This window comes from Neolamprologus brichardi, chromosome 6 (assembly GCF_056152115.1).
Source record: "Neolamprologus brichardi isolate AB-2024 chromosome 6, ASM5615211v1, whole genome shotgun sequence".
NCBI lineage: Eukaryota > Metazoa > Chordata > Actinopteri > Cichliformes > Cichlidae > Neolamprologus > Neolamprologus brichardi.
This window is the reverse complement of record NC_142109.1, coordinates 37,023,685-37,085,154: the sequence shown is the minus strand read 5'-3', so window position 1 is coordinate 37,085,154 and position 61,470 is coordinate 37,023,685. Positions and strand designations below refer to the sequence as shown.

The following is a 61,470-nucleotide window of genomic DNA, read 5'->3' as shown; positions in this document are numbered from 1 at the left end:
AGCTGTTTGACAACTACTCTTTCAAGGATTTTTGATATGAAAGGAAGGTTGGAGATTGGCCTATAATTAGCTAAGACTGCTGGGTCTAGAGATGGCTTTTTGAGTAAAGGTTTAACTGCAGCCACCTTGAAGGCATGTGGTACATAGCCGATTATTAGAGATAGGTTGATCATATATAAGATCGAAGAATTAATCAATGGCAGGACTTCTTTGAGCAGTTTTGTAGGAATGGGGTCTAAAAGACACGTTGATGGTTTGGAGGAAGTAATTATTGAAGTTAACTCAGAAAGATCGATTGGAAAAAAAGAGTCTAACTTAACATCAATGGAACTAAGAGTAGCTGTAGATAATATTACATCTGTGGGATGATTATTGGTAATTTTTTCTCTAATGATAAAAATTTTATTTGTGAAGAAGTTCATGAAGTCATCACTAGTTAACGTTAAAGGGATGGTTGGCTCAAAAGAGCTCTGACTTTTTGTCAGCCTGGCTACAGTGCTGAAGAGAAACCTGGGGTTGTTCTTATTTTCTTCAATTAGTGATGAGTAGTAAGCTGTTCTGGCTTTGCGGAGGGCTTTCTTATAAAGCAACAAACTATTTCTCCAGGCTAAATGATGATCCGCTAAATTTGTGACACGCCATTTCCTCTCCAGATTACGAGTCATCTGCTTTAGGGTACGTGTTTGAGAATTATACCACGGGGTCAGGTACTTCTGATTAGAGACCTTAGTTTTCACTGGAGCTACAGTATCCAGAGTCGTACGTAGTGAGGAGGTGAAATTATTAACAAGATAATCGACCTCTGTTGGGGTAACGTTCATATAGCTGCTCTGCTCTGTGTTGGTACAGGGCATTGACGATGATAAAAGTGGCTGGATTATATTCTTAAACTTAGTTACAGCGCTTTCAGAAAGACATCTACTTTGATAAAGTCCACTCTCCACTGCTGCGTAATCAATTATTGTAAATGTAAATGTTATCAAGAAATGATCAGACAGGAGAGGGTTTTCAGGAAACACTGTTAAATGTTCAGTTTCTATGCCGTATGTTAAAACAAGATCTAGAGTGTGATTAAAGTGGTGGGTGGGTTCTTTTACATTTTGAGAGAAACCAATTGAGTCTAACAACAGATTAAATGCCATGTTGAGGCTGTCATTTTTAGCATCAACATGGATGTTAAAATCACCCACAATAATTATTTTATCTGAGCTCAGAACTAAATTAGATATAAAGTCTGAGAAATCAGACAGAAACTCTGTGTAAGGCCCAGGTGGACGATAGATGATAACAAGTAAGACTGGTTTCTGAGTTTCACAGCTGGGGTGGACAATGCTAAGCATCAGGCTTTCAAATGAATTAAAAGTCTGTCTTGGTCTTTCATTAATTAATAGACTGGTGTGAAAAATTGCAGCCACACCGCCCCCTCGACCTGTGCTTCGAGATTTCTGGTAGTTAGAATGACTCGGGGGTGTTGATTCATTTAAACTAACATAATCATCCTGCTGCAACCAGGTTTCTGTAAGGCAGAGTAAATCAATTTGTTGATCAATTATTAAGTCATGTACTAACAGAGACTTGGAGGAGAGAGACCTAATATTTAATAATCCACATTTCACTGTTTTACTCTTTGGTTCAGATGTGGATACTGTATTGTTCTTTCTTTGTAAATGTTTAAGTTGTTTGTTGCTGGTTTTTAGTTTGTTTTTTGTCTTTTTGGAAGCAGACACAGTCTCTATGGAGATGGGTTTTTGGGGGGGTAGCAGGAGGAGAGAAGCTGCAGAGAGGCGTGTAAGACTGCAACTCTGCTTCCTGGTCCCAACTCTGGATAGTCATGTTTTGAGGGGTTTAATAAATTTGTCGATATTTCTAGAAATGAGAGCTGCTCCATCCAAAGTGGGATGGATGCCATCTCTCCTAACAAGACCAGGTTTCCTCCAGAAGGTTTGCCAATTATCTATGAAGCCCACATCGTTTCTAGTATATCTTACTAGAATAGAATAGAATAGAATTCAACTTTATGTCATTGCACATGTCACAAGTACAAGGCAACGAAATGCAGTTTGCGTTTATTCAGAAGTGCTTTTGCCATCGTATAGATATATTACAATATATATTAACAGGATTACAGGAATTACAGGAATGGGTCTGTTATAGGTATGAGGGTACAAAATATGGGTCTATTATGGGTATGTTACAATGTACACAGTATGAAGGTATGTTATGAATATGCTATGAGTATAAGTATGTACAGGCTGTAGTGAGTGTACAGGCTATGTACAGGATATAGATGTGAAAGCTATACAGGAATATGAACTATGCAAGTTATAAACAGTTGTAAACAGTTGTAGAATTATAATTACCGTATTGTACAGAATCATTGTCTATACAGCATTTACAGTAGTGCAGTTAAGATCAGTGAGATATGTGGATGATTTCTATAGAGGCTGTATAAAGTGCTATTGGTAGTGAGTGGTGGTTCAGTCCATGTTATTACTGTGTGTATGAGGGTACAGTTGGCCATTTGTTTGTTTTTGTCCATTGTGTGTGTGTAGGTGGTTGTGGGTGTGTGTATGTAACTACATCAGATTGTTAACTTTGTGTTTTCACCTTGTCCTGTTTGTTGTGATTGTTCTGAACTCTGACCTGAGAATCTCCAGTTTGCAGTGTGGATTCTCCAGTCCTGCCGCCAGCAAGGTCACCCCTGAATCCTGCAGGTCATTGTTACTCATGTCGAGCTCTCTCAAAGTGGAGGACCCTGGGCTGAGGACTGATGATAGTGCGTTACAGCTTTCCTCTGTCAGGTTGCAGCCACTCAGTCTGGATGCAATTTAAAAAAAAAACACACAGACAAACACTAACACTGGTGTACAATGTAAAACAGTCAAACTTTCAGAGTGTGCTTCAATCAATGACATACTGTATCTCCTGTGAAAACCAAGGTCTCAAATCAGAAGTACCTGACTCCGTGGTATAATTCTCAAACACATAGCCTAAAGCAGATGACTCGTAAGCTGGAGAGGAAATGGCGTGTCACAAATTTAGAGGATCATCATTTAGCCTGGACAAATAGTTTGCTGCTTTATAAGAAAGCCCTCCACAAAGCCAGAACATCTTACTATTCATCACTGATTGAAGAAAATAAGAACAAGCCCAGGTTTCTCTGCAGAACTGTAGCCAGGCTGACAAACAGTCAGAGCTCTGTCGAGCCAACCATCCCTTTAACATTTACTAGTAATGACTTCATGAACTTCTTCACTGTGTTTATACACCTCTCATTAGTTATATTTTATATTTTGGGGGTCTTCTGTTTTCTCTTAATTATTGTAGGGTCTTTATCTTTCAATATAAAGTTACTTGAGGCAACTGCAGTTGCAATTAGGTGCTATATGAAATTGAATTGAACTTCAAATATGTGAAGTATTCTTTACTATTAGAATCAAAGACTGAGCTGACTACTGATGTCACTATAACTTTTAGGCAAATGAAATCAAATAACTTTATTACACTAAACAGTATTTCGTTGATCACTCTTACTCCCACAAATACATTTGGGTAAATGCTAAGAATCAGAGATTATGCTGAATGGTGGAGAAACACATTATTACAGTTACATTATTAGATGGGTGGTAGTTTTGTGCACTTACATTATTGTGTTGGAAGCTTTGACCGCAGGCAATAGTCTTAGAAGAGCTTCCTCGGAAGCAGAGTATTTCTTCAGGTCAAAAACATTAAGATGTTCTTCTGATGACACTAAGATGAAGACCAGAGCTGACCACTGAGCTGGAGTCAGTTCATGGGTGCAGAGGCATCCTGAACTCAGGTACTGTTGGATCTCCTCCACTAACGAACGATCATTTAGTTCATTCAGACAGTGAAACAAATTGATGTTTCTCTCTGGAGACAGATTCTCACCGATTTTCTTCTTGATATATTGAACTGTGTCCTGAGTGGTCTCTGAACCACAGTCTGTTTTTCTCAGCACGTCCTGTAGTTTGTCTTGATTGGTCTGCAGTGAAAGACCCAGAAGGAAGCGAAGGAACAAGTCCAGGTGACCATTTGGACTCTCCAAGGCCCTGTTAATGAAATTCCTGTGGATTTTCTTTGAAGCAGTTTTACTGAAAAACAGCCGAAGGTTTTTCAGTGATGGTTGTGGTAAAGGGATCACATTTATGTTACTGTTGTTAAGCGACATCCTCACATAAAGAGCGGCCAGAAACTCCTGAACGCTCAGATGGACGAAGCTGAACATCTTGTCTTTCCCTTTCCTTCCTCGATCTTCTTTGAAGATCTCTGTGAACACTCCTGAGCACACCGAGGCTTCACTGAAATCAATGCCGCTCTCTCTCAGATCCTTCTCATAGAAGATCAGGTTGCCCTTTTCCAGCTGCTCAAAGGCCAGTTTTGCTAATGACTTAATGTATTGAATGCTCTTCTCTGGGCCATACTTTTCTTTTGTCCGATCAATCTGAAACACCAGGAACTCTGCGTACATCTCAGTCAGAGTCTTGGGCAGCTCTCCTCCCTCTCTGGTTTTCAACACATCCTCCAGAACTGTTGCAGTGATCCAGCAGAAGACTGGGATGTGGCACATGATGTGGAGGCTTCGTGATGTTTTGATGTGGGAGATGAGTTTGTCAGCTTGCTCCTTACCTTTTACTCTCTTCCTGAAGTACTCCTCTTTCTGTGGGTCGGTGAACCCCCTGACCTCAGTCGTACTGCTGATAAACTCTCGAGGGATCTGATTGGCTGCTGCAGGCCGTGTGGTTACCCAGATGCGAGCTGAGCGTAGCAGTTTCCCATTGATGAGTTTCCTCAGCAGGACATCTGTTTTAGTTGCCTTTGTTACATCGACAGAGCGAATGTCTTCAGAATGAAGGTCGAGATGAAGGCGGCTCTCATCCAGCCCATCAAACACAAACAGAAGTTTGAATTTACTCTTGTCATAGTTGGTGATTCCTGATGACTGAACATCTGTAAAGATGTAATTAAGAGCCTCCTGTGGGATGCCTACAGTTTCTGGGATGCATTCATGAATGAGCTCTGCCAAACTGAACTTTTCTCCCTTCAGAGGATTCAGCTGACGGAAGGTGAAGGGGAAAATCAGATGCACATCTTGATTGGATCTTTGTTCAGCCCAGTCCAAAACAAACTTGTGAACAAGGAAAGTTTTTCCAATTCCTGCGATTCCATTGGTCATCACTGTTTTGATGGGTCTGTAGTCTCCTGAAGGATGTTTGAACATGTCTGTGGGTCTAATAGGTTTCTCTGGCTCTGCTGGCTTCCATACTTTCTCAATCTGCCAGACCTCATGCTGTGTGTTGATATGTACATCATACCCAGCTGTGATGTACAGCTCTGTGTAGATATCAACCAGACGCTGTTTATCTTCTGCCCAACCTTCTTGTGCGCACATAAACTTGTCCTGGAAGTTTGATTGAAGCATCTGTTGGTAAGATGTGATGGGGTGAGGCTCTGGCACTGGAACCATCACATCTGTGTCAAATATGCATGAAAAGAAAGAAAGTGTGAGGCTTTTGTGCACAGATGCCTATCTCGATGACCATCTGGCAGACCTTGCATTTAATTATCACCAACTGAAAGGACACAAAACAATCGGAGATGTACCTGCACTGAATCAAAGTTTTACAGAAATGACCCTCTTGTTCTTTGTTGGAAACTCCAGCACAGCAGAGCTGGAAGAGTTTGGGTCCTGAGCCTTACCTATCTCTGGAGGTTGCCCAGTTATTTTGGGCTGGCACTATTCTAATTCTCACAGCAGGTCCAATTCCTTCCACACCAGATCTGCAATATTCTGTGGCCTTCAGAACAACCTGCAATGGGTTCAAGAGATCGAGCTCCTTCACAGCTCACATTGAACCCAAACTCAGTGCCTGTCCGTGCAGGAGATCGATCCACATCTATGCCAAATTTTGGGAATACGGTTAATGAAAAAACTAAAACTTGCTTTGGCGAATGAAAATGTCTGGACTCCTGGCTTTGATCAATATAAATTGTTTAGAAGCAGGGTGTCTGTGGCTTAGGCCATAGACCAGGTCATCTACTAAATGAAATGTCAGTGGGTTCAGTCCTGCAGTTTGCATGTCAATAAAACTTGTGTAAGACAGTGAACCCAAATTGTTCTCTGTGATTCCACTGGACAGTGAGTGTGTGCATCATAGTTAGAAAGTTCTTAAAATGCACAGAATATCAGTGTGTGCTGTTTCAATTTGTGAAATTTGTCCTTTAAATGGGTGAATGTGGTTGTAATAAAGACCACCTCATCAGTGTTGGAGAGTAACGTAAATGGCCTGTATTAGTATAGCGCTTTTCTAGTTCCTAAGGACCCCAAAGCGCTTTACACATCCAGTCATCCACCCATTCACACACTGGTGATGGCAGCTACATTGTAGCCACAGCCACCCTGGGGCGCACTGACAGAGGCGAGGCTGCCGGACACTGGCGCCACCGGGCCCTCTGACCACCACCTGTAGGCAATGGGTGAAGTGTCTCACCCAAGGACACAACGACCGAGACTGTCAGAGCCGGGGCTCGAACCGGCAACCTTCCGATTACAAGATGAACTCCCAACTCTTGAGCCACGATCGCCCCCATGTACCAGCATTACGTATTTAAAATGACAAAATATGAGTAACTGTATTCTGTTACAGTTACCGTAAAAGGTGGTATTCAGAATACAGTTACTTTGTTGAAATAAATGGATTACACGGTCTTTTCCTGTTTCATATGTTCGGCTGTGCTCTCTCTATTTTTGGTAATTCCACGCCGGAGGAAACCCAAACAAAACACAGGAGGCTCTAATGCCCGTGTCTCAATCTCAACTCTAGCATAATGATGTGAAAATATATTCTAAAAAATTATTATACAAAAATGATTTAATATGAAGGCAATAGCAGAGTGTTACAGGCATCGCCCTAAAGCATGGGAGAATGGACTGCTGTACCCGTTATGCGTCTGTGAGTGAGGGAGGGAGAAAAAGGAAAAGTACGAGCTGTCATCGAGCAGAAACGGGAGCTGGAAGCATGTAAATATAATAATAACCACTGCAGCCAAGAAGAGAGCCTGACGAGCCCAGTTGTAAGTAAGCTATTAAGACTCGACTGTACACCGTGTTCGTGTTTTCCTCTGAAACAATAAGTTCTGTTGGAGCAGCCTTTCAACGCCTCTCTCTGTCTCTGCTAGCAAAGTTGACCCAGACAACAAAGTAAAGCTAGTTTTCGGCTACGAGCCCGACACGAACCCACCGTATTAGTCAGAGGTCCCTTTACTACGGTTCGGAGCCGCGGACCTGTTTTATATACGTGAGGAATAGTTTTCTACACGAGATCACTGCAAAAAGTGCAGCCTTACCTAATATCCACCGACTGTTACTCATTTATATTAAGATTTAAACATCTAGCTGGTGTTGGTATGGAGAGTAACCTCCAGTAATAAATCACAGCAATAGGACATTCATGTAGTTGTAAACAGCATGATAATATATTAAGTAATCCAAAGTATTCAGAATATGTTACTGTTATTGAGTAAAGTAATGGAATATGTTACAAAATACATTTTGGGGCATGTAATCTGTAATCTGTAGTGGAATACATGTTAAAAGTAACCTTCCCAACACTGCACATCATGTGCTCAGTTAGAGACATCACAATGAAAATAATAATTAATATTATTGCAAACATATTACTGTATGTCTGGAAAGTAAATTATTACCATTATTCTCATTGGTCTGAGAAAAAGAATCCCGAGTCTGAGAGGAGGAAGATCCTCTTTTCGCTGATGTCTCCCCACCATCACTGACAGCCACTGACAGACAGAGATAATGAACGTGAAACTAGGTCAGACTGCAGAAACAACATCTTTGTCTCGTCCTGTGACTGACCTTCTGCTCCAGAGATGGCAGAGAAACTCTCCAGCAGATCATTCCTGTGGATCCTCTCTAAAAGCTTCCTGGTCACCTCAACAGCTCCAGGAAGTCTGTATGTCTGCACCATCAGGTCTACAGTGTCCCACCTGCTTGTTGCCTGAAGTCGGCTCTTTTTGATGGTCGGGAGGTCTTCAAGGATCTCTTCCTGCTGCAGGAACCACTTGAATTTATTAAACTCTTCATCTCCCAAATCTTCCAGAGTGTTTAAGAGGTCCTCTGACGTCATCACTGCTCCCTGATGACAGAGAATATTGACATTTATTTACCAGATGTGTTTTAAGTTTCAGCTTTTCTGTCCAGCTTATAAACATTATAAAATATTAACATGTTAAGGGTCCTAGGCTAGACCCCCTTATGCTAACCAAGCCTACCGCAGACATGAGTGAGAGAGATAAATATGAACCCACACTTGCTCGGACGTCACACGGATCAACAAGGTCCACGTCAGGTGTTGAGGAACCAGGACGCCCTGATGAGAAGTGGGAAGAAGAAGAAGAAGGTCGGGGGGAGATATCATCACCCCGCCCGAGATTCGGTGCTAAGCCCCAAGTGCTCTTCTAGTGTTGCATCTCCAGCCTCGGAGGTGGTGTTCTCATATTGTTCCCCTGCAACTGAGACTACACCTTGGCTGGTTCTGTGGAGAACAGCTGGTTTGTTCTCTTGCCCATCTGTACACTGTTTACATATATATTCTATACCAAACAAATCTTTGTGAACAAAAAGTTACATTGAGGCTGTTTCTGTTGTGGAGAAGCTTCAGCTCTTGTCTTTCTGGCTGCTGCTGTTTAAATCCTTTCAAAGATTGTAAGTGGGACTCGGTAACATTGCAGGAAATGATGCTTGACCCATAAAATACTGTTATGTATGTTCGTTTGACTGAATCCAGCCGTGTTCTGAATCACTCTAAAAGATTTCTCCATTTCTTTCCCAAAACATCCTGCCGCCTTTTTTGGAGTAAAGTCTCAGTATAATAGTTTGTAAAACTATAGTCTGTTGATCTGCTGTTCATCCTGCAGCTTATAAGCACGACTAAAGCAGAACAAAGAACTTCCCTCTTCTTGTTCTCACTATGCAACAATGCAGTGTTGTGCAATATTCTGTCAAAAAATAAATGTAAAAACATTAAAAAAGTCAAACTGATGAGTTTGTGGCTCATCGGGTTAAATTGAATGCGTGGCTATAATAAAGAGAGACTGAATCAATAAACAACCCTTTGCTTTTATTAAATGATGCTGATTATTTTGAAGCTACGAGCCTAATAAACAGATGACATGCCACATAGGGCGGTTTAATAATCAACAATCTTTAGCTTTGTGATCAGGAAGTAGAAGAATGTTTTTGAGACTTACATCGAAACAGGAGCTGAAGTCTCAGCCGAATCTCCTCAGTGTTTACGAGGAGAGCAGCACGACTGACGGCTGTTTAAAGAGAGAGGAAGTATGCTTGCACACACATTTCCTTTTATAACGAGAGACGAGTGAATGTGGTGTTGGGATTTATGTTTATCTGTAAGGCTAGCAGCACATATTTGTGTTTTACCATTACTGCACACAGTGTTTTGTGTCTTTGGAGGTGGACTGTTACTCTGATATTATTTGACTAAACAGAGAGGAGATGTTTACCATAAACATGGTCATAAATTTCTGGGCTTGGAGAAGCTGTCTATCTCTTTATGTAGGTCTGACAGAGGGTAAGAGGTGGTTGCCATGGTGATGGGTAAGGCGGCTCCGAATAAGGAGATGCCCAGAAAGCTGCAGAAGAAGAAACCTGAGCCAACATCAGACCTAAGGCCACCCTAAAATGTTTAGACCAATCACCGTGGTGTTTTTACTGCGTGGGCAGCATTTTGTCTCTGAGCCAGAGCGAGGAGGTCCAGGGCGTCATGCAAAACTAAACATTTTGATGATAAATTCTGAAAACTTATGTTTAAATCTTAAATTATTTACAAAACATTTGTCTGCTGAATTTCAGAGTCTGTCTTCCCCAACTCTGCCTTCTTTCCTTCCAAGGTGACAACAGTAGTTTACCAGAACATGAGGTCCCAGACAACGACGAGATCACCAGCCAGCTTCACTGAGTCCAGCCGCCTTGTTCGCTCCTGCCGACTTTAGCTCTCAGTCTCCAGTTCAGCCTGAAAATGACGAGCTGGGCAGTCTCTAGTCTGTGAGCCTCCAAAGGGAATCCAACAATCAGGCTTCCAACCAGTTTGTTGAGTCTGAGTCTTCTTCTATTTCTGGCACAGCTGACGCTTTAACCTTTTCTGGCCTGATCAGTGCTGTGTCCTTTCCATTTCTATGTTCCTGGTTCAGTTTTTCAAGAAGGGTAGATGTTGGCAACCTTTGCTAGCAACATCCCTTTCAACGGTTGCAAGAGCCTGGTTTGCATTGCCAACAACAAGTCATACTCATCCCCTTTGTCACCGATTCTCTTCATAATGTTTATGGACAGTTGAATTTGTTGACATTAAGAAACGCTGACAGATGTTGACCACTGGGGTAAATCTTCTTTAGACTATGCACGATCAGTTAGAAAAGTTTTGCTCCAATCTGAAGCAAAACTCATTAGATTGTGAAAGTTTAAATTATTTGGTGGCCTTTTCTTTTCAACATAAACAGGCACAAGTCCTGTCTCATGTTTTAGAAAGCTGAGAGCACTTCTAAATGTCATTACAATGAGTCTCCATTTGGGGGCGCTCCAACATATCAAATGAGATACTGCTAGTGACGCTGGAGATTACTTCAGGATTGGTGAAGATCTGCTCATCTTGCAGTATTATTTTGAGTTGAAGCAATGATCTCAAACTGAAACAGGTTTTTATCCATAGCATAAAGTGAAATTTCATGTTTTAAGTTAAGGTGTTTGAATGTGAACTCTAAATATGAGAGTGAAGTAAAAGGAGCAATCAGCTTTCATTTAACTCTCCTTCTTTGCACATTTATATTATTTTTGTGCAGAATTGCCTGGATTTGGTAGGTGTAGCTTACTACCCTCTCTGCTTTCAGCCCCAAGAAAAGTATTTAAAACATTTACCTTGTAACAAGGACTATCCAAACTACAGGCGCTGCTGGTGCGTCTGAGCTGCTCCGTCTCTACAAGCAAGAACCAAAAGGATTCCCGGATGGCACAGGCACAAGGAGGCAAGTGCAGAAAACTGCAGAGAAGCTTTGGCTCTACATAAAAGACTGACGCTGCCATCACGTTGTCACCTCTTTGTTTTTAAAGTTTCATTTTAATGCCTCACTTTCAAAATTTAACATTTGAGTTGGAAGTGTTTGTATTTCAATAAGAGGGTTGAGTCTTAAGATAGCTAGAATAAATAAACACTACACTTTAGCTTTTCACGCACCAAAACTTCATCACAGAGAACCTAATTATTTGCGTTCACAAATATTACCATGAACATAATTTTCTGTGTTGTTACACAGTTTACCAAAGCAGTCTATGGGGACTTGCTCTCTTCTCCTCTCTGTCGCCAGGGAGGAACTTATTGTGGGTTCACACCTTCAGCCTACGCCCACTGAAGGGGAACACACCTGATGCCCATCAAGGTGCTCGGCATTTAAGCCAGGAGGAGTCTCCTGCTCTTCGCTGGATCATTGTCTACCACGCGTCAGTGAGAGTCAAGCTACAGCTCAAGATAAGTCGAGCTGTAGCTTGTGAACGGTGTAACTCATTCTCGTTTCCTCGCCTACAGACCTCCTGGATAACCTTCCCTGTGTGAATCTTGGTGTCAAGTGTGGAGAAAGGAACTGCGGTCGTGAGTGTGGAGAGTTGGAGAACGAGTGATTCCCCCCTTGGATTTCCCTGGAGCCCCGTCCCCCACATTGTTGTATATAGCACTGCCCTGCACTTCCTGTATATACTCCTGGTGAACTCTGTAAATAAATTCTTGTGTTCAGCTGATTCTGGAGTCCTGCGCTTGAGTCCCTCACGTTGAACCGTAACAAAATCACAGTAGATAAAAGTTATATTTTTTACTGTAACAACCACAAACATTAACAACTCATTTTCATACCTTGAAATACAAATAGAAATGGTAAATTTTAAAAACCCATGCACAAGTTTTGCAAACAACAAAGTTATTTGCATCTATTTACCTAAAAATGCAGCCCAGGCGTTTTTTTTCTATAACTATTTCAAACTATTTACAGAACAATCGGGTGTTCAAATAAGATGCCACACAAATTATTTGTACCACTCCAAAATGTAGTTTCTGTCTGTTATAAGATGAAGGAGAACAACACAGCCTGATACCTGCAGGCCTGACAGCAGCAGGTGTGTCACTGCTCCTGTTTTCTACCTGCAGGCAGCGTTTACACTGTAAACTGCCTTTGGTGGCTTTTTGACAGAACTGACATTCAGCAGTCGCCTCATTGTTCTGACACACTCTTTCTCTCTCTCTGGCCGTCACTCCTAAAACTTCCCCCTCTTCCTAAACAACCAAATGCCATGTTGCCATATCATTTTTTGATTGGTTGACATGGTACTTTTTTCCTGCAGTGGGAAATGGTGTTTTTTTTGTTGTTTTGTTTTTGCTCACAAGCGGAGAACGCTTTCCTTAGAAAATGCAGTTTTGGTTGATACGTCTCTACAACGTTGCATGGAGATCAGGGGCAGTAACCCTGGACTGGCAGACCGGGGTGGTGGTCCCCATCTTTAAGAAAGGGGACTGTTCCAACTGCAGGGGGATCATACTCCACAGCCTCCCTGGGAAAGTCTATGCCAGGGTGCTGGAGAGCAGAGTCCATCCATTAGTTGAACCTCGGATACAGGAGGAACAATGCGGTTTTCGTCCTGGTCGTGGAACACTGGACCAGCTCTTTATCCTCTCAAGAGCTTGAGGATGCATGGGAGTTTGCCCAACCAGTCCACATGCATTTTGTGGACTTGGAGAAGGCATTTGACCGTGTCCCTTGGGGGGTGCTCTGGGAGTATGGGGTGTCTGGCCCATTGCTACGGGCCATTCAGTCCTTATACGACTGTTGCAAGAGCTTGGTTCACATTGCGGTCAATAAGTCGGACTCGTTCCTGGTGGGTGATGGGCTCTGCCAGGGATGCCCTTTGTCACCGGTTCTGTTCATAATTTTTATGGACAGAATTTCTAGGCGTAGCCAAGTGGTGGAGGGCTTTCACTTCGGTGGCCTCAGAATCTCATCTCTGCCTTTTGCAGATGATGTGGTTCTGTTGGCTTCATCGGGTGATGGCCTCCAGCTCGCACTGGAATGGTTCACAGCCGAGTGTGAAGCAGCGGGAATGAGGATCAGCACCTCCAAATCTGAGACCATGGTCCTCAGATTTGGAGGGTGGAGTGCCCACTCCGGGTCAGGGACAAGTTCCTGCCCCAAGTGGAGGAGTTTAAGTATCTCGGGGTCTTGTTCACGAGTGACGGGAGAAGGGAGCCGGAGATCAACAGACCGCAGTGATGGGGATGCTGCACCGGTCTGTTGTGGTGACGAGAGAGCTCAGTGTTAAAGCGAAGCTCTCAATTTACTGGTCAATCCAAGTCCCTACCCTCATCTATGATCATGAGCTGTGGATAGTGACCGAAAGAACGAGATTGCGAATAAATTCAAATTCAAATTCAAATTTTATTTGTCACACACACACACAACCATACACAGTATGACATGGGGGTGAAATGCTTGTAGCTGCGCAATGCCCGACCATTAAATGACAGAAAAAAAGTTTTACAGTATTACAGTATTTACAATTTACTACAAAATTTACAAATTAACTTAGGAATTTACAGTAAAAATAAAAATAAAAATAAATAAAAATGTGCAAACAGCAGAGAGAGATTATAAAGATTATAAATTATAGGAAATTATAGGAAATGTGTGGTGGTGCGTGTGGTGATGTGATGTGTGTGAGAGTCCAGTCTTATAGTGATGTGTGTGGGAGAGTACAGTCCTACACCTGGTTCAGGGCCCGAATAGCCTGGGGGAAGAAGCTCCTCCTCATTCTCTCTGTTTTGGCCTTAAGGGAGCAGAAGCGCTTCCCAGACCTCAACAGTGAGAAGAGTCCATTGTTGGGATGGGAGAGGTCCATCATAATCTTCCTAGCTTTGGACTTGCACCGCTTGGTGTAGATGGACAGCAGGTCAGGGAGCTCTGATTGAATGATGCGTTCGGCTGAGCGCACCACTCTTTGCAGATCTCGTCTGTCCTGCTTGGTGCTGTTCCCAAACCAGGTGCAGATGTTTGCCGTCAGGACGCTCTCGATGGTGCAGCAGTAGAAGTTCTTGAGCACCTTCAGTGGCAGATGGAAGTCTCTAAGTCTTCTGAGGAAGAAGAGACGCTGACGGGCTTTCTTAACCTGGGTGTTGATGTGGCAGGACCATGACAGGTCCTGAGTGATGTGGACACCCAGGTATCGGAAACTGTCCACTCTCTCCACTGGCGTGCCACTGATGATGAGGGGTTTGTAATTCCTCGCCTGCTTTGTGGTGAAGTCCACGATCAGCTCCTTAGTCTTGCTGATGTTTAGGAGGAGGTTGTTCTCCTGGCACCAGGTCTCCAGGTTCCTAATCTCCTCCAGGTAGGCCGTCTCGATGTTGTCGGAGATCAGGCCTACAACAACAGTGTCATCAGCAAACTTGACAATGGAGGTGGTGTCTGATGTGGCTACACAGTCAAAAGTGTACAGTGAGTACAGCAGGGGGCTTAAAACACAGCCCTGAGGCACTCCAGTGCTGAGTGAGATGGAGGGGGAGACTTGTTTTCCCACCCTCACTGATTGGGGTCTGTCTGTGAGGAAGTTGAGGATCCACTGACACAGTGATGAGCTGAGTCCTAGATCCGTCAACTTGGTGAAAAGCTTAGAGGGAATTATTGTGTTGAATGCTGAACTGTAGTCCACGAACAGCATCCTAACATAATTCCCTCTGCCAGTGTCCAGGTGACTCAGGGATGTGTGGAGCAGGTGAGATATGGCATCGTCTGTGGAACGATTAGTCCGGTAAGCAAACTGAAGTGAGTCGATGGTGGCAGGAAGTGAAGAAGTGATGTGATCTCTCATCAGTCTTTCAAAACACTTCATCACAATTGAGGTCAGTGCTACTGGACGGTAGTCATTGTGAATTGTGAATTGAATACAAGCATCAGAAATGGGATTCCTCCGAAGGGTGGCTGGCCTCTCAATTAGAGATAGGGTGAGAAGTTCAGCCATCTGGCAGGGGCTCAGAGTAGAGCCGCTGATCATCCACATCGAAAGGAGCCAGTTGAGGTGGTTTGGGTATCTGACAAGGATGCCTCCTGGACATGCAGATTATATCTCTCGGTTGGCCTGGAAATGCCTTGGTGTTCCCCCAGACAAGCTGGAGGGGAGATGGAGGTCTGGGCTTCTCTGCTTAGGCTGCTGCCCCCACAACCCGGCCCGGATAAGCAGAAGAAGATGGATGGATGCCATTACTTTTAAAAAATGCCTTAAAGACATAAAGACCCGTATAGCTTCTAATTTTTTGCTTCTAAATTCAGCTAAAACTGCGGTTATGGATGGCATTACCTTGGCCTCCAGTAACACTGTGAGGAACCTTGGAGTCATTTTTGACCAGGACATGTCCTTCAACGCACATATTAAACAATTATGTAAGACTGCTTTCTTCCATTTGTGCAACATCTCTAAAGTTAGAAATATCCTGTCTCAGAGTGACGCTGAAAAACTAGTTCATGCATTTATTACTTCCAGGCTGGACGACTGCAATTCATTATTATCAGGAAGTCCTAAAAACTCCCTGAAAAGCCTTAAGTTAATCCAAAATGCTGCAGCAAGAGTCCTGACAGGGACTAGAAAGAGAGAGCAGATTTCTCCTGTTTTGGCTTCCTGTTAAATCCAGAATTCAAAATCCTGTTCCTCACATACAAGGTCTTAAATAATCAGGCCCCATCTTATCTTAATGACCTTGTAGTACCATATCACCCTATTAGAGCACTTCGCTCTCACACTGCAGGCCTACTTGTTGTTCCTAGAGTATTTAAAAGTAGAATGGGAGGGAGAGCCTTCAGTTTTCAGGCCCCTCTTCTGTGGACTCTGTAGCATTGGCAGGCACCAGTATATTTCAGTATGATCCAACTTGAGTGACTGAGCTCATAAACTCAGCACAAAGGTTTTTACAGGGGTCAAGACAGAAAGCTGTTGGCCCACAGTCTTCTATAGCATGACAATGCTTTCGCCATCTGATGGCCTTAAGATACAATGCTGGTTTAAGGCGCTTCATCTATTTTGCATTTCTCTGAGGTCTATTTGTGCCTGGTAGAAATTTAAAACTGGTTTGCACCCATATAAACTAGTTTTAAATAAGTTTGTTCTAGGGCTGGCCTATTATCTATATCGAGGTATAATTTGAAGCATGTGCAGTAATGATATGTATCGTGATATATTCTTTTCGTCTGTATAAACATATTTTCTGCACTATAAGGCGCACTTAAAATCCTTTATTTTCTCAAAAATCGTCAGTGCGCCTTAAGTATGAATTCTGGTTGTGCTTACTGACCTCGAACCGATTTTATGTGGTACACGGCGCTCAAAAATCTGTCAAAAAATGTTTTACTATGACTTTGGGAAGCTATGAAGCCGCAGCGCTTGATGGATTGTTGGAGCATTACAGCTACCGTAGTCAGGAGCATCACGGAGGAATCTGGGTCCTAAACTCCGTCACATTCAGGTCCCAAAGTCAAATGAACACTGCGGCATCACTGAGAGTTACAAACTGTCTAAATTATTTCATCTTTAATAAAATGATCAGCGTTGCTGCTTTACCAGGTGTAACGATTAAGTTTAACATCCAGGCATCCATGAAAACAGGATTTATTACATTTAACAGAGTTAGAAGTTAGCAGGAAGTTAGCTCGCTAGTTTCGCTAGTTTACACCTAAACATGATATAGCATGTTTTGACAGAGATTTCTGAAACAATTCAAACGTACAGCTCTGCTGTCACTTCCAACATAAATGAAGACAGGAAACTAAACAGCAGTGGCGTTTGTAAGGTTACTGAAGTTGGGCTAGCTGGTATATAATGATGTGCTACGTGACCGCTAGCGACACAGCTATGTTAGCATAACATTAGCACAGTGAAGCTGGAGGATGAGCGCTAACTTCTTTCCACTCAATAAAAGTTAACGTGAGGGTTCCTGATGGTTAGAGACAAATGCAATTGCATGGCAGGATGCTGTAAACGGACCAAACTTCAGTCAGGAGAACAACTGAGATAATTCATCCACAATACGAGGTTAGTCATTAATATACTGCAACAACATGGGAATAGAGCAGCTGCAGAGAATCCAGCATTAATGAATCAATGGTACGGAAGTGGAAGAAGCGCAGTTTTTGGCTTCCTTCATATTCCAAAATGTGCTTTGTCTCTTCGCAATTACTGTCGCCTGGCATAGTATGCAGATGATATTGCTTGCAGCCGTTGCTATGCTTTTGACCAAAAACAGGCGCAGCTTGATGACACCATCAACATCGCTATCACGGGAGAGTGGTATAGTCAAAATCTCTACCGTTGGCCAAATTCATATCGTTTCTACTGTGTAGCATTTATCCCGCCCACCCCTAGTTTGTACTTCACCGCAGGTTTGCCTGAGGACTGCAGAAAGCTCATGAACATTTTTCCTTTGTTAGACCTTTCATACGCTGGGATATGCAGGGGTTTTCAACATCTGCTCAGTCAGTACAGTGCAAACTGACTATCTGATCAGAACGCAGAGCCACAACCGTAGACTGATTACTTTTACAAATAAAATTATTTTTGTGGGTTTTGTGGATTTGTCACTGGCATGGTGGTGCAGTGGTCAGCACTGTTGCCTCATTTCAAGAAGCTTGTTCTTCAGAGTGTTGCTGATTCCTTCCACAGACCAAAAGCATGCATGTGACCATAAACTGTGTGGTGTAGTGCTCATCTTTCTCTCTGTGTTAGCTCTGTGGTGGACTGGCGACATGTCCAGGCAGTTTGATCAAAGGTTAGTGGATGGGATTCATCAGGAGCAAGTGAAGGTTTTATCCTTAAAGCTGATGTGGCCAAAGCAGGAAAAATGGGCAAGTGTGAGGATTTGAGGACTTTTGTCACAAAACGGCCGGAGGCCGAGCACCAAAAATCAAACCCATGTGCAGGAAACCCAAGGCGGAGGCAGAGTAAAGGGTTTAACAAAGGTTTATTAACTAACACCAAAATGACGTTCCCGTTAGTACTTGATTTAAGGCTTGATATATGGAGCGTGAGGGTCTTGGCCAGGGGAGAGGGACAAGCAAGGGGACAGGTCCAAGAAAGCAATGGCAGCTGGCTGGTGATTAGGTACGTACTGGAAGAGAGGAGAGCAGTGTTAGAGCGGTAGCCAATGAGGAGTTCTGGAGAGGGTGGAAGCTGTGAAAATCTTCGTCTTACTGTGCAGGTGGGAGATGGACGTGTTGAGGTGGCAGCTGTCCTGAGTGGTGAAGGTCCCGAGGTGGTGCAAGGGCAGGAGGGCAGGCAGGTGAGGCAAGGAGATGATTCCGAGAGCTGGCGGGTTAATCAGATTTCCAAGACGAGTGGTTCAGTGTAACTAGAACACGAGATTACAAAGTTAGTAAAGAACTTGAGATTCATGAACATGAAGCGTGAGGCCTGGTTACCAACATAGGGTAGTTGACGAACTGGCGAGGAAGCAGTGTCAGCAAGCAGCTTAAATCTCCAACCTGATTGCTTCAATCAGCTTCAGGTGAGGGGGGCTGTAGGCCCTGCCCATGGGTGGATACCAGGGAGGTCCAGACCTTCAGTGGAATTTTACAGCCACACACCCAGACCATGACAATTCTTTTTTACAAAACGCCAAAACTATGACGGGTAGACGACTGGATCGGAGCTTCTCCACAACTGCTGCTCCTGTGTGGTGTTCCCAGTGTGGATGGAGGACTCAATATCTATCAGAAGTGGTCCAAAAAGGAGTAGTGGTGAACCAGCGACAGGGTCATGGGCAGCCAAGGCTCACCTTTGTGCTGGTTCTGATAGAAAGGTGTCAGAGCCACAGACCAGTCAAGGTGCTCATGCTGATCCCCGTCCAAGCACCAACAATGGGCACCTGAGCATCAGAACTGGACCACGCACCGATGTAAGAAGGCGTCCTGGTGTGATGAATCATGTTTTACATCACGTGAATGGCCAGGTGTGTTGCTCACCTGGGAAACACCAGGTAAGCTGTAATGTTCTGCTGGGAAACTTTGGGTTCTCCCATACATGTGGCCATTGCTATAACACGTACCACCTACCTAGGCATTGTTGCAGACCATCTACACCCTTTCATGGAAATGGTACTCCCTGATGGCTGTGGCCTCTTTCAGCAATGAGTTCATTCCAATCGAGCATCTGTGGGATGTGTGACCAGGGGTGTCCAACTCCAGGCCTCGGGGGCCGGTGTCCTGCAGGTTTTAGATGTGTCCTTGATCCAAAACAGCTGATTTAAATGGATAATAAACCTACTCAACTTGAAGTTCTCCAGAGGCCTGGTAACGAGCTAATGTGATTTTAAATCTTTGTCACTTCAGAGCTGCCTCGTTTGTTGTTTTCCCTGGACTTCCTTTTTTCCTTGAAACCGTGTTTGAGGATGTTTTCATGCTGCTCTGTTTAACCTGTCTGTGCTTTTTTCACATCTCTTTACTAATTTTGGAGTAAATATAGACAGATGCCTTCATTTTTATTAGTATTAAGCTTTTACTCATAAGAAATGGTCATAAGAAATCCTGCACGTTGTTTCTTTTCTTTAATTTTCTAAGACTAAAAAAATATTAGTGTCAATATTTTTTTGTTAAAGAGGTTTCATGTTTTTCTGTACTGAAAGCGAAAGCTGTGGATGGATGCAGAGACAGGATGCTGGACAGGTCCAGATAGGCAGAGTGAGGAGAGAGAGCGTTGGAACAGGGACTTCCCTGAGCCTCCATCATCTGCAGGGAGGGAAAAAAACACTCACACACACACTGCCTCCCACACACACACACGCACACTCTGCTGAGAGCTAGCAAGGGGCTTTAAACAGCTTCACACATAACCGAGACAAAGGGACTGTAACCTGCCACAATGGAAGAAAACATGGATGAATCGCAAAGCCAGAAAGGTAGGAAAGGACGAGCCATTGATTCCTTTTTATCTTCCATCACTCGTTCCTTTATGCCATTGTTCGTTCATCCTTCCCTCCCTGTATCATGGGATTCCTTTGTGTTGTGGGCAGAGAGAAGGAGGACGGCATACACGTCCTGGAGGGGAAAAAGGGGAAAAGAAGCTTAGACTTTAGGCTGTATATTTAATTTGCAACTTTTCTCTGCACGGTTCACATTCCCCGTTTTCCCCATCAGTCATCTCGGCAGAAATGGAAAGAGGCTGTGGATCATAACGAATCCTCCTCAGGAGGCTGTCTGCTCCGGATAAAAACACGGGATCGTACACGAGCCGTGTGCGCCCATGAACGGGAGCTTAAATACGCAGATTGTTTGGGCTGAGGGTGCATGAAACGACAGACACTGGAGGCTTGGTGTTGTTTTGGAGGCTGGACGGACAGATGGACGGACAGATGGATGGATGCATGGATGGATGGATGGATGAATGGATGGAGGTGGGAGTGGCTGGGGGAGGAAAAGGGGGAGAAGAGGGTGATAGAAGGAGGGTGCGTGGGGCAAAACCTTGGAATAAAGACTAAAAATCAGAGGGAGGGGGGATAAGTGGGGCAGTGATTGATGCCTCCATTGGGATTTTCTTTGTTAGCCCTCATTGTTGATGCTTCACGCTTGTCTGAACGCCTTTTCCTCTCCCTCGCTCTCTGCATCCCCCCCCCCCTTTTTTTCCGTCTGTGTCGCTCCCTTTCCCTCCATTTTCTTCATATCTCTCCATCTCTGGCCCTTACCCCTTTTCCCTTCACTCGTTCAGCCTTGGTGTATTCCAGGCTGCATTTTTCCATCTTTCTGTCTGTATCTTGTTTTCCCGTCTACCTGTTTCTGTCTCTCTCTCTAGAAGAGGATATTTTGGCTGATCTCCCACTCGCCACCATCTCACTCTCTCGGTTGACTCCCTCTCACTCCTTCATTCCCGTTTTTTTTCCGCCGTCCATTTTTCAAATTCTATTTCTGATCTGAATCTTTCCACATGCGTCCATCCCTCTGACCGCCTCGGGGTGGTTTGCACAGAGTGTTATTTTGCCTTTTTCCCCCCAAATGATTCTTGTTGTTGTTGATGTTGGCAGTAAAAATGGGCGTGTCCATTTTCTTCATCACACCTTCAGAGCCAAATGAGACATCTACTGCTGCTTGCAGAGATTCACAAATGCAACCAATAAAGGAGGTTTTGATGAAAAAAAAATAGAAATATTTATATACAAGGCCAAATGAATGTTTATTCTCGCTGTATCTATGGAAACACCATCCTGACATCGTCTTCTGTGGTGTGATAGGCGCATTTGTGTGTTTTTTCTGGAAGCAACCTGTTTTAGCCAATCAGAGACGCGGGTGGTGTTCAAGCAAACATGATTTTTCATTCCTGCCACTTCTCTTTTTTTTAAGCCTCACCCCCTCTCCTTCTGTCCATTCTCTAACTAGTTCCCATCCTACATCCGTGTCACACTCCATCTTCATCCCTGTCTTTAGTTCAGCCATTACAGGCCTCATCTCTTCCCCTGCACCACACAAAACACAGGTGTGCGATGAAATGAGGCGGCACAGGTGAGAGCGGCTGTATAAGTACGACGTAGAGTTGTTTTCAAAGGAATCGATTTACTTTTACATCACTGGTGTTTCAATACAGGTTCAAATGGATTTGATTGCAGATATGTGGCTGAAGAGTGCATTAAATATAATCTCCAATAATTCTACCGTAGTTCACTTTTAACAGGACCAAAAACTGTCATATATGAGTTCATGTCACACGAGTGAAATAAAAAGTCTTTACAGTGAAGATTCTGAAATTTGTGACTTTCCCAACTTTGGTGTTTAGTTAAAACTCCGGTTCTCCGTCATCCAGAGACGGATTTAATATTTCATATCAGAACAAAAGTCTCACAGATCTGAAGGTGCGTTTGGATTCAGCATTTTGTTTGATTTATTCCTGTTCTCATCATAGACTGTATCCAAACACTCGACTCTCATTCAGACATGAAAAGGTTGTAATAAACTTGTAATCTTTCCGACGACCAGCAGGGGGCGACTCCTTTGGCTCTTATTGTGTAGAAGTCTTACTTATTGAAGGAAAGCTCATCATGACCACAGACTCCTCAGGTTGTACTTGTCCATCAGATGTTAGCACGAACATGCTGCTTTCAGGCTCAAAGGAAACTATTAAGCTTGACAATAATAACTCAGTGTAGTAAAAACCAATCTTTAAACAGCTGTTCCAACTCCTTTCTCTTTCTGGGGTTATATTAATGGGCATTTGTCTACGAAAGCCCTTCATCATCTTATATAAGCACTTCCTGCTGTGGTAACCGACCCCAGATTCTCCACAGAGTTAATTAAAGTTTCATGTCTTCTAACCTGAAAGTCTGAAAGCGTAGCAGCAACACTCTGAAAGGTTTTGATCATTTTCCCTTCCTGCTGAGGACCGATTTTAGAGACTTGCAGGTTTAATTGGAAATCTCTGGTTCATTAAACACGTCTCAGGCTGTTTGTTTGCTCACGTGCACCTCTGGGAGCAGCTGGATAGCTCCGGTCATTTAGAGCTGCATGCCTCAGTCCTTTATTTGGCTCGGTTAAAACGGTGACTGCTCATGTTACAATAGTAATAGTGCAATAGTTTGGAGAAGCGGCCGATGATTGTGTGACATGAAGTCGTCTGGGTAGAAGACTTTTTCGAGCTGATAATGATGCACCTGGAAGGACCTGTGAGCACCTGCACGGCACAAACGCGTCCGGAGGTCCAGTTCAGGCAGGCGGCTAGCAGCTACAGCCGCCTGTGTCACCATCCACCTGTCAGTCAACTAAGCCATGCCTCTAATTGTGCATGCAGTTATGCAGGCAGTAAACATGTTTAGTTCTTAATGTTGCAGCCTCTAGTGGATGTTCGAGGAACTGCAGGCTTTGGTGCGACTGTGTTGGCTTCGTTTTTCTGTCCTGTACGCCGACGTCCAGAGGTTCTCACAAACACTCAAATGCAGTCACGCTCAGTGAGCATGGCAGATCAATGGCAGAAATACGTATTAATCATACGTTCACCTTTATGGCACCTCGACTTAGTGCCATATTTTTGCATCATCCATTTATTTAAACTCTGACAATGTTGTAAACAGTGGGATATCACCGTGTCTGCACATTGACACTTGAGCAGTCTCCGTTATCGATCAGCTGAGCTCGTCCTTTGACACACATCCAGTCCCAGCTGAGGTTAGGTGCAGATCCCTGTGTCCTCAGTAGGTGTGAGCACAGGTTGTACACGTGATGCTTTCAGGTCAACGTTTTCAGTATCTCTCTAAGAAAACAGAAAATCAGAGTTATTAACTGAGACGGGACGAGAAGGAGGAGCGATCATTTGTGGTTACTTGGTGCCAGACATCATATCCTCACATGACAAATACACCAAAACAAAACGCCGCCGCGGTCTGTGAGCTGCTGCCGTTTCATCTCGTCCTGTTTGATCCGTTCCTCCTTCACGTTCTCGGGTTTGGTGCTTCAGTCGGTCTCCGCTGATATAAAAGGAGCACCGAGGGTCTTTCTCAGGAAACACTTCGTTTTAAAAGGCAACGTGTCTCTACAAATTAGCATGAGCATTTTATTAGCATTAAGGAGCATAATTGCAAATCATTTCTGTCTGGGGAAGCATGGCGGACCGGTTTGTTCTCACACTGCTGCGGTCCAGAGGACATCGTAAAAATCGTTTTGAGGTTTTATAGACGTCAGTGAGAAAGCTGAGAGCGGACTGTGTGTATTTGCCTCATATCCATTTCATTATCACGGCCACTAATAGAAAGGTACTTCATGGAGAGTGCAGTGAGTCAATACAAACTGACTTACAGGCCCAGAGAGGGGAGGGTGAGATGCTGGAGCCATAAAGCAGCCGAGGAGGATGGCATATGGGATGTTTCTGCTTTATCTCTCTCTGTCTGTGGAGGTAATTTCATTACTGTCCATTGACACATGAAATGAAAAGCAGCTCTGCTCTGCTGCCTGTGAGCGTTTCAGCCTCACACACTGTGTGCAGCTGGCTGGACGACCTCAGAGGAAGGAGGTTAACCCCGGCCCTCGCCGTAACACGCGGCTCAGCGTGTCCGGTCACCTCTCGGATCCGGATATGAGCAGCTCACAAATGTCTACTTTTACATGAGGAACATGAAAATGAGCAGATTGTTATGACTGCGTTGGAGAGGCGTGCTTTAGTGCTGGGTCCAGTCTTGGAGGCCCTGCTGTGCATTTGGTGAATTAAATACATAAAAGTAAAACCTTTCTGTGAGCAGCTCCACGTCGCAGCCATTGTGTGAGTCGCTCAGTTTATGAGGTGTGTCTGCCATCTTGAAAATATGATGGGACTAAGTGCTGCTGGCCGTGTGAAAAGAAAACCTTAAAAACCTCAGCAGCCTCCTCGCTGGTCTGAGCCGCTTCACGCAGGAACTACTTTTTCTCTGTCGTCCTGCACGGTGATACGTTTGGTTGGCAAGTGGAGCCGTCACAAAACTGTCCCTATTTTTTTGGCACCACAGGCAGAGATCCCTCACTGTTATCTTAGCCTGAACTGTCCCCTGAATGCTGCGAGCCTTCCTTGAGATTTCCTTCCGTGAAATTTTCCGAGCTCCTCATCCTCCCAGCAGGATGAAGCTCGTTACTTCTAAAGATCTGTTTGTCTAAGTGCTGGTGGCAGCAGTCCAAGCTGTGAGGGCTTGTTTCGTGTAAGCGGACACAACGTTTCACATTTACACTGCAGTTTCTCCTTCGCCGTCCACACCAACGCCCTCCTGTGGTTTGGTGATGTTTGGCGACGTGTAAATGCTTTTGTGTTTTCTGTGTTGTCGTGTCGAGCATCACGTTTCCAGCTGCAATTCAGAAAATCCTCCTGTATCACTGTAAAGTCAGCGAGCGCTGGCAGCGCTTCCACTTTTTACCGTTTCGTGGAGCGGCTCCAGCCTCGGTTTGTGCATGACATCACCACCACAGTCTGCGTGTGCAGCTCCTCGGGAGGAGGGAGTGGCTCACATTCTGCATCTACACATCGACACGAGCAGAAACGATGCCTCCACAGCATCAGCGTCTCGTTTATTTGTGGCATTATCGTGCAGTTCATCCAAAAGCTTTGTGTTTTTCTGATTTTCTGTTTGTGGGTGGAACCGGGGGGGTGGAAGAGCTGGTGCAGATATCTCATTAGTGTGGGGGGGCTCAGCTTCCGGCGCAGGTCTAAAAATGGCGTTTCAGAGGCTTTTCTCGTGGCGAGAGTGGCGCTCTGAATGTTGTTTCTGTGTGAGCATGAAAGTCTGCACAGAGCTGCAGAGATATCAGCCGGTCGGTGTTCGGATCCTAGATGTGTGCACAGCTGATCGAGGGTCGTGTCTGCAGAGCAGCTGCAGATAATTCCAGTCCACAGCCTTCTTCCTGATTCATTTCCCAGTCTATCCAGTCCAATGTGTGCTTTTCTTGGATGAACGTCTCCCATCTCACCACACTGATATGTGATCGTCACAAACCCTCCCAAACAGCAGCCGTGAGCTGAGGATAGTCTGATCCTCCCTGATGGATCCTTTTGAATGAAGCTGTAACTGAAATGCAGACTGTAGGAGACCAGCACGGACGTGTTCAGAGCAGCTTTCGTCACACGTCACACGTTCACTGAACGCTCCTCTTTAACTCTGATTTCTGAAGGCAAATACGATGATTGCACCGTATTCGCCTTCGTAATATTTCATAATGAGTTCTGTCTGGCTGTCTGAGAGTCATCCATCACTGAAACTGATTGGTCTCACTGGGTCTCCCCCCTCATCTTCTCCCTGTTATTGCTGGCCTGATTTATTGTCTCCATCAGCGTGTGGTTCTGTGGCAGACAGCATTCCTGCAAACACAGACGATATTTAACATCTGCAGGGAAACAAAAGGCAAAGTGGTGCATTTATGGAAGTGTTTTATGTCGAAGAACAAAATGTGAAAGCCCGTCAATCGTGCATCTGTTTCAAGGTTTCAGGCGTTGCTGGCAGGATGCTAAACGAGGTGTTGAACTTGGCAAAACCTCACAGAGTTTCAGTTGAAGGAACCGCGTTAACCTCCAGCGTGGCCTGTGTGAGGATATCTGCAGCACCAAAGGCTGATGGATAAAACTTTAGGTTCTTAAGGTACGAGCTGCTGGTCGCTGCGGTCACAGAGTAGGTCACTGATCATCTGGTCGCCGCCCTCACAACGCTAACTAAAGCTTAGTGCTGCCCCTACACGCACGCAGACAAATAAACCAGGACTGTGCCTTCATGCTGGCTTTTTGACTCATGTGATGCGATTTCACAGACACGTGGATGAATCTAACGAGTCAGCGCTTCTCCTGCGATCCCCCGATTATCCCACAGGTAGGCACAGCTGCCTATGTCCAGCTAATCTCCCGTTACTGCGCCGTTAACGATGAGACGGCTGGTGAAACGGATCTCCCCAAACTCTGTGAGCACAGCTGCCTGTGAGCCACTGTCATCGATAAAGTCAGAGCGCCTGCCTCTATCACACAGCTGGGAACAGTTGTCACGGTGATGGGGAGGCAGGGAGGGGTTTGTGGATCAACAGAGAATTTGATTGGCAGATTGGAAAATCTTTTCAGGAGGCGGCGTGTGTGCGTGTGCGTGCGTGTGCGTGCGTGTGCGTGCGTGTTCATGTGTGTGTGTGTGCGTGTGTGCATGTGTGCATGTGTGTGTGTGCGTGTGTGTGTGTGTCACAAAGAAGATATCCATGTATATGAAAATGTAGTTTTTGTGAATCAAAGACAAAAAAACACCTTAAACATTTAAAAGAGAAAAGCTTCACATGTAGACGACGGCGTGCGTGCACATGCACACGGTCATATTTATCTGGGTTACTCTCCACTGGGCCGCTCAGTCTTAATGGTGTTGTTGGGCTGGGCTTGTCATTTCCATTAGAACCCAGTCCTGACTCCTGAGTGCATCTTCAGGCCACTCTGTGTTTGTGTGTCTGTGTGAGAGCTCAGTGACCCTCTCTTACAGCACACACACACACACACACACACACACACACATAAACACACACACACAGCAGTGGTGTTTGTTGGTCTGTTAGACAATCAGGCAAAACAGCACAAAATACAGCCTAATGAGCACCAAGACCCAATGTGAAAGAGTGTGAGTGTGTGTGTGTGTGTGTGTGTGTACATGTTTAGACATCGTTATGAGAACAGAAAATTGGCTATAATTGTGGAGACCAACAGTCACTTATGGGAACCAAAAATTTGGAGACACTTTAAAACTCAAAATGTGGTTTTAGTGTCAGGGTTACAGTTGGGGTTAGGTTTATGTCAATTAGATGTGCACCTCCGCGTATCTCACCTCAGGATCCACCATCCTGAGTCTTTAATTATCATGTGTAAAGTTATTTCGGGAGTATGGCCACAACTCGTTCAGAAACATTTTAAAAAGGGAAGAAAACTTTAAATTTGTGACACACGAGAGCTGATGATAGATGACCTGGGGTGAGAGGAAGTGGGTGTAGCTCAGGAGGTGGAGTCAGGTCACCTACTGATCTGAAGGTTGGTGGTTCGATCCCTGGCTCCTCCAGTCTGCATGCCAAGTATCTTTGAGCAAGATACTAACCCCAAGTTGTGCACGGAGTATGAACGTTAGCTAGGAAGCACTAAAAGACTTAGAAGAAAGTGCTTGTGTGATTGGGTGAATGTGGCACGTTGTGTAGAGCGCTACATAAGAATCAGTCCATTTACCATAACCCTGAAGCTAATGCATCTCAATAGAAAGCATGACGCACCGTCTCGGGTCACCTTTGCAACTCAGGTAATGCAGCTTTTATATTGTAAGGTAGACCCTACAATAATCCAATATTATTATTGGCACCATAATGTTTGTCTCTTTTCTACAAATGCTGCTTATTAGAGATTAAACATGAATGTGTTGATGCACGCTCAATCATCCAGGTAAGGAAGTCCCAAAAAGTGATTCTGTTCATCTGGATGCACCATTACATCCAGATGAACAGAATCCACTTTCTGGGATTAAACTGGAATATATCAGAAAGAAAATAATAAAATCACACATTTAAGAACATGGAAGCAGCAAGTGCTTTTGGTTTTTGCTTTTATAAAATGAAACTAGTTTCATTAAAATAATAATCAGTGAAACACTGTAACCACGCAGTTAAAATGCATTCATAGTTTGATTAATATTTAGTTATCTTCAAGAATATTACATAACACATACTTGGCCCCAATTTAGTCTTTTCAGGGTCTTACGTTCAAATGAGCCTCGGGTTGACTCTGAGCGCTGCTATATAAACAAAATTGAAGTGAACAGAGCTGAAATTGGCCAGGGAAACACTGAACATGGAAATAACCTAATTTATTACAAACAGAACTACAAAAAAATTAATGAAGAATAATTAAAAATTAGTTTTGGTCATTTAATTTATGGACGTTCATGCTTTTCTGCAAATGTAAGTTCACATAGTATCAAGATGGTGATATCAACTCAATGTTAATAAGGCCATCCATCTTCTTCTGTTTATCCGGGGCTGGATCACGGGGCCAGCCGACAGACATAATCTCTCCAGCGTGTCCTGGGTCTGCCCCGGGGCCTCCTCCTGGTGGGGAATACCCACAACACCTCACCTGGGAGGCGCCCAGGAGGCATCCTTGTCAGATGCCCGAACCACCTCAACTGGCTCCTTTCGATGTGGAGGAGCAGCGGCTCTACTCTGAGCCCCTCAGAGCTGAACTTCTCACCCTATCTCTAAGAAAGAGGCCGGCCACCCTTCGTAGAAACTTGATTCTGCCCCTTTTATCCACGATCTTGTTCTTTTTGTCACTACGAAGAGCTCGTGACATTAGGTGAGGACTGACTGGTAAATCAACAATCAACTATGCTGCTCAGCTCGCTCTTCACCATGATGGACTGGTACAGTCTCCACATCTGCAGCCACAGCAATAATCCATCTGTCGATCTGTGAACAAGACCCCGAGATACTTAAACTCCTCCACTTGGGGCAGGAACTCATCTCTGAGTGGGGACTCCACCCTTTAACAGCTGAGGACCATGGCCTCAGGCTTCACGGTGCTGATTCTCATTCCCACCGCTTCACACTCGGCTGGGAACGTTCTCCAGGGTGAGCTGGGGCCGTCACCTGATGAAGCCAACAGAACCACATCATCTGTGATAAGCAGAGATGAGATTCTGAGACCACTCAAGTGGAAGCCATCATCCACCACACTGAACCTCTGGTGGAGTTCAACACTGCTGGCATTGCAGCCCAAGCTCTTACAATAGTTATACAGGCCCACTCTCCCCCCCGGACACTCAGAGGGACACGGTCGAATGCCTTGTCAAAGTCAATAAAACACAAGTAGACTGGTTGGGCAAACTCCCACACACCCTGAAATATCCTCAAGACAGTAAAGAGTTGGTCCACTGTTCCACGACCGAAACCTCATTGTTCCTCCTGCATCCGAGGTTCGACTAACGGATGAACTTTCCTTTCCAGCACCCTGGCGTAGACTTTCCCAGGGAGGCTGAGTGTGACACCCCATCCAATCCAGAACTACCACCCCACATCTCCAAACAAAACAGCCTTACAGTATCCGTAGCCTTTAGGAACTCAGGGCAAACCTTATCCACTCAGGGGCCCTGCCACCAAGGAGATGTTTAACTGCCTCAGTGACTTCACCCCAAGACATAGGTAAGCCATCTCCCCCATCCCCAGATTCTGATTCCTGTACGGATGCCATGCCAGTGGGATTATCTTCAGCTGAAAACAGCAGCACCCCTCCACCACTGCACACTGTGCGGGTAGAGCACCACTTTCCCCTCCTGAGTGGTCTGATGGTTTACCAGAAATGCTTTGAGGCAGACTAAAACTCTTATTCCATGTCCTCGTGGCCACCTGATCAAACTTACACACACGTTGTGTTCATTATGGTGGAAGTCCAACAACAGACCACAGCTCGGGTTCACATGAGGCAGGTTGCCCCTCCAGGTCTCACTGTGGTCACCAAAGTAAGCAATGAAGTCTCCCGGTAAGACGACAGTGTCACCAGATGAAGCATCCACAGGGACCCCACTCAGTGATCCCATGAAGGCTCGGTACTCTGAACTATCATTCAGCGTCCAGATGAAAGTCAGGACCGGTTCCCCGACCCAAAGGCAAAGGGAAGGAACGCTCTTGTCCACCAGGAAACACCCCAGTATACAGGCAGACAGTGGAGGAGATACAGCACCCAGATACCCACCCGCCGCCACTCACGGAGGGCAACTCCACACTGGGACAGTTCTGGTTCCAGAGCCCAAGCAGTTCTTTGAGGTGGGCCCGACTGTATCTAGTTGGTATCTCTCAGCTTCATGCTCATAGATAGAAACTTTAAACTGCCACAAAACCACTAAAGCAGCAACATAACCAGAACCTACTCTTAGTACATCCCTACAAGTTTGGCAAATCCAATGCAAGTTCTTCAATAGGTTTACAGGGAAATATGTTGTACTGGAAAAGATTGATTCAGTCACAGTCTACGGTCCAAATATCAGTTCAATAAAGAGTCAGATCTGATTGTTTTGTTTCTATCGTGAACGTGTTGGAGGTACAGTGTGTGTTTATCCCGCAGGATTATGAGGCTGATGATCAGCACTGATCTGCAGTGGAACAGCAAATGGATTCCTGCGATCATCTGAAAAAATAAGCTCCTCCTAAACAAAGAAAGCACACACACAGATGCAGCACACAGTCTGTCCCGGTTTTTACCAGGTCACTGGGTCTTTCCTGCGTTTAAAGCCCAAATATGGAAATATGACGGGATTATAACATGGCTCAAATTCAGGACACACACAGATATGTGCTGATAATGAAAACACCCAGACAGCAACATACTGCAGAAACAGCTTCACAGCACATTTATATTATCAAGCTGTGTGTGTGTGTGTGTGTGTGTGTGTGTGTGTGTGTGTGTGTGCGTGCACGCGCAGCTCCATCTGCCTCACAGCTCAAACATGCATGAATGTGTGTGAGACTCAGAGCCACGAGCCGACTCAGCTGCACGGGGACGTTTTGTTAAATGGAGTCAGCGCAGCAAAATGGTACCTTCCTGCTGGCAGAGCCGCCATTTTTGTTCGTTCGTTGGCGGCTCACGTCGTTGCAGAGAAACATGCAAAATCTGCAGCGAACGTCAACGTTTTCCTCAAAACTCAGACGATGAAAAACATGCTGTGTGTGTGTGAGAGACAGTGTGCATTGAGACTGTAGCCCTCACAGTGCTGCGCTGTTGCCATGACAACGCTACAGGCAAAGTGGGTCAGCAGGCTCCTGCCACACCCCAGTTGGCATAGCAACAAGGCTGGTCAATTAAACCTGAGCAGCATGATGACTCACACACACACACACACACACACACACGCACACACACACACACACACACACACACACACACACACGTACACACACACACACACACACACACACACACACACACACGTACACACACACACACACACACACACACACGTACACACACACACACACACACACACACAGAGACACACACACCTCTTTTCTTTGTCACCCCCTGTTGTGTGTGTGTGTGTGTGTGTGTGTGCGTGTGTGTGTGTGTACGTGTGTGCGTGTGTGTGTGTGTGTGTGTGTGTGAGTGATTTTGTCCAGTATGCTTGAATTGAAAGTCCTCGTAATCTGAGTGGAGGGTGAAGTAACTGGGTGGGGCTGATGGAGGACGTGCAGGCTGTGACATCACAGCCAACTGTCAGTCAAAGAAAAACACACCGCTACCACAGACTGTAGATAAATGATGGAGCCACTTCCCGGGTTGTGAGGCTCTGTTCGGAAGCGTCACATGTGTAAATTTTGTTGTCAGCGTGATGGATGCTTGGTGCTCCACCTGAGGATGGAGTACAGACCTGCTGACTGCTTCTCAGAAACAAACCCTGAAACGGCAGCTCAGACTTCTGGGACTGGAGCACAGCACGGCGTGTTCTGTGATGGAAACTGTAATTACCTCCAGGTTGAAAAATGGCGTTCTTGATTCCTACTGGCATTTATTGGACGCAGGTGCCGCCAACTATGCTGCGAGACCCGTACAAAATGTCAACACATTCTGCACTGCACTGACCAACACTCGACAGCTCTGTCACAAATAAACATCTTATTTCCACAACAACACAAAAAGCACAAATTGCGTATCTCATTGATCGCATTAACTGGGAGGGGTTAATAAAAACACACCTTGCAGTACCCCTCTTCACCCACACACTGGGAAAACTGCCACCCGCTGAGAAAGGGAAATGCTGCCCTCTACTGACTGTGGCGTGTAACTGAAAATATCGTCAACCCTAAACAACAGATTGAACATTGGTTCCACCCTGGAAACATTTTGTAGAACCTTTAAAAGCTCACTGGCTTTTAATCTGAAATTATATTTTATTTATGTATTTATTTGCATTATTGTTTTATTTTGAAGTTCCTGAAGTGTCTTCTCTGTGCACATAAAGCAGCCATCACTGGCTTTTAATCTGTCCCCCTGCTGTGTGTGACTGCTGTGATCGTGTGTCGCTCCTCAAAGACAGAACTGAACACTGGATGCTGATTTCTGAGCCCGAACACCTCCTGCTAATGAGCCGCTTATGCTGCACCTCCTGTGCAGACGAGCTTTAAGCGATCTGCAGCATAAAACACGTCTACAGTGATTTCACCCATCAGCTGTAGTGTCACCACTGACAACAACCCAGTGAGTCACCGTGTACTCGAATACTCCTCTCCTGCTTCTGCATGTGTGCAAGACGGATGAGCTAAACTACACCAGGGAGGAAATATAGATGTTTGCGTTAAACGGTGGAAGAAGTCCAGCAGGGAGGATGTTGTTCTGCTGCCTCCCGTTGTTGCGTTACTGCCATTATTTCTGCATTGGAAAGCTTCTCAGAGAGGAAAGATCACTGTTTATCTGGCAGCCACACAAATGAGTCATTTGAAAATAGCCGAATTGTTGGTGCATCATTCGCAGCTACTGCACGATTACATAATGTGGCAGTTGGAGAGCTCTAATTAATCATTCCAAGCACAGGAGAATGGCTCTGGACAACAGGCAGAGTGATCAGAAGTAACCTCTCACTGCAAAAGACTCAGCAGGAGCGTTAGCATGGACGAGGACGAGGAGGAGCGGGTTAAGGTGCTCCAGCCTTTTTTTCCTCAAATACAATATGCAAGTTAGACATTTGTGCTGATAAGACCAAATGATTCACAAAGAGGTTACAACCTTCACTTTGCATGCTTTCATTGCAAAGTTCACTGAAGAATAACCTACGATTCCCCAAAGAAACCAACCCAGGGTCCAATGGGAGACCAAGAAAGTCATATGTGTGTTTAAAATCCTCCCACCAGCAGTGAGAATGTTAGTACTGAAATAAATGTACTTCAGGACGTTTTCACAGGAAAAAGTATAATTAGCTCAGATTTAATCCAGTTTTTTAATAAGGGAGCATTGTCTGTCGGCTCCTGTGTTGTAGGAAGGTTGTTTTGAGCCCCGTGCTGTTTCTACTTGCATCCTGAGCCAATATTTAAAATGTATTGCATTGAATTCAGCTGATTGTTGGGAAGAAGCCAAGTGAATGTCAGTTTATATGTGCAGCTGCTCTTGCATTGTGTCAGTTTAACTGACTGCGTGACACATTGTTTGTCTGTCGATGAGGCTTATTGTCCATGAGGAGGTAAGAGCTGCTAATCAACTGGATCATTTAAAGCTACATCAAACTGGTCATTAAAACACTCACAGCTAATAAAACCCTTCAGGAGGCATTTAGGCATCACGTTTCATCTCCTGCTCTCGGAGGAGGAAGAGCCGCGGCCGTCGCTGCATTGATCTCTGCTCGGTTTTCTCTTCTTCAGCTTTTAAAATTTTCATTTTTGCTCTTCGGTATTTAAAGGAGTCATTTTTTAGGAACGTCAAATGAAAGTTATTGCAGCCGCATTATTTCCTGTAGGCCAACATTCACGGAGCAAACTGGGAGTTTTGGTTTCTGCACTCAAATGTAAAACTTTATGTTGTGACTTTGCACGTGCTGCTCCATGTAATGACCGACCCGGCGGTGCACATGCTCGTTTTACCGCCGTGTGTGTGCACATAATGTGCGAATCATGAACGAATTGTTCATTACTCGAGCATCACTTTACTGACTCGTGAATCATGATTCACAAGCCTAACTGACTCATTCCTGTTGCTGTTAGCAAACTAATTTCATTAATAGAAATATATCTAGCTTATAATTAAAATTGTAGGGGGGGGGGGGGGACAACAGCCAGTTTCTTAACAGAAACATTTCTGCTCTGAACTGGAAGAAAGAACCGTGAGTAGAAGCTCACATCAAAACAATCCGTGTTTAAGTGATGACATGCTGAATCCTGCTTCAGGGCCCAAACTACCTTGCGTTTCATTGGGCTATTGTGCTTTAAACATGTTTTAATGCTCTGTAACTTGTTCTATTTCCCCTTGTGGGACTAATAAAGGTATATCAATATCAATATTTCATCTCAACAAGCCCATAAAAACAGTCAGTGATCACTGTCGGCCTCTCTCGGTTTTTATTACCGCATACAGCGTATTGTGGATGGATTATCTCAGTTGTTCTCCTGGCTGAAGTTTGGTCCGTTTACAGCATCCTGCCATGTGATTGCATTTGTCTCTAACCATCAGGAACCTTCACGTTAACTTTTATTGAGTGGAAAGAAGTTAGCGTTCATCCTCTAGCTTCACTGTGCTAATGTTACGCTAACATAGCTGTGTCGCTAGCGATCATGTAGCACATCATTATCTACCAGCTAGCCCAACTTCAGTAACCCTGCAAACGTCACTGCTGTTTAGTTTCCTGTTTTCATTTATGTTGGAAGTGATAGCAGAGCTTGTAGGTTGTAGGTTGTGTCCAAATTCATGGGCTGCATCCTCCTGAGGACCCGGCCTTCGCAGTCTACGTGGGCTGGGTCCTCAGAAGGTCGGGTAGTCCAGAAGTAAACGACTGTGGAATTGGACGGTCTAGCCTTCTGTTTAGCGTCACCGCTGTGTCGGTGGAGTTTAATAAACTCGGCTGTCTGCTCCTTGCTGTCTAAAATATAACAGGACACTGGCGTAAACTCTCCACCATCTGTTTAATCGGTTTTCTGTTTGACGTTTATTCAGCTGTGTGAAAACTAGAACTTTAATCTCCACAAAACCGATTTACTCAGAAACAAATAAAACACTGAAAAAAGCCAAACAATAACATTTTTAGGTTGTCTAAGTGACTTATATTTTACGATTAACCTGAGTAGCGAAAGACCTAGCTAGACCTGGCTAGCTATCGAGCTGGTGGGTAACAGACGTCTCCGAAAACGTCGGAGCACTTTTGCAAATATGTGATATCTTGATAAACCGAGCAGATATTTGAAGTTTACGCAGCTACTTTCTTGCCTGAAAATATGTTAAAAGTTTATTTTGTGACCCAGAAAGATTAATAAGAGTAACATTAAAAACTTAGTAGCTGCCGCCATTGTTGGAAACGGGAGTTTGGCTGGGCCACGCTATGAATTCTGGGATATGGTAGGCCACGAAGGACACACCCGACCCATCCTTCAAATCTGGGGAAAAGAAGGGCGCATTTGTTGGCCGCATTCGGAGGAGTCTACGAATTTGGACAGCGTTCGTCGCGTCGCTGTGACATAATCGGCCTACAAATGCGTCCTCAGGAGGATGCAGCCCATGAATTTGGACACGACCACTCACCCACTCACCCCCTCCCTCCTGGCTCACAGCTTCTTCTTCTTCTTCTTGGTTGGCGACCAATGTTAAGGCGCATTACCGCCCCCTGGCTCACAGCTCAGTGGACATTTAGATGAGAAAATATATATTTAACACATTTAAGAAAAATACTAATAAAATAAAGTAAAAATAAATAAAATAAATGTTCCCTTTAAGAATCGTAATTTTTTTTGCGCTATAAAGGTAGTTTTTCTTTTACCATCACTCATCTCACCAGTAGGATTTACATGAAAATAGAAACAAATTAAGTTGAAAATGTACCATTTTTTGCACTCTCTGGTCAACTGACTCAGTGACTCAAACAAAAACCCATTTTGGTGAGTGACTCATTCAAAAAAAACTTTTACCATCACTCCTCATAACCCCGCCCCGTGTCTTCTCCTTTGCTTTCATCATCGTCATATAGAATTAATGAACTGCAGTCAGACTCACGGTTTCTCTCTCTGTCTCAGGCTGTAAGGAGTGCTGCGAGCGATGTGTGGGCAGCCTGCCCTGGGCGTCGCTCATCGCCACCATCCTCCTCTACATGGGCGTGGCCTTGTTCTGTGGGTGTGGCCACGAGGCTTTGAGCGGCACCGTCACCATCCTCCAGAACTACTTTGAAGTCATCAGAGCCCCGGGCGAGACTCTGGATGTGTTCACCATGTGAGTGTTTCATCTTTTCTCTGTACGGAGTATTAATAATCACTCTTAATAATCACAAACCCCAAACAGAACGAGCTGAAGTCAACTGAAGCGCATAGCCTGTATATAAAAGATGAACGCAGCCATTGGTTTCAGTGTTTTCTCTTTTTTTTTTAATTGATAATGAGTCCTAATTGGTGCATCCCATCGCTAGTAATATCCAAAATAAAATTCTAAAACTTCACTCACCAGAAATGGAGCGTAGGCTGCTAACAGCACAGGAAACTGCATTATTGGGCACAGTTTATCTCAAGTTCAGGCCACACCCATTCCTGCTATACAGCTATAAATCCCTTGTTGGCCCACACAGTTGTTTGTTCTAGTTTTTTACCCCGCCCCTCCAGGCCCGGGAACCCGCACCTCTTCCTTTATTACATGGTCTCCAACCTGCAGCCTTTGAGCTAGCTCGTAGCCTCTGGGCTAGCTCGTTGCTTCATTATTATTAAAAGTGTTTCATTCACATCATCGTCCAGACTCCAGTCAGCCGAGGTGAGGGCTAGCAGTCAGTTAGCAGCTACAACTGCCTGTGTTGCCATCCACCTGTCAATCAAAGAGACCACGCCCCTAACCGTGCATGCAGTAATGCCGGCTGTAAACATGATTATTTCTGCTGTAACCTTTTAACAGTGTAGAGACCGACTCACTGCTGGAGCTTCTAGTGGACACTACTGGAACTGCAGTTTTTGGCTCTTCAGTGTTTTTTTGTTTTTTTTTAAAAAAGTAAACAGACAAACGAGAAAATAAAGATAAAATTGGGAATGGCTACGTTTACACCACTTACATTTTTAATGTGAATAAATCCTCCATGGTTCTCTGGTTTCTGGCAGTTCCTCGTGGTGATTTAGCTGAAGATGCTTAAGAAGTCTGAAGAGCACTTGAAGCATGAAAATAAATAAGCAGTCATTAATTAGCGACGCTGTGATGTGTGTCCTCTCCGCAGCATCGACATCCTGAAGTACATCATTTATGGCCTTGCAGCTGGATTCTTTGTGTTTGGAGTGCTGCTGCTGGTGGAGGGCTTTTTCACCACCGGAGCCATCCGCGATCTCTACGGAGAGTTCAAGATCACTGCCTGCGGACGCTGCCTTACTGCATTCGTGAGTCAAAACTCCTAAAACTCGTCAAGACATATTTGTGTTTAAGGTAATGTTAATTTAAACAAAGAAGCTGCTGAAAGGATAGACGTGGTGACCCTTTCCTATTTTATACAAACTCCACTTTGCTAATGAGGGACAATAATTAGCTTGATGTCACATGACCATAAATGACCGCAAAAGGTCAGCATCATGATATTTACTGTGCAGAGTAGATTCATACTGACCAGAAGATAAAGTGTTGCACAAACATTAAAGTTGTTTTACACACACACACGCGCATGCACACGCACGCACACGCACACACACGCATGCACACGCACGCACACGCACACACACACATGCACACATACACACACACACACACACACATACACACACACACATGCACACACATGCACACACACACACACATACACACACGCACACACACACATGCACACACACACATACACACACACACACACACACATACACACACATACACACACACACATGCACACACACACACACGCACACACACACACACACACACACTTAATAAAGATAAAAGGAAAGCAAATAGCTTGCACTTTTTTAGTCCGACCTGAATAAAGACTCGTGAGCTGAGCGCGATGCACAGCAGTGCGAGACTAACGTGTGCCTGTGTTTGCAGCTGATGTTCCTGGCCTACCTGTTCTTCCTGGTGTGGCTCGGCGTGACAGCATTCACCAGCCTGCCGGTCTTCATGTACTTCAACGTTTGGTCCATGTGTCAGAACACCAGCGTCGTGGTGGAGGGAACCAACCTCTGCCTGGACCTGCGTCAGTTTGGTACGCAGACTTTGCACCCTTTGCTTTTTGCACCCTGATGTTAAATGAACATCCAATCATGAACAGCTACATTTCTAACCTCTGCAGGCTTTGCACAACGCATTTTCTGAGTTTGAGTTAAACAACGAGGACTGGTTTTCCCAGTTTGATGCAGTTTATGTGAGATGCTGTAAACGGGAAGACTGACGAGTTCAGCTTGATGAGCTCAGCTGCCTTTAAACAAATGACTGTAATTTCTCCGTGCTGCTGCTCCGAGCTCAGACCGGCCCCTCCCATTGATCCGTGCACCTCTAATTTATGTGTGAAACATCTTTTCCTTCACTTTGTTGGATTTAACAGACTGGAAATCTTCTTCATGCGCTGCTGTTCAGATTTTTAACTCAGCCTGTTCTTTGTTCTGTGATTAAAAGTAAGATCCTGGATCACCCGATCGCTGCTTAGAGCTGGCAGGTTAATGGTGACTCACCAAAACACCAAACTGGCACATATCATGGAAAAACCTGTGTGTGTGCAGAAGAAGTGCCAAATACCAGCAGAAAGCTGCAAAGCCTTCCAGGCGCTGCGATGACATCCGAGAATCGGACGCTCGAGAGGAAAAACATTGATCTGAAATATCTGCAAATTCATTAATGACAGAAAACGTCCGAGCTCAGCCTGTCGGTCGGTGTTTCTGGTGTTTGATGAAGTCCTGAACATGTGTTTGAGGGGTTAGACAGCTGTGGGTGTGACTGAATAACAGCAGTGACGGCGGTCTGGCTCTCTTCAGACATCCTGAGAACAGATCACAGAAATGTTTGTCTCTGGGTGTCTCTGCTTGCATTCATGGAGCCACGGCTCCACCTTAAATCAGTACAATGTCAGATGTCATTCGGCATTTAAGGTACCAGACGTTGGCCCGGTTAGGCCCAGAGGTGCCAGCTGTCTGGGTTCTTTATGCAGATTATTTTTCTGCCTGATTATCATCACCTGTCTTTCCAAACAGCATGTTAGCAGGACTTAGCTGCTAATAAACTCAGTAATGAGTGATCATCATGCACATTACTGTATGCACGATGCAGCACTGCCCACCATGTTGTTCTCAGGATGCCTACATTAAAACAAAAGGCACCACCAGAGGCCTTGTGTGCGCTCGCTCACTGCGCTGCCATCTGCTGTTCAACATTTAGACTGCAGCAGGCCTCAGTCAGCAAACTAATGAAGATTTCTCAGGAGGAAAAACATTAAAGATGAACTCCTGGTTCATGAGGCGCTGCGCTCTGGACTGTGATTACTTCAAGGCCGTTCCCAGCGGCCGACAGTCCAGGAGCAGGGAAGCGTTGATCTCGGTCAGCTTTAATTAAAGAAACGCAGGGACTGTCCGAGCGCTGCGATAGGCAGAGATTCCCCGGTTTGTTCAGAGGCTAACAGAGCGTTTGTGCTTCTCAGGAGCGGTGAGCATCTCCGAGGAGAGGAAGTTGTGCACGCAGTCCGAGAAGTTCGTCAAGATGTGCGAATCCAACGAGGTGAGAACGCAGCAAAAACACGTACACGTGATAACCCGTCGGCACAAATCCACCGCATCATGCGTATGTTGTGTTGCAGCTGGACTTGACCTTCCATCTGTTCGTGTGCGCACTAGCAGGAGCAGGAGCTGCTGTCATCGCCATGGTAAGAACCATCATTCTCATATCTGATTGGTTATAATTTCTTCTGCCATTATGGTTTTTAATGATTGGTGCAAACGAAGGAAACAGACATCGTCCCTGCAGACAGGGAGAGTCAGAGTGTAAAACCCAGTCCTGCACGTCTGCAGTGAGACAGACGGTGAGTCACAGGCGTCTCCGGATCCGAGGCGTGGAGACGCTCGCGTCCTTCCATCCTCACTCCAAGCACACATTCACAAACCTGAGCCTTTCTGAATAATCTTGTGCACAGATCTGTACAAGCCGAAGCACCGGCACTCGTCCACACACACAAATCTGCGTGAGGGACGTTTCATTTGTCAACTTACTGAAGGGGATGAAACCGCGTGGTGCTGGATGTGAATGCTGAAATGCTAAAATGAAGAGTATCACACACACGGCGCAGAAACAGCAGTGAGTTGCTGTGCCGTGCTTTAACACTAGGGGCCGCCAGAGGGAGCGGCTCGTGTGCACAGTGTGGGATTAACGGCATTAGACTCGACCCGTGTTCGGTATCAGCTCGTGGGCTGTGCCTGTGTTTGCTCCAGGAAGGTGACTACATATGCACTTCCTCTATTAAATTCAAGTAAACCTGTTAAAAACATACAGCTGCAGTTTTTAGAAACAAGGTAAACACATCCTGTCTTCCTTCTGCCTTTAAAGGCGAGATGTGACCCCCTCATCTGGCCTCCAACAGTCCAAACCAGCGGATCCCAGATAAGCCGCTCAGTCTGTCTGCAGCGTGCAGCGGACGAGTCGGCAATCTTTGATCCGTCTCCTGCGTTTCCCCTCAGGTGCACTTCCTGATGGCTCTAGCCGCTAACTGGGGCTACCTGAAGGACGCCAGTCGGATGCAGAAGTACGAAGACATCAAGTCGAAGGAGGAGCAGGAGCTGCACGACATCCACTCTACACGCTCCAAAGAACGCCTCAATGCCTACACATAAACACGCCGCCACGAGGAACGACACACACACACTTACCTGTCAGACACACACGCACACACGGGTGAAAAAGATTCATTCAAACAAATTTACAGACACGAGTAGAAATTAGAGGATAAGAAACCCCTGAGATCACCGACGCCCTCCTCATCCTCAGCTCTGCAGTCGATCGTTGCTGGTCTGCTCCAAGTTTAACACGATAAATCGTCCAGATTCACCGAACCTAAAGCCGTCGGACATTTTATTCTGAAGGTTTCTGAAGGTGATGGTGTGAGTTTTCAGGCCTTTCAGAGTAAAATGCTGCACAAACAAAAGTTCTCACTGATAACACAAACCAGCGTAACGAGGAAATGCCAAAAATCACCGCGGACGAACCCAAAGAAGGAGAATTATTTCAATCTGATCGCCTAAAGACTCCAAACAGCAACGATCTGCAGCAGACGCATGAGGACAGCGTCCGTGAGCTCATCGTCAACACACACACACACACACACACACACACACACACACACGTAGATGTGACTGAATGGTCGGTGTTGTTTGGTGGTGTCATGCTGTGTTGTGTCGTTCGCCACGCTATGATGATGGTGTCACAGAGGAATAAGGTCCCCGAGGAAATTTGTGCCTCCCGGGTACAAATGGGTAGCTTTGCCAACTCCCCCCACCCCCTCCTTTCTCCCTCCCTGACCTCTGACCTCTTCACGTTGAGCCCAGTTTCATTAGTTGTTTCGTAGTGTCGTAGTGGGGCGGGGTTTTGGAAACAAAAAGCACTGGATTGGTTAACCAGCAGGTGGTCGGAGACCCGCCTGAGGTTAGCGTTGAGCTCGAGCTTTGGTTATAGCGTTTTCAACCATAACCACGGGCCGATCACGACGACCTGCAGGAGAGATTTTACCCATTAATTACGCAGAAATGATCGCAGAAAAATCGATGTCATGAACACGACCAAATTCTCTCAATGCGTCTCTATTTCTGCGTATCTTCTTATTATTCTGAGGCTGACAGCACGCACGGCGGCAGCAGGGGTGCAGCTAGTGAAACGGGGCTCCCTCCTCCCCCCCTCTTCGTCCCCTGATTGTACAAACTTGTGATTCGTCCTCAGAAACAGCACATCTTAGCAGCACAAAGTCTTTTAGTCATCATCTCATCCGTCTGTTACGTAACGTTTTCTCACTTTTCAGGGATTTTGCCACATTTTTATTCGGATTCTTTCTGTGTGATTTTAGCACCGGGGTATTTAAACGGGGGTGGGGGGGTCTGTAACATTACCAGGTGATGATTCAGTATTTCAGATTCTGCACACACACACACACACACACACAAGCGTATACACCAGTCATCTCGAGCGATTCGTTGTTCTCATGCTTCCTGTTTTGCGTTCTTTGGCGACGCCCTGATGCGACCAAAACGTTATTTGTAAGTTGAGTCAGAAAAATCAGCGACACCAACCGCAGGCTGACGGCGGCAGAGGATCGGCAGGAATTCTGGGTAGTGTTTGTGTGTTGGCGGTGGTGGAGTTGGTGGTGTCTGAAGCAGATTGTAGGGCGGAGGAAGAGGAATGACGTTCCAGCGAATAAGCTAATGGTTCAGGGCCGGCTGCTCTCGTGTCCTGTAACGCTCTCCTCGGGTTGCTGGGTTACTCTGGACCAGCGGAGCTTCCCGGTTCTCCACAATCGCAGTTCTCCATGCGAGGTTTTATCAGCAGATAAAAATGCAGTCAACACGTTTAATAAGCTCGACGTCCGTCTAACGCAGTGGGCTCAGGTCCAAACGCTGTTCGGTCTTTGCTCAGCAAGAGAAGAAGAAGCGTGCAGGTGAGGATGGTGATGACTCTCTATCTGCCAGTAGAGATGACTGAGAGCGAGATGAAGATGATGACATGATGGTTTGATTTGATGAGACTACCGGCGCGCGCGCACACACACACACACACACACACTCCACCACCGCCATCACTCTGAGCCATAACTCTTTACTTTTCACGATGACATTTCACTATTTTATTATCAACTTTTAATCTTTGAAACTTTTTAAATGTGAAATCATTTAATTAGAAAAAAGAAATGTGTTTTTTTTCTCTTTTCCTTTCGCGTGTGGGCGGTGCTAAAGCGCTGCACCCACGTTAACTCTGTACAAAGATATACATATATGTGAAACGGTCGAGGTGAGCAGCCGGGAGGAGGATTTCCTACGGGTCAGAGTCCGGAGGGGGCGGCGGTTCAGTCCCAATGTCCTGATCCTCTGCTCCCCGCACACAGCTGCACTTACACCTCGACGCTCCGAGCCGCAGTAAAAGGTTTAAATCGGCGCCTCGGCTCCAGTAACCACGACGACCAAAGTCCAGATTCGCTGGCTTCACACGTGGGTCGTCCTGATTGGTTGTGACTCTCTAAACAGTTATTTTGAGTGATTCAACGATGGGTCGCTTTATGCTAAATGCTAATGCTAACTTAATGCTAAAAAACTAATTTCACTTATTTAAAAAAATGTGTGCTAGCTGATTGGTTTAAACTCAGATAAAAAGCTTTGATGTTAGACAGCACAGATGCTGATTGGCTGAAGCATTCACGGGACGGCATCCAATCAGGACGTGTTGGGAGCGTCTGCGTTAGCATCTGTGCTAACTGCTTCGCGCCGTGTAACTGCAGCTGACCACCAAAAGCACCGCGGCGTCATCGAGGGGCGCCTCCGCCGGACTCGCGTCCTGTTCAGGTGTGTCCCGGCTGCACACGGTCAGTATTTTTAAGGGTCTAGTTTTACAGTAACAGTATTCTATCATTTCATTGCCTGACAATGGATGTCTTGTCAGTGTTTTTAACCTCAGATAAAAGAAAAAATAGTTTTTTGTGCACTTATTGACCATCGTGAGCTCTCTCTCTTATTCTTGGTGTGTAAGTGCATTGAGATCCCCACTGTGGGACCCGTGTATAGTCTTGCAGCATTGGTTATAACCTGAAGAAATAACAATGATGAAAACGAATGAATTCATAATAATGAAGATAATCTTATACTACATAAAAAAGACAGTGACTCTAGTTGTTGTTTGTGGCATGGTTATGCATTCAATGGTCATAATTTTAACGATTAAAACAAGACAAAAAAAAAGTCATTTTTTTCCACTGGCGCTGTTCTGCTGTTTTTATTTTCCACTTTTCCGTGTGCAGTATTGCCGTTCCTGTTGCTAATGGTGTTGCTAAGCTAGCTTGCTTGCTCAGTTGTTTACCACCAGAGCAATATATTGTAGCAGTTTGACAAAATCGAGACATTAAAAACAACAAGTCCATTCAATTTACGGCATACAAGTGCATGAATTTATGATTGCAAGTCTTCAGTGATATGATTATGGTGTTCTGTATTGTTTATCCTAATAAAGCGGATTTGCAGATGTGGTGTAATGTATTGCTCTGGCCACCCGTTTCCCTGCACCCACCTCTGCTCACGTGCTCCTCCTCGCAAACACACGGCTCGGACGCTTTCACGTGGTGGATTTCAGACGAATGATCGGAAACGCAGAATTCAAACTTCCAGTGTTGCTGGATGTGGAGGACCACAACGGCCATTGGTTAAAACAGACGTGAATAAATTAACAAACACGTCCTTAATGCAAAAATAATATTTATACAAAATAGGGTTTCTTAGCTTAATTGTTTTTGGGATTAGTCATCTGTTTTTGGTTCTTTCTGTGTTTCGGCTTCATTATGCAAGCAAGACCCAGAGAGCTGATTCTGCTCACCTGGGTGTTACCTTCAGTCAGGTGACCAAATGCACCGCTGAATCGTCTCTGGGTCAGCGACGGTGTGCCGACTCCTGCTGGTCGCTGAACCGAGGTCAAAATGAATCAGTCGTGTTAAGTTTGGCTTGTGTTCGGTGCACAAACACGGATGCAAACTCAAACGTTAGTTTATGCAAAACTGTCAGAAATGCTTAATAATCTGAATGATGGCAGTTCTGGTCGTCCACAGTCTGAAGGTGAAGAAGAAAGAAGCCAGACTGTCGGCTTCTCCCGACTGCTGTATGAGTCGTGCTGTCAGTGTGGCACAGAACAGATTTGGCCCAAATGAAACCAAAACACCTGAGACAGGTGACCCGAGAGGCTCGGCCCGCTGTTGTAGTCGGGTGGAGGAGGACGTGAGCAGCTCGCTCTCCATTCGTTCAAGTCTCCTCATCTGACTGTCTAACCCACATGTAAAGACGAACGCGTGTGATGACACGTTCTGATCCTGCGTCCTCTCTGTCTGCTCGCTGAGCGCGGCTGAACCATTCCAGGATCCCGAGCGCGGGATCAGAAACCCGAGCGCGTCGGCGCGATCGAGCATGAATTTCAATGACATGACGTCTGAGTTCCAACCCGCTGTGAGGAGGTTTGCCGTGTTCCTACAGCGCTGAATCACAGGGGGGAGATCAGACCCTCTGTGCCTCTCGTCCATCGTGAAGCCGCAGACCTAAAAGCTGATGATGTCAGTCCGTGACCTTCCACTGATCATCACGTGTTTCAGATTCATGCATTATGTGAGGTTGGACATCTTGGACGTTGGAGGTCGTTTTTTTTCTGTTTCTCTATAGTGTGCTAGACTTTTTGTACTTCACTCTGGTTGCTTAGTAGCAGGCTTCATCTGATTCACTCCTCCATCTTTGTACATATGTGTGCCAACAGCTTGGGCAGACAGTGGCTTTTTTATTTGTAAAGACATAAACTTGCTTGCATATATAAATAAAATGAAATAATACACTTGTGTACTTGTTAATAAGGGAACATCCTGAGTTTGTGTCTTCATTTCTCTCACAAAGTCATTAGAAATAATGAAAAAAGGTTGATGAGGATGTTACGTCATCCTCACACTGAGTGATGAAACATCAACGTGTGGCGCAGAGGATGAATAAAAGACGCTTTATCATCCACGATGGAAGCTGCTGTGATTAATATTTTTGGTGATAGATACAATAAATCTGATCAGAGTTATGAAGGATGTTTATGCACAAAGGCCTCACACCAAAGGTAAAGCTCGTGATGTCACCTGCTTCATGCAGGCCTTTATCCAAGGAAAGGAAACAGGCTGGCACAGGGAGGACACGAAGACTCTGAAGGCCGAACTGAACACGAGGACCAAGCCCTTCTTGATAAAGGCTGTAACAGCTCCATCTTGTGGTCACATTTATGCATTACAACGTAAAAAAAACTGGCTGCCGTTGAGCAGTCAGCAGGTTTCTGAGTGAGCGCTGACGTCTTCTAAGCAACAAGGACTAAACCATCGTTTATGTTTCCTCCGTTTTGTATTATTACCTGATGATTTTGCATTAGAGCTGCCACAAACGATTATTTTGATAGTTGACTAATCAGATCATCATCCATTGGACGTAAAACTACAGCTTATTGCACCAGCAGCATCTGCTCTTATATAACTATCATTAGCTTACAGCTTTAAGTGTTTAAGGTATGTGCTAACTAAAAATAAAGACAAGATGATAGTTTATTAAATTTTAATGAAATTTGCAGATTGTTTTGGCAAGTTTAATAAACTCCTTGCTATCTAAAATATAACAGGACACCGGAGTAAATTCTCGAGCATCTCACACTTCTGATAATCATCTGTCTGCTTGACGTTTATTCAGCTGTGTAAAAACTATAACTTTAATCTCAGCCAAACCGATTTACTCAGGAACAAATAAAATACTAAAAAAAGCCAAACAATAACATTTTTAAGTTATCTAAGTGACTTATATATCATGTTTAACCTGAGTAGCGAAAGACGGCGGTGGGTTTGAAAACGATTAGCCGGGAGTCCGGTGTTCTCACGGCTCTAGTGAGCCCCGGCTAGCTATCGAGCTAGTGGGTAACAGACGTCTCCGAAAACGTCGGAGCGTTTTTGAAAATATGTGGTGTCTTGATAAACTGAGCAGATATTTGAGGTTTACACAGCTACATTCTCGCCTGAAAATATGTTAAACGTTTATTTTGTGACCCAGAAAGAATAATAAGAGTAATATTAAAACTAACTAGCTGCCGCCATTGTTGGAAACTGAGCTGGGCTGCGCTATGAATTCTGGGACACAGCTTCTTCTTTGGGGTTTAACGGCAGCTGGCATCCTTGTACATGCAGTGCTGCCATCTTCTGTTTCAGTCCGTTATTACACTCTTAAATCCTACTACTTATTCCTGCGTCTTTTGTGATCTTACAAAGCTTCAAACGACGCGTCGACTATTAAATCAGTCGTCGACGATTTTGATAGTCGACGTAATCGTGACTAGTCGACTAATCGTGGCAGCCCTATTTTGCATCTAGAACCTCTTTTAGGATTATCGCGCATTAGTTCGGCTTCAGTCACAGAAAGCTGTCGCCGGATCATCTCTGGAGCATGTCTGCACACGATGAGCAGATAACCTCAATGTGACAAACATTTGATTTAAAAAAAGAAAGGCTGAAGTTACAGAGGGTCATGTTTCCCCTCGACGCCCTCAGGTAGAGCACACAGATCCAAGTCTACAGTTTTAGGCGCCTCCACCGTCACATGTGAAGCAGTCCTGTGTTGTGAATCTTTTTCTATTAACTGAGTCAAAGAAAAGTCATTTAAAAGCTAAACATTTCATCCACAAAGGTTTTGTTTCACTGTTTAACCACAAATTAAGTCTACTGTTCATGTTGGAGTGTTGGAAAATCCAGCAGTGCCGCCTTGTGGTAGAGAAGTGAAGTACATGTCTAAGCACATCATGTGATGGCTTCCTGTTTTAGCCGTGCGTGATGCACGTCCCCCCCTGCTGGTCAAAGTTCATCAGTGCATCAGGCTGTCTCCACCCTCACGCTTCTGGTTTTGTTGCTTTAGGTTGTTACGTCGATTAAATTTAAAGGAAATAAATGAATGTATGAATGTATAACGTGTGACTTAAAACAATGAAATCAGAATCATAATATTTTATTAATCCGCAAAGAATTTTGTGATCACAGTCACAACAAACACAGTAACACACTGAACTAATTAAATTATACAGTATATTACAAAGTTTACAATATATAAGAAATATTTCTAATATGTACAAATACGTTAGTTATAAACATCCAGAGTATTACAGAGAAACTTTGTTATTTCCACTGTGGAGGACGTGCTGCAGGCTGCGACTGCTGCACTGTGTGCTGTGCATTAGATGGAGGAGTTGTGCAGGAATGATGGTAAATGGCCTGTATTTGTATAGCGCTTTTCTAGTCCCTAAGGACCCCAAAGCGCTTTACACATCCAGTCATCCACCCATTCACACACTGGTGATGGCAGCTACATTGTAGCCACAGCCACCCTGGGGCGCACTGACAGAGGCGGGGCTGCCGGACACTGGCGCCACCGGGCCCTCTGACCACCACCAGTAGGCAACGGGTGAAGTGTCTTGCCCAAGCACACAACGACCGAGACTGTCCAAGCCGGGGCTCGAACCGGCAACCTTCTGATTACAAGGCGAACTCCCAACTCTTGATTTCCTGTGTCGTTCAGTGGTGCATTATGGGTAATCTCAGTCTCTCACTGAAGGTGCTCCTGTGATTGCCCAGCATGTTACAGAGTGGGTATTATCCATCATTGTCCTCATCTTGGACAACATCCTCCTCTCCAGTAAATGCACTGGAAAAGTAAAAAAACATGACCTCACATCACTCGCCGGCTGGTCCAGGTGGACACGATCGAGCAGGTAGATGATGGCGTCCTCAGCTCTAAAGCTCTGTAAGCAAACTGAAGGGGATGCTGACCTGTCCTGACGGGTCTGATAGGTCAGAGATGGTCCAGGATGAGTCTTTCCAGGGTCTTTGTGACGTGGGAGGTCAGTGCCACAGGCTGTAATCCTGAGGGCCGCTGGGACGTGGTGTCTTTGGTATGGGGACGAGGTGTGATGACGTCCACAGCACTGGGACCCTCTTCAGACTCGGCATGAACAGTTTATGAAAGGGTCTCGAGGACATGGGGACTCACCCGGTCGGCTGCTTCTCGTTTGTCTCTGAACCTGGTCTTGACTGAAAGTGACGTGTGGGGGAGGGGCCTCAGGCAGCGGTGCAGTGTGGTAAATATTTACTCTGATTCATCAGGTGTTTGAACACGACGCCAACACTCCAACTTTCCCGATTGTTTATGTGAATTTCCCAAATGTACAAATACGTAAAATCATCTGTCCACACAGCAGCGAGCACTCGGAGCAGAACACAAGAAAAACATCTTCTGTTCTTATATCTGTATTACATACTGTTAAAAACACCAGGATTCGTTCAGTGGAACAAGAGTGTCATATATTTGTTTTATTTAAAGCACAATAACACTTACGGTAACAGATGATGGCGATACCTGTCATAGCTCCGATATTTACACAGAAACATAGTAAGGCCCATGTATGTAACATGACTCAGGGACATTTTTGCAGCATACATTTGTACATCGTAACCAAACAAGCGTGTTTACAGTTTTATATGTAAAAAATCGTGTATGAGAAGTAGGGATGGGTGCCATGATGGCACCGGTTCTGACATAAACGGTAGTAACCAGACTGAAAAGCAGCGCACATTTTGGTGCTTTTTTTTTCCTGAGCTGTGATACACTTTGAATTCTAGCCAATCATTTTACGTTTCCGGGGATAGTAGGCGGGTCCAGGTACGTACGTTCTTTTAGAGCAGAGCTACAGATTAAAAATGCCCAAGGTGAAGCGGTCAAAGTCTGGCTGTACTTCACAGCAAAAGATGCAAACTCAGCAGCTGCAACAAGTGCTTTAAGCTGATACTGTGATACTGTCAAAGGAGGTAACACCTCAAATCTGATGAAACACCTGGCGACGCATAGCGTTTTTTTTAAAAGCCGAGAAATGCGCCGTATTTGATAGCTTGCTGCGAGACCTCACACCGAGCACATCTACTGCGGGTGTGGTGCCTGTTATCGACCCGGAGTTAGCAACATCCCCCAAAAACCCGAAGAGGAGAGTCCTGGCCCCTAGCCCTGCCAGTGTAGCAGAAATGATGAGGATGATGATGCAGCAGCAGCCGTTCTTCTCTGTGTGAGTAGCTTCATGTTGTTGTGTGTAATTACGTTGAGTAGGCTAACCACGTTATTACATTAATGCATGTAAGGTGAACTAGCAAACACCATCATAGCTACATGCAGCTGTCTTCTTGTTTGATGGCAGATACTCCCTTCACCCTGGCCAAAAAGGCTAAAATGACCAAAGAAAAAGTGGAAAACAGTTAAAGATGAGAGGTTTTTGGACAAAGTTTGTGTTTTTTCCATTGTTTAAGCACTGCTTCCAGCCAAGAGTGATACCATATATGCCCCATAGCTGCAGAAAAGGCTAACATTGTTATCTTTTTACAAAAAAACAGCTGAACATGAGAGGTTTTTGGACCAATTTTGTGTTCTCCATTCTTTAAGCACCGGCATTGTTTCAAAAGTACCGGTTTGGCACCGGTATCGGATAAAACCTAAACGATACCCATCCCTAATGAGAAGTTTTCTATGTGGAAAAGTCAGTCAGAGTATGAATTTGCAACACAGGAGTGCTAAACTTATAAATATGCAGATAAACAGATACATTAACATAAATCACATTCATGCAGGTTTATTTATTCACCTGTCTTAATGATTAAATATTCATATTTTAGGAAGCAAGCAAGAAGTTTCTCAAACATCTGATCCCTGACCTTACAAAACCGGCACTTCCTCCGACGTCCAGTCCCAAACTTCTACAGTCTGAGGTCAGCCTACATCGCATGTGCTGCGGTAACACGGCCACGAGTTTTTGAACAATTTTACTATGAAGAATGTCAATGATGGTTTTCTAAACACCAGAGTTAAATGATGCCCAGGTTTTCATAGATTACATCATCAAGCGGACAATCCGAGGCTTTTGTTGTGCTCCTGTTGGCGACAGGACACGAGGAGGAGGGGGTGCTCTCATTGGATGACGAGGGGCTGGACGACGGTGCTTTCTTACAGACATGAGCGTAAAGATGAGCGAAGGGGTCGGCCTTGGCTTCGCTTGTCAGAGACACTTTGCTCCGTCTGCTGGGTTCGGCATAGACCGCGGCACCCTCTGCTGAAACCTTCGTTTCTTCTTTTTTCTGGAGGACGTTGTCTTTATTCTGGTGATGGCCGATCTTGTCGTACACCTCCGAGTAGACCGAATCCGGGTCGTCCGCGCGAGGGGGGGGATGCGGAGCGGCACATGGGGGTTTGAGAGGAAGAACGCTCGCAGGGTCGATATACGTGGCTCTGACAGGCGGGGGTTTTGTTACAGGCCGGATGCAGTCGGTCGGATTGGCGTATATGGCCTCTGACTGGTCTCCATGGTTACCTGCAGAGGAGCCAGCAGGGACCAGTGGGAGTGGCATGAGGGTGATAGGAGGCGGGTGATCTTCCCGAGCATGTGCGCTCTCTTCTCTGCTCTCCTCTGTCCTCAGCTTGTTCTCCAGGATGGCGGCCATGTTGGTCATATCGGGGACTTTGGGGAGGGGCGAATGAGCCTGTATGTTGGTTACCGCAACCTTCTCTCCCTCTGGGTTTGGGTTGGTCGATGAAGTCTTCAGTTTGATGGTGCTCTGAATCCGGGCGAATATCTTCTCAGCCTGCGGCGTCTCAAAGATGAACGCTCCAGGACCGGAGTCGCAGCGGCGCCCGGCTTCGATGGTTAGGGTCAGCTGGGAGGAGGAGAGAAAATAAACGTCTTACACTTGTGAGGCTTCAGTTTCACTTAAAGCTTCCATCATGAACTGAACTTTAACAAGAATGTGAAAGAATTTCAGGTGAAAAATCAGAGCGTGAGAGCCAGACTGTTCTGTAACACCGTTTTGCACCACATGATGGCGCAGCAAGCTAATGCAGCACCCAGCAGGAGAGGAAGAGCTGGTACCCACACGCATGTGGAAGCGAGATATGAATTATCACCAAACACAACCACATTTGATCCTTTTATATAAATGATAAAAGTGAAACACAGGCAAACGTAAGCACGGTTCCTGGAGAGTGCTAACATTTTTGCTCTTTTTCTGTTCAGGCACACGCCTGCAGGCAATATCGAGCCACCAGTAAAGCTGACGGATTCAGAGCTCCATTAAAAAAGCTCCAAAACCTCCCTGCTGTCGGGCTTGAGTCCCGATCTCAGGCTAAACACTGACTTTTCCTGCTTCTCCTTACAGTCTGGTAAAATGGCACCCCCCTGTGGTGAAAGACGTAATAACAACATGCAACAGGTGATACAAAAAGCACCTTTAAATTGTGACCATGAGCAGCACACACCTTAAATGGCCTGTAAATGGTAAATGGCCTGTATTTGTATAGCGCTTTTACTAGTCCTCCCTAGGGACCCCAAAGCGCTTTACACACCCAGTCATCCACCCATTCACACACTGGTGGAGGCAGCTACAGTTGTAGCCACAGCTGCCCTGGGGCAGACTGACAGAAGCGAGGCTGCCATATCGCGCCATCGGCCCCTCTGACCACTACCAGTAGGCAGTAGGTGAAGTGTCTTGCCCAAGGACACAACGACCGAGACTGTCCGAGCCGGGGCTCGAACCAGCAACCTTCCGATTACAAGGCGAACTCCCAACTCTCGAGCCACGATCGTCCCCACCTTATCGTTCCCGTATCGCCTCAGGAGTTCGTACGGCCACTCGTGAACAACGTTCTTCTTCTGGGTTTCTTTCAGAAGCAGCGCCTCCCGTCCCACCTGCAGCCAGTACGCCCCCTGCAGGCCGCAGCGGGTCGCTGCCTCCGTCCTCTGAATCGCCACCCAGAACTCAGAGGCTGTAAACAGGGAGGAGAGTCTGTCAGTCATTACCATGCAAATAAAGCAAAGCAGAACACTGATGTGATGATTTAACACAGTTTAAATACATGCACGAAGTTTTCCTCACACTGTTAATAAATACTGACAGCACGAGCAAAAAGTGTGAGGCTCGGCTTCTCTGTGCTGAACGTCAGAGCGCACATTGGATGTTAGGAAGGTTATTACGGTCCACTTTTATTGAGCAGCCAGAGAGAGCTGAATATTACATGTCTGCAGTATCGTGTGCATCCCTGTAGCTCACTGTTTACTCAGCGTGTGTCAAATTTTCCCAGACTCACGTTGATGTGAACGTGTCAAAACTGGGGGATGCAATAACTGCTCATCCTGTTCCGGGGGGGCGCTCTTAACCGGAACTGAGTATTTGGAGAAGACAAAAGCAAAGAATTTACCTTCTTGTACTGAGACGTATATCTGGTTCTCCTCCATTCGGGGCTGATTCGAGCGTGGACGGCCTCCTTTCTGAGAGAGCGAATGAAGCTTAAATAATTAGCTGTGAAATCATGAAGCTACACATTTGTGTGAAAGAGAAGGAACATTTGCGTCCTGCACACCTGAAACGTGCTTTGGCACAGTTTGTCCACCCAGTCGGCACAGTCGTCTCTGAGTGCGGCGAACACCATGGTCCTGTCCTGAGTCTCCACGCAGAACGCCCACATGTTCTCCTGCAGACACAAACCAGCTTTAAGCGTCTTTTCGACTTTTGCCGACTGGAACCGTGAGAGGAGAGTATGACGGCTCACCATGGGGCAGGCCTCAGCGTTCGGGGGGAGTCTGAGGACGCTGATCAACTCGGACAGTCGGACCACCTTCACCCTCCGGTCCCCGTGTTTTCTGAGATCGCCCCCTGCAGGATGCACCGTGCACAAACAGGCAGAGAGTTACAGCTGAGTCGGCGGAGAACGCCTGACAGACATAAATTACGCTGCTTCTTCTCAAACCAGAGCGACTCAAACAATAAGCTTCGTGCGCACTCTGCTCTGCGGCCGTTTCCACCCAACAAGTCTTTGCTCAGAGCGCACGATTCTTCTCCGGGTGGAGAAACATGAGGCGACATGTTTGCCTGAATGTCAAACAGCCGCAGGCGATGCTTCCACTCGCAGGTGTGGAAGTGTTTGTGGCTGAGCTCTGATTTAAAACCAAGTAAGATTCAAATGTATGTGTGAGTGAGCTGAACACAAGGAAAAGGCAGAGTGATATTTAAAGATGAATCTGTAAAGACAGGATTAAGCACTGAATCATCCTGTCGTACTCACGCTCGTACAGACCTGCGAGCCACAAGCTCGACCTGTGTTAGCCTGCAGACTCTTGTTTATCTCATAATTTAAGGGATAAACATCCTGTTTTATCCACGAAGCTCTGAGACCAGTGACAGACATGATAAAGTCATCATGTAACTCCTCTACTCAAAATAACTTATGCAATCAAAGAAGTCGCCCCCTGCTGGCAAAGCATGAAGGTTTATGTCAGATCGAGTACATTCATCTTTATAGATACATTTTGCTGTGAACTGGTTCATCCATCGAGCTTTGGGTCATGGGGGCAGCAGACACGCAGACCCCCCCTGTCCATCCACCTCTTCCTAACTAATCAAGAGGGACTCCAAGCATTCCCAAGCCAGCTGAGATATAACCAGTCCAGGGTCTGCCTCCGTGCTTCCTCCCAGTATCCCACCATCTTCTTTTGATGTGGAGGAGTAGCAGCTGTACTCCAAGCTCCTCCTTTCATCTTCAGAGGAAGATCATTTCCACATTATCAGTAGCTACCCAGAGCAGAAGGTGACTGTAGATCATCAGTAAAGCTTCACTTTTACACTCAGGCCTCTCGGTTTGGCGTTCGCACCAGTCCATCTGTTGATCTCGTGCTCTGCTCTTCCATCGCGTGTGAAAAGACCTCGAGGTACTTCAAATCTTCTACTTGAGGCAGCGACTCATCCCGGGTCGGAGCGGGCACGCCACCCATTTCCAGCTGAGGACCATGGCCTTGGAGCTGCTGATTCTCGTTCCTGCACACTGCTCTCATGATTCAAAGAACCTCGTCTGAAATCCTCAGGCCACCGAAGCCGAAGTACAGAAAGTGAAGAATGTTTCAAAAGTAGGCTGGAAAAAACCCAAACTGGCATCCCAGTTCCAGAGATTGGAGTATTTGGAGCACAGAAGGAGACCTGGCAACACGGCATGTTGTCAGCAGAACCTCTGGAAGGTGGAGGTGCTTTGCAGCTCGCACATGGATGTTTCCGATGATTTTCCCGGAGTGAACTTTGGGATGCTAAAGTAGTTAAAGCCAGGTGTGTATTTTAGCAGTGATGTCGTCCCTCTGTCTTTGAGGCCTCTATGCAGATGACAACAACTCTGCAGACTTTCTCTAAACTCCAGCTAACGTGGAGACATCCAGTTTGCGTGAGCGGGGAAGCAGCAGGAGAGAAGTTTCTCCCTCCAAGTGAGAAAACACTTGATTCCTGCAACTATTTGACCTTTATTTGATTACAGTGACCTGCTTTTTATGAACGCACCTGCCCGCTACCTAAAGAGGTTGGATGCTGTCCACCATTGTGCTTTATGTTTTATTACTGGCTCTTCCTCTGCAGAAGGAACTGAAATGATCAGAACTGGTCACCTCGGAGAGGTTAAGTCTGTCTTAAAGGAGAGAATAACTCTTTTACTCAGCGTGACTGTTTTTAATGTCGCTCTAAATTCGATCTGTTATTTTATATTTTTCACATGTTTGTACAGGATATTGTATTTGTTTAAAATGTTATATACTTGAGAAGTTCGGCCATCCGGGAGGGGCTCAGAGTAGAGCTGCTGCTCCACATCGAAAGGAGCCAGCTGATGGTTCGGGCATCTGATAAGGATGCCTCCTGGGGCCTCCTGGGTGAGGTGTTCCAGGCATGTCCCAGCGGGAGGAGGCCCCGGGGCAGACCCAGGACACGCTGGAGAGATTATATTCCCCCGGATAAGCTGGAGGAGGTGGCTGGGGAGAGGGAGGTCTGGGCTTCTCTGCTTAGGCTGCTGCCCCCGCGACCCGGCCCGGATAAAGCGGATGAAGATGGATGGATGTTATTGATGTTATTTATGTGGTACGTGTAGTTTGACTTTTGTTGCTATGATACCAGGTCTCTCTTGGAAATGAGATTTTTTACCAGGATAAAGAAGAAGAAGAAGAACTCCAGATAAATAATTTCCTGTTAGTGTAGCTTCATTCCTGCTGTGAAATAGTTTCTTTCTGGAGCTCAAACACACTGACTGCATAGAAACTTCGGACTTCAAACTTCTTATTTTTACTCCACTTATGTATTTGTGAGCGAATCTGTGCAACCTCAAACATTCCTGTGTGCACACACCTGCAAAGCAAACAGCCAAACTCTGGACTTTGGACACTGGATCAATGCTCGAGTCAATGTTTAACCTCAGTTTGGTTGAAGTGTGCTTGCCGTGTATTAAGACTTGCTGATTATTACAAAATTAGGTGACGTCTGATGTGTTTGCAGCAGATTCTGCAGAACATCTGAACTCTTGGTCCAGACGAGTGCAGGAGCTGCTCCCCAGGCCTCTGGTCCTCCTCTAAGTACTCCTGAAAGTATATTTACTTTTACTCTTGCACTGCTGATTCTACTGCATCTCCCTCACAGCTGAACGTAATTTGCTAAAAGTGGCATCAGGATGAGTCTGAGATGAAAAGTTTCAGTTTCAGTCGACCAAACGTCACCATGCAAAAACCCAACCGAACACTAGGGGTCAGTATTGTCACACATGTGGCAGCAGTGAGGATTGTTAGCTGGTGTGTCTGCAGATGACAGATTACTGTTCTCCCCAGATTCAGTTCAACTCAGTTTCATTTATACAAATCAGAGGCGAGGAGCATCTTTGTTAGCATCAAAGCTGTGAAACATCCCTGCATGTGTTTGTGTGCAGGTCGCAGAGAAAGGACTGAAGGAAGCACTGAGGTTCTGTGACGAGCAGCTCTCACCGCGTCGGACGCTTTCTGGCCTCTGCGTTGATCGCACCTTTTAAAGCGCACGCCCTGACCGCTGCCCTGTTCTCATTCACAAACTCTTCTCTGATGTTTGTGTCCGTGTAAAACGTGCATGTCATGTGTTCACTGTGCAGATGCTGCCGCTGAGCTTACATAACATCGCCCTCATCCCGGGCTCTGCTAAAGCGTCAGATCCAGTGCTCGGCCCGCCGCTGCATGCACGACGTGCGTTCAGCACCACCAGCATCCCTAACACGACACGATTCCCCGCCTTTTCCTGCTCGTGTAGTTTTATTTTTAGCTCCCCAGGAACTGATATGAAGCCTTTTAGTGCTGAGTGTCTCCACTGAACACGAAAGCCGAGTTTAACTTAAAGACATGAAAGAAATATTTAATTAGTTATGTTTTTCTGTTTAAGCTGAATATTTTAGACAGTGCAGACGTCCCACAGGGGTAAAGTGAAGAAAAGGTCTGGAGAATCACAACATCAGAGGATGGTTGAGAGTTTTTCTTTGTAATCTGCACTTTGTGTCTGTGAATAGAGCATCAGCATCAAAGCTGCAGGTCCAGAAGTGAGTTTGCACGTGCAGGATTAGAGCCACTGCTGCGATCATTGCTTTCTTATGTAATCAGGATTATCACCAACACTTCAGATGTTCTACTTTTATAATACAGTGGTTCGTAAAATCTGTCTCGACTGTTCATAGGTGTATTCCAGCTACCGACAGGTGACGGATGAAAGGATGAACCCCTGTTTCCTATCTGGAAGCATCTGCTGTGGGATGTGAACGCCACTAAAAGGCTCTGCTGATTGAATCACTGCCATGTTGTTCCTCCAAAACTTGAGCACAGATCTGCATGTAAATGTTCCCTGAGGTGGAGCTCGGCAGGCACGTGCGGGGGGGGCTTGAGCACCTGCCCCTTCAAACATCTGTGCACGGCCCTGGAGCTCCCCACAGCGTTTCATTAACCTGATTAAACTGTGGAAATCTGACATTTAGTGTCACGTATTAAATATCACCTCAAACATCAAAGTGGAACAGGATAAAACCTGAGACGTGATGTGACGGATCATCCAGGGAGATGACCCAGAGCTGCTGCAGCACCTGCTCCCTCAGTCTGAGTTCAGCTGGACTGAAAGTAAACTGGGCTCGGTGTGAAATCAGTGGGCTTCAGTCTTACTGCTGTGAGCGCTCAGAGAAGAAACGATCACTGTTATTTTCATCATTCACATAACGAGTGCAGCTGTTTACCTCCCATGTCCTGGATCTCCAGTCGGCCCACGCCACGGCTGCTGGGGGGCGTCAGAGACAACCACACCGGCTTCCATTTCTGAGGACAAAGAGAGACGTGAGCGCCGCGCTGCGTCCAAACAGGAAAACAAGGCTGTGTGTACGGAGGGCCCAGAGTGTCAAATGAAATGAATAAATATGTATCAATAAATTATTTAAAATATTCAAACATTTCATTGTTTTACACTTTCATTAATTATTGCATCTGTGCAGCAGCTCATCGTGAAGTCATTTACATCGGTCACTGCAACTGCAGGTCGTGGTGCATCGATCCCAGATCACGATGCAACAAAACCTCGCAGACAGCGTTTCCATGGCAACGTGGACACTGCAGGGATAAAACGACAAAGCAGGGCTGACGTCTCAGTCTGAGCTGTCCTCATGAGCCCGCACTCCTGACTCTACCCGCCAAGTTCAAAGCTAAGAAGTACAAACTCTGTTCTTCACTGCTTTTTAGATCAGGGTTAGCCCCGCCCCCTGACTTTGATGGGTGAAACCGTGAAATAATGAGTTAAATAGTGAAATACTTACACATGATTTAAATATTAAATTATATTTTTTACTGATTAATTGTTCACTGGATTCATTCAATCATGTGTTTCACTTTGGGCACTCTTGGTCCTCCGTAGACAAACTCCTCAGCGTCAGCCTGAGCCTTTCCTTTATGAACGCCATGCATCAGAGAGGTCACGTGCGGCGTGTCCTACATGAGTACAGACCCTGCGCTCACCTGTGATCTCAGTCCTTTCACAATAAAAGCAGGACTACAGGTAAACGTTCAGTAAAATGATCATCTGTGAGTTTTCAGTCACAGGTTGGTGTTGTGGGTGTGCTCGTGACGTAAAGGAGTGGGTGAGCTCACACGGCGTGTGCGTGTACTTTGTGTTGTGCTGGAATGTGAAGCTGTGTTTCAACATGTTGGTTCAAACTCCCCGAGCCACAGAAACACTGAGATCCCATCTTTGATTTTTCCCTTTTCTCAGCCGTCAAATCAAAATGAAGCGTGACAAAATGTTCATCTTCCTCCCGTTTTAGTTGGTTACCGACAGAAATGTCAGTTTCTCGTCGTTGCTACAGTCATAAAAGAATCAAAAACACAGCTTCCTCCCCACTTTGTCGGCTCTTGAACCCTCACAGCGACGCACAAACAGCAGGAATGAAAGGTGTACTTACTTTTCCAGGTTTGTGGGGTTGCAGGTAAACTTTCCCTGATTTGGTCTGAGCGTCCATCAAAGCAGCAGCACTTCAGCCGTCACGCCGACGAGTGAGAGCGTTTCTGCTACGAACAGTCGGGACGGGGAGTGGACAACATGATGCATCGTTGAAATATGATCCTCACCTGAAACTCACACACACACACACTTACACACAGACACACACACACACACACACACACACACACACACACTACAAACATGACATATATAACAGAAAGAACTCACAGAGCACAAACAGCTCGCTGTGCAGGTTTGAAGAGTTTTAAAAATATATTCTGTCTTTTTAAAAGTACTTTAAGAAGTTTATAGTGGAGTAAAACTCAGGCTGTGTACTCTGATTACAAACACAGGAGCAGGTGATGATAGCTGCTGATGTATGAATAAGCAGACGTGAATCACTGTTATTATAATAAAGTATGTTTCTCAGCAGCTCATTTTCACTGTATTTAAATATGCAAAACACTTTGGTGTCAACTTGAAACAAGGGCAGGTGTGAAATGCAAAGTCAGAGGTCAGAGGTCAAATGTGACATTTTTCTATATGTTGAGTTCTAGGAATCAGTTTGTGTGTTATGAGGCTTTTTGTTAATTACCTGTTAGGAATGACATCAGCGCTGCGTAATCAGAAGACCACCTGTTCACACTGCACAACCTGCTCAGAGTGGGATTATGGCCACACTGAGGAGGTCGTGAGGGGAGGAGGAGGAAGAGCAATCTGTGCAAACATGATGAAGAACACAGCAGAGAGAAAAAGAAGATTAATGACAGACGGAGAATTTAAGAAAGAAAAAAGATGCAGAGAGAGAGAGTGACATCACAACAGTGACATCACAACAGTGACATCACGACTTCACAAGTAAATATCAGACAGAAATAAGAACAATATGGAGACACACACACTCACAGACACACACACAGACACACACACACACACACACACACACACACACACACAGACACACACTCACAGACACTCACACACACACACACAGACACACACACACACACACACACACACAGACACACACTCACAGACACACTCACACACACACACACAGACACACACACACACACACACACACAGACACACACACTCACAGACACACACTCACAGACACAGACACACACACACACACACACACACACACACTCACAGACACACACACACTCACACACACACACTCACAGACACACACACACTGTGGGGATTCAGCAGCCGTCAGGACTTTGCAGTAATGTAACTTCCTGTAACGCTGCTGTGGAACATGAAGAACGACTCCGGGTTACGAAACAGCAGAAAGGTCACAGCTGAATATAATCAGGACCAAACCTGCTGCTACATCTGAGGAGGAGGAAGCCTCAATATGTTTTCTTATGTGAAAGAATTTATTCTAAACCTCCTGTAATAAATGAACAACTCAGTTCTATTTGTATGTGTCTGTCTCTGTGTGTTAGCCCTGCAGCCCTGGCGACCTGTCCAGGTTCCCCTTACCCCCCGTGTACCCCGCCTCTTGCCCTTTGATAGCTGGGATAGAAAAACAAACAAAACACCTGGATCACCTGTATGGAGAAAAAAAAACAGAAGAGAAAGCAAACAAAAAAAGAGCAACATAATAAAAATAGCACCATCACAATAAACTAGCTAGCAGTAGATACTAAATATTAAACGATATTGTGCAGCACGCAAGATAGACAGCGCACAATGTGCTTTGAAGCAGCAGCCAAGAAAGGTGTAGTTTGTGTCTGTGCACACCTGTGTGTACACCTGTGTGTACACCTGTGTGTACACCTGTGTGTACACCTGTGTGGATCAGCACGCTTGTATTCCAAAGGTTTCTCCATGTAACGATCTGCTAGGGAGTGTGGGGAGCCATAGCCCCGCCCCCAGGGTATGAAGCAGGTATGGAGGAGATCCAGGCCCCAGAGTACGAGGACCCGAGGAGGACCACCAAAAAGGGGGGGAACCGTGCCACCCTCCTGGGAAGAGCTGAGTAGAGCCCCAAAAGAGAGGTCACCCAGCAGCTACGGAGCAGAGGCCAGAGGGGGTTGCAGTGGCGTGCCCGCGGGCTCTGCCGGCAGCCAGCTGTCCCAGAGAGGACCGAGCTTCAGGCCCAGAGGCCTGAGGGCACCCCACCCCC

General features: G+C 45.5%; 3 protein-coding genes across 4 annotated transcripts in view; 1 reads left to right on the top strand and 2 right to left on the bottom strand.

Moving 5' to 3' along the window:
- Nucleotides 1–8,177, bottom strand: part of LOC102781611 (NLR family CARD domain-containing protein 3-like) — a 16,976-nt gene extending 8,799 nt beyond the window's left edge. The window contains exons 1-4 of one of the 2 annotated variants that reach the window (XM_087842251.1): nucleotides 7,898–8,177; nucleotides 7,729–7,821; nucleotides 3,645–5,493; nucleotides 2,644–2,817 (exon numbers count right to left, since the gene is read on the bottom strand). In XM_087842251.1, the coding sequence (XP_087698377.1) occupies nucleotides 2,644–2,817; nucleotides 3,645–5,493; nucleotides 7,729–7,821; nucleotides 7,898–8,168 (2,387 nt within the window). In that variant the 5' untranslated portion in view covers nucleotides 8,169–8,177. The remainder of the gene's footprint in view (nucleotides 1–2,643; nucleotides 2,818–3,644; nucleotides 5,494–7,728; nucleotides 7,822–7,897) is intronic. The other variant, XM_087842250.1, reaches the window with a different exon arrangement.
- Nucleotides 8,178–19,803: 11,626 nt separating this feature from the next.
- Nucleotides 19,804–45,808, top strand: LOC102793318 (neuronal membrane glycoprotein M6-a-like). Its single transcript, XM_006806537.3, has 7 exons — nucleotides 19,804–20,027; nucleotides 36,313–36,505; nucleotides 37,485–37,641; nucleotides 38,294–38,450; nucleotides 39,876–39,952; nucleotides 40,032–40,097; nucleotides 40,906–45,808. Exons 1-7 carry the CDS (start codon nucleotides 19,991–19,993, stop codon nucleotides 41,056–41,058), a joined length of 840 nt encoding a protein of 279 aa, XP_006806600.1. The 5' UTR covers nucleotides 19,804–19,990; the 3' UTR covers nucleotides 41,059–45,808.
- Nucleotides 45,809–50,293: 4,485 nt separating this feature from the next.
- On the bottom strand, nucleotides 50,294–59,405 carry LOC102781027 (docking protein 2-like). Its single transcript, XM_087842290.1, has 7 exons — nucleotides 59,290–59,405; nucleotides 58,078–58,156; nucleotides 53,593–53,696; nucleotides 53,404–53,514; nucleotides 53,242–53,311; nucleotides 52,637–52,809; nucleotides 50,294–51,704 (listed from the first exon to the last, which is right to left on the bottom strand). The coding sequence occupies exons 1-7, from the start codon at nucleotides 59,344–59,346 to the stop codon at nucleotides 50,859–50,861; spliced, it is 1,440 nt and encodes a 479-aa protein (XP_087698416.1). The 5' UTR covers nucleotides 59,347–59,405; the 3' UTR covers nucleotides 50,294–50,858.
- Nucleotides 59,406–61,470: the final 2,065 nt, after the last annotated feature.

Bases quoted from the DNA above. Each gene is read 5' to 3' on its own strand.
- LOC102793318 (XM_006806537.3), top strand. From the start codon at position 19,991: ATGGAAGAAAACATGGATGAATCGCAAAGCCAGAAAG. The intron at 36,506-37,484 runs GTGAGTGTTTCA...TCCTCTCCGCAG, and splicing joins ACTCTGGATGTGTTCACCAT to CATCGACATCCTGAAGTACA. The intron at 40,098-40,905 runs GTAAGAACCATC...GTTTCCCCTCAG, and splicing joins GAGCTGCTGTCATCGCCATG to GTGCACTTCCTGATGGCTCT.
- LOC102781027 (XM_087842290.1), bottom strand. From the start codon at position 59,346: ATGGACGCTCAGACCAAATCAGGGAAAGTTTACCTGCAACCCCACAAA. The intron at 53,312-53,403 runs GTGTGCAGGACG...TCGCTCTCTCAG, and splicing joins TGTGCCAAAGCACGTTTCAG to AAAGGAGGCCGTCCACGCTC. The intron at 52,810-53,241 runs GTAAATTCTTTG...CCCTGTTTACAG, and splicing joins ATACGTCTCAGTACAAGAAG to CCTCTGAGTTCTGGGTGGCG.